This window comes from Notamacropus eugenii, chromosome 3 (assembly GCF_028372415.1).
Source record: "Notamacropus eugenii isolate mMacEug1 chromosome 3, mMacEug1.pri_v2, whole genome shotgun sequence".
NCBI classification, from domain to species: domain Eukaryota; kingdom Metazoa; phylum Chordata; class Mammalia; order Diprotodontia; family Macropodidae; genus Notamacropus; species Notamacropus eugenii.
Window position 1 is genome coordinate 186,866,053 of NC_092874.1, and position 72,089 is coordinate 186,938,141.

General features: G+C 38.3%; 1 long non-coding RNA gene across 1 annotated transcript; it reads left to right on the top strand.

Moving 5' to 3' along the window:
* Window positions 1–27,408: 27,408 nt before the first annotated feature.
* Window positions 27,409–45,221, top strand: LOC140533627 (uncharacterized). Its single transcript, XR_011977014.1, has 3 exons — window positions 27,409–27,796; window positions 32,043–32,205; window positions 45,083–45,221. It is a non-coding gene; the product is annotated as an uncharacterized lncRNA (long non-coding RNA).
* Window positions 45,222–72,089: the final 26,868 nt, after the last annotated feature.

A 72,089-nucleotide genomic window follows, 5' to 3' on the forward strand; every position in this document is an offset into this window, starting at 1 on the left:
ATTAAATTTCAGAATTTTGATATCAAATAACAAATTTTGGAAGTACCGGGAGAAAGGCCCTGGGCTATGAAGGAATGTCAATGTGATAATTCAAGATTTCTACAGACAAAAAGAATTCTAGAAAAGGAAGTAATGGGATGCTATAAAAAGAAAAGTAGCTCAAGTATTGACCCTAAATAACATAGCTTACGAAACTGATTCTAATTATAAATGTAAAAGTATGAACTTTCAGCAAAACATTATTCTTCTTGCTTCCAAAATGTTATCTATTAGAAGAGACTCTAGCACCACATCTAATGTCTTATCTTTTCTAACTCATAAAAGAATGGATGTACCTCCTGACATGGACAGCATTGTTGAGGTTGGTATGGATGGATAAAAATCCACTGACTGATATTTGATTAGTATGGAAACATATATTAACCAGCTATCTCTTATGTCTAGTAAACTTCTACCACCCCTTGATTTTCCAATCTCACTGATATAGAATTCCAGTTGTCAAAGTGAAAAATGTTCCTTCCTCCTGTTAACACTTTCTGTTCTTTCATCTACATCAACTTTAGCCCTACTACTTTCATGTCCCAATATACCACCCCTTCCATTATGCCCTTTGGAGCTCATATTTTATCATTAACACATTTATTTTTCTTAGAATTCTTGTTCTCCTTTCATCTTCTGGCAGTTGAGACTCAACTCTCTCCTGTCCAGTATTCATTGAAAGTTCTCCCATCTTCTCTCCTCCCCCAAGCACTGGCAAAGAGTGGAGGTTGGGGGGAGTAGCTTGACACTTCCAGACCTCTCTCTGCCAATATCACTCACAAACTTCTACTTTGAGATTGTCTCTAACCAAATAGCTTCCAAGTCATTCTCCCTCCTTTTTAAAGAAGTTCAGTACTTGGCTCACAGTCTTTCTCTTTGCCCTAATCTTTGTTCATATATCAGGGAACTTCAGCATCCATATTGATGTTCCCTTAAACATTGTGGCTTCTCAGAAATGATGTAATGCTGACCAAAAACAGTGCAATAAAAATCTCAGATTTGAAAAACTTACAACTAAATTTCATAAACATAACAATGCAAAGCTAATTTAAAGCTATAAAACTAAGCAAGGTAAATATTTGATATTCATTGTGTAGAGTCAAATACAGGATTAAAATTTCAATGCACGTGAATCTTTACTACCTTTTCCCTTCAACCCTTGTGCACAAGTGAATCTTCTTACTTAATAATTAGCTTTCATTCATGAGGTCCCTTAGGCCTACCATACTAAAAAGCTGCAGTCTGTCAACCTATTGAAGGGAGCTGTTACAAATATTACAGTGGTAGTCCTTGAGATCTGAAGGATGCTGCATAAGAATGTATTATGGCCAATACAATTGACATCGTTATTTATAGCTTCAGTGAATTATGAACCTTCCAGCATAGCATATCTGCAACCTCCTGAGACAGTAAGCTGTACTTTCATTCATTTATTATTTAGTTCTCTATGCTTTCTCTAGGGAAAAAAGCCAAAAAACCACAAACCTAAGTCAGATGATAGGGATCTAAAATGATAAGGGGTGGGGGGGGGGGGGGGGAGGGAAGGTAAAATACACTTTAAATTCCATAGCTTTACCTGTAATTGGGAGAATCCAAATAAAATGATTTCATTCCTAATTTCTGATTCTGTGCTAAAAGAAAAATCTTGGTATTCCTTTATCATCTCTTGCTTTCCCCAGGGTGATTCTGACAGCTGACTGGTGACTGTTTAACATGATCAAGTTTGGAGGGAGTAGGGGAAGCAGTAACTTTGACAGGTCTCCCATGACTAAAGGTACCTAGTAGAGTACTCTGGGACTATTCCTGAGAGCCATACTTTTCAAGCAACTGTCAGTATTACCACCTTTCCTCTCTCCATGACTACATGCTGGTAAAGAAAGAGAGAGGTAGATGAAATGAAAGTCTCTGACAGAGCCAAAATTAGCCCAGGGTGACCAAGACTACAGCAGAGGGAATAACATGATAAGGTGCTTTTTCCACCCTCCTTGCAGAATGCTTGCCACAAGACTGGCTTTATTTCCTCTTCTGGTACTGTGAGACTTTATGATTCTCTTTGAATACTAACTTGGAAACCCCCCAAACCCACCTCACCTGGAGGCCTGATTCACAATAGTATATCTGGGATCATCATGAGAGCAAGAGAAGGAAGGTGAGAAGCATTGGAGGATCAGCAGTGCAGACAAACCAAGAATAATAATCTATCCAGAATCCATCGTAAATTCTTAATTATTTGTAATGTAATGTTTGGTTTGGGCAGCCTCTTCAAAGCTGCAGATGCCCATTTACATCCCCTGTGATGTCAAAGGGATGGGCAGTATGGGTGGGCCTTTGTAGCCTAATTGGATTAGGATGAATGGTGGTCTTTTTAAAGCTGAACTTTGAAGAAAGTTTGAAGGCAGGGACAGGGAGAATTCAATTTATAGAGTAATCTTGGGAAGTGGTTAGTCTTTTTGTTTGATTCCCACCCCTCCACACTCTCACTGTTTAGAGGCAGAGATATCAAATATGCAACAAACACTTTGGAGACTGTGGGAAAACTTGTTGGAGATGACAGTTAACCTTAGAACCTCTAATAACCAGTGTGCTGAAGGAGAAGGATGGTCTTTGTATCATCAGCTCCTAACATAGTACCTGACACATAATAAATGCTGATTAAATGTTTGTTGATTGATTGATTGATACAGATACAAGCCTGGTAGTCTTGTGCCAATAGAGTGATGGTCACAAAACACTTATTGCATGTGTCATTTAGGGTCATTTAATATGTCGCTAACAAATAAAGGATTTGTTGACAATGAAGGTTATATCCTATACACAAACTAGAGTTCTTGAATCTAATACAGATCATCACAAAGAAATTCACGTTAATGTTTCAAGTATGGATAGATGAAAATTCATACGTGATGGGTGAAAAAGCACTGTAACTTTGTCCCATGGATCATATGATACTGAAACTTTGTTGATACCCATTTATCCTTTCTGGATAAATGCTATCTATGATTCTCTGTACCTATGATACAGCTAGACTGTAGTCAAATGGAAACTCAAATGAGAGTATGTGACTCCCACTAGACAGTGTTTCATCGGTGTAAATAGACTTCATCTTTTCTGCTTCAGTTATCAAACCTAGTTGTTTCAGTTATGCTTGGATGACTGTTGATGAAAGCAAATGGTTAATGAAGTAATATTGATACAAGCTAAAAATAAAAGAAGTGAGGCTTAGGTACTCAGGCTTCATTCTCTACCAGAAACTTGATGTTGAGATGGTGGCAGGAGTTAGTTATGCAATGGAGAGTGGTACTATAACCTAATTGGTCCCAGATATGACACTGGGAAGACGTGGATGTTACCCAAGGCATTTAATTCTATAGTCAGGAAGACATTATATGATCACTTTTGTCATTTGGGTTAATGGAAAAATCTAGATTTGGTAAGAAACAGATTATCTTGATGTAATATCTTGAAAGACTTGTGCTCCACATAGTTCAAGGAAAATACTATCAACTCTCACTACTTGCTTGGAGAATATAAGTATCAGAAAACTTTACTTTTGATTTCTGAGAGGAGGTAGTATGAATGTGAACAAGCTCTTAGTTGTAGCAAACTATTTTATTTGGTCTAAAAAAGGCATATTGAACAAAGAAACTGGGGGTTTATTATCAGGGGTATATTGGCAAATATTTAACAACACTTAATAATATGACACACTCTTAAATTTAATTTTAATTGCTAACATCTTCATGACTTTCTTAAGTTTAGAAACCAACAAAACAACACATTGAGCCCTGATTTGTAGCATTTTCTGATTTCCACTGAAAATTTAATGATCAGCTCATGAGCCAGTACAAGCCAGTTCCATCCAGCACACCAGTGACTGATAATTTCTACAATACCATAAGCACTGTAGGAAAAGCATTTCCTTAAATATTTATTTCCTTCCAGGATCTATTCTCAACCCAGTAGAGACTTTGAGAACAAATTACTAAAGGAAGCATCGGCTTTGGAAGAAATCAAAAAGCTCCAAGGAGACCCACAACCTGAAAGTTTAATCATACATTATTGAGTATACCAAGAACCCTGAAGCCTGAAGACAAGGTCCAATAGAGCCAGTGTATGACTTTTCTAGTGTTACCAAAGTGATGTACCTCATATTTGCTGATATGTGGGCAAGAATCCCACCTACTTTTGTTTTGGAGTCTTGGAAGATGGAGAGGTTATAAAGAAATGCAATCAATGCATCTCTTGGCTGAGACATCAGCTAAAAGAAGCCTGCTGACTTTCTGTGACTTCAGGTTAATAGACCTCTGAAAAACGAATGACTATGTCATCATACTTAGTTTGTTGTCAAAAACTTTAGCAGGGTGATACAGTTCTCAGAAATCTTGGTGTGCAAAGACTATACAAGATCACAAACCAAGGAGAGTTGAAATATTGGGCAATTTATCTGTTTAAAAATAGTCCCAGAGAATAGTGGGGGTCCAGCAAAGAACATTTATCACAAATGCCTCTTGCCCAGTGAGGAGTTATTCATATTCTGTGATGAGAATGAGTAAAGAAGTGATCAGTAATCAGTCAGATGGACTGAAAAGAAGAGACTGCTCGCAGGTTACAGAAAGATTGGACTACTAGATAGCAAGGCTATGTGGGTGGAGAGCTGGACTTGGAGGTAGTAAGATCTCAATTCCAAGAGGGCTTCTGACACTTTCTGTGGTCCTAAGCAAGTAATTTGACCTCTAGGTCTCAGTTTTCTCCTCAGTAAAATGAGGATAATAATGACTGCTCCTACTTCACAGGATTGTTGTGAGGAACAAATGACATAATATATGGAAAGTGATTTGCAAACCTTAAAATGTTATGCAAATGCTAACTTTAGGTGCTTTGCAAACCTTAAAATGTGCAGATGCCAGCTTTTATTATAATTTTGTAGAATCTTGGGATCAAAACGACCATGTACCATGACTTACTAGGAAGTCTACTGATTCTGCCTTGGTCTGAGGGGGATTTTGGTCCAGAGAGAAGGGAGAGCTAATCCTTGAAAAATACTGGAAATTTAAGGTTGTGAATTCAAGGGTGCAGGGATTAGTTTTCAGTGTGAGTTCCTGGGTTAGCCCCATCTTTTGGTTTGACTCTTCTCTGCTTCCCAGCCTGGAGGTAATACCAGGAGACAGCAAAGATGCCAGAGAAATACTCCAGAGTCATTCTGGCAAACCATTCATGATTGACGTAAGGCAAGTGCTCCTATGATTATGGGTTCCTCACTTTATAGTTAAATGAAGGTAATAGTAGTTACACTGCCTACTTCAAAAAAGTTGGGAGGAAAGTCCTTCACAAACTGTAGCACCTGCAATTTAAGTATGAGCTGAGTTTCAGTGTTTCAAACCATTGTCTGGTACATTGTCTCTGCAGTTCTACGTAATGGCACCCAGATAGGAAGGATATACAATATTTTAATTATAAAAAAAGGGACTTCTCAGCAGCATTTTATCAGTATAGGTTTTTTCTAATTTAGAGGTGAATCATCAGAGATCATCTAGTCTAACCCATTCATTTGAGAGGTAAGGACACTCAGACACAGGTTGGCAGTTTGACTTGTTTAATGTTACATTATCAAGGAGATAGGAGCACCAGATCATCTTACTTGTCTCCTGAAGAACTTGTATATGGGCCAAGAAGCAACAGTTAGAACAGAACATAGAACAGCTGACTGGTTTATGATTTGAAAAGGAGTACAAGGCTTATACATTGTCACTTTATTTATTTAGCTTATATGCAGAATAATATATCATGCTAAATGCCAGGTTGGATAAATCAAAAGCCAGAATTAAGGTTGCTGGGAGAAATATCAAGAAGCTCAGATATGTAGATGATACCCCTCTAGTGAAAGAAACTGAAGAGGAATTAAGAATTCTCTTGATGACAGAGGAGAGTGCTAAAGCTGGCTTAGAGCTAAACATTAAAAAAACCTAAGATCTTGGCAACTAGTCTCATCATTTCCTGGCAAATAGGAGAAGAAATGGAAGCAGAGTGAGATTGTATATTCTTGTGCTCAAAGATCATTGCAAATGGCAACTGCAGCCCTGAAATTAAAAGATGCTTGCTCCTTGGAAGTAAAGCTATGGTAAATCTGGACAGCACTAAAAAGCAGAGACATCACTTTGCTGATAAAGGTCTGTATAGTTAAAGCTATGGTTTTTCTAGTAGTCTGTGACAGACTATAAGGAAAGTTGAATGCAATAGAACTGACACCTTTGAATTGTGGTGCTGGAGAATACTTTTCAGAGTCTCTTGGACAGCAAGGAGATCAAATCAGTCAATACCTAAAAGAAATTAATTCAGACTATTCACTGAAAGGTTAAATACTGAAGTTGAAGCTTAAATACTTAAACCACATAATAAGAAGATGGGATTCATTGGAAAAGACCCTGTTGTTGGGAAAGATTGAAGGCTGAAGGAAAGGGGATATAGAAGATGAGATGGATAGATAATATAATGGAAACAATGAACATGAAGTTGGACAGACTTCGAGAGTTAGTGGAGGATAAAAGAGCCTGGCATGCTATGGTTTATGGGATCACAAAGAGTCAGACATGACTAAGTGAATACACAACAATGCTACATAACTACTGCAGGAAGGACATTAGACTTTACCTCAGTATACCCAGATCTAGTCCTGACCTTTCATTTCCTACAGATAGGTAAGATAGGCTACCTATTCCTTTGGTTGTTTTCCTGCCTGTCATCTCCCCTACTGAATTAAGACAGAGGAATTGTTCATAAATACTCAGAATATGAAGTATGAAGGAATCATCAAATACTGTGCAGGGAGGCAGTTTTTATTTTTAAACAATCCTTGTGAAGTAACTGAAATAAAGAATTTCATTCCACAACTATCAGGATAGAAATTGAAGTTTATAGTTACTAGTCCTAATTGTCAATTATGATAGAATGTAGACTGAAACCTGGTGACTCAATGGTAGTTCTTCTGCAGATCATCAGAGAATACTCTCATTAAGAGTGAATATATTTGGGGCAGCTAGGTGGTGCAGTGAGTAGAGCACAGGCCTTGGAGTCAGGAGGACCTGAGTTCAAATCAGACACTTACTAGCTGTGTGACCTTGGGCAAGTCACCTAACCTCCATTCCATTGCCTTGCCCTTTTCCCTCTCCCCAAAAAGAGCTGAACATATTCACCTCCAGCCTTTAATCTTACTCTGTGTTTCCTCCCTTTTCATTATTTCAGCATGCTTAAAGTTGTGTTTATTATTAAAACACTGGGACAAAGGAACAAAAAAATTACATCTATATCAATGAATAATAGGAAATGATAGTGAGTTTATCAGGAATGTTTTCTTCAATTTTCAAAGATCTGTGATTTTGTGGATGAGGATACTCCATCTTCCAACTTTCAAATTGCAACCTCTTTGCAATTATAATTATGGCCAAAAAATTCATCATTTTGAAGACAAACTGGTAATGGATCTTTCTGAACTTAATAGAGTTGGTCCTTAGCAGCTGCACACTGAGCTCCAGTGAAATCTTACTCTGATAAATCTTCACAGTATAGAAGTGACCCTGGGCTCTTTGAAGATTTTGCCAACTTTGTGCTAGCTCTGGCAGGTCCTACGAAACTGGAAATACTTTAAGAATGGGTCTGGTGATGATTAGAAGGAATACTTGATTTAAAAATTATAGAATCCTTGAGGAGATAGAGGAGCTCTGTAATGTATGAAGTCCATTTTCCTGACTTAAAGCAGGAGTCAATTTAAACTACCTCACTCAGAAATATTTTACATATGTATGTATGTGTACACAAATGTTCTCCCTGTCTCTTTCTCTCTCTGTATTTCTGTCTCTGTCTCTCTGCCTCTCTGTTTCTGTCTGTCTGTCTCTTTTAGCTTTAAAGATCTCTCTGAACTTCCATTAGGAATTCATTCCCATCACTACAGAATCAACTATGATTGTAGGCAATTATGTACTATCAATAACAGGATGGTGGAAAGAAAGGAGGGTAATTCTGTTATGCAGAGCTGAGGGAAGGAGTTTGCTGAGTAACAGTCAAGTTTACTCTGGTCTACCCAGATCTTTATTTCTATTATCATGGGCCTCTAGTTCACAGTCTTTCCTCCCTTCTCCTCCACTCCAATTCATGATCTCTTCTAACACCCTACTTCACAGTTCTTCAACATCCTTAATTCCCACAATTTGTACCTGTATGAGGTCCATAGTGCTCATGTCTTAGATATCTGGTTCTGCCCTCCACTTTGTCTTACTCCAAAGTGACAGAATTCCCATTTATGACTCTGATGGCTGGTATTTTGCCCTTAACTTTCCTAAATGTGGTGCACATATAGTTTATTTAGGCTAGCTACTGTAGTCAAGCCTATCTGTCATGACTGTGGCTGATATACTCTTCTGAGCTACTTCAACTAGACACTGGGGTAGTTTTGTTACCTTCTTGAGTCAGGGATATCCTGATATGAGAATATTTTTATTGCCCATCCACAATTAGCAGTAGTGGATGAGGACTTAAAGGGTTTTACTAGGGAGTGAGGTGATCCCATCTCAAGAAAGAGTGTGGAACTTGGGTTAAAGATAGAAAATATACTAGGAAGCCAAAGGACTTAGTAAGTGATAGAGAAGGGGCTGGCTGCTTTTTTTTTTTTGTCAGTTCTTTAGGTTGTCTGCCACACTGTAGATGTTGTGGAATGACAACTAGATCTGCTTCATTTCTCTCAAGAACAGCCAAGAAATATCTTGTCATAGAATCTGATACAAGTCACTTTCCTATCAACTTTGGGAACTGTGGTACATATGGTAAGTGTGTGAGAAAACTGGAGGTGGAAGACGTTTTTGTATAGAAGGCTAAGTTGTGAGTGGATGAGAGAACCTTTTTTTTAATCACAAAATGATGAAGTGGGAGTTAAGGTGGCCCACTCATTTTGATGGTTAGGAGGTATAATTCCAGAAGATGGTTCCAGAATCTAGCTTACATGTTCTATGTGTCCATCAGCCTGAAGTGATACACTGTGGGAAAGTTGAATCTTTACCTGAATGCTTGTGAATAATAGTATCCAGAAACGTGAGAACATCTGAGGATACATGCAGTTTATGTGAAGAGAAAGCTATGGGACTGAAAAATGTTCTTTAAGAAGAGAAAAGCACTCTGAGTTATGTTAGTCCACTCACTGGGAGGCAGTAAACCATCTTGGTCAGAATATTTTCTGCTACTAAGATGGGATCAAAGGCCTGTAATAGGAACATGTCTGTGACAAATGCTAGAGCAGGAGTGGGGAAGCTGTGGCTTCAAGGCCACATGTGGCCTTCTCAGTCCTTGGGTAGTCTGTTGACTTGAGTCCAAGTTTTACAGAACAAATCCTTTTGTTAAAGGGATTTGTTCTGTGAAGTGGATTCAGGAAAAGGGTCACACTTGAGGACCTACAGGGCTGTAGGTGGGCTCGAGGCCATAGGTTCCCCACCTCTGTAGAGGAACTAGTACCTATCAACAGAAAGGAATTGGTAGGGGTTAATGCAAGCTTTTTAGCTTCCAGATGATGATTTTGCCAAGCATATATTATGTATACTTAGGAAGGCATGCTAGTCAATATTTTAACAGAGCCATGGCTAAGATAAGACTTGGATGACTGCATGAAAGTCTTGAATAGGCCTCCATGGCTTGTTTCTGCGTTATTATGGCAGAGACAAGGAACCATTGACTGAGTCATTCAGGAGGCATGCATAAGTGTGTGAGCAAAAGTACCATAGATTATCTGCTACAGACCTTCCCTGAAGCATGAATAATAGGCTCTGAAGGAGTATATGTTATGCTCCCAAGACAAAGAAGGTATATAGGTGTCCAGTTCTCCCCCTTGCCTCTTCCTCTCTTCTTCCCCCACCAAAGGCCATATTTTCCTGATACTGATAACTGATAGATCAGAAGCAACTAGACAGCTGATCCTTAGGTGTTTGTAATAGGCCATGTTAGGAACTACTGAGAGTACAAAGATCAGTAGCATGCTTGTGAGTAGGAGTGGACAGTAGTGTGATATATCATGACAGAGAATTTGATTAAAGAATAATGTGACTGTGTGGAACCTGAGTGTGAATCAGTGCAAGTCTGTTTCCAGGTTACAAATCCCCAGAAAGTTGAGTTTACATCAAATGTGAACCTTGACTCCCCCTGAACATAGGGAAAATAAGGATTAAGTTGCTATGTAAAGGCTAGTACTTCCCAACCCCATCCATCTAACTTGCAAGACTGAATGTGCTGGGCCCTAATGGCTAACCCATAGAGTGATTTGAATATCCTGGGAACAGTGATGAATAAGTCCTAACAGATACTATATCTGAATGACATATTTATGAGCTCCAAGGAATTTCTTCATAGGAATGAGTGCAAATTGCCACTCATGCATGAATGTGTATGTGTACAAGTGTATGTGTGTGCATAAGCAGATCTGGAGTCTTCATTGTGTTTGGGAACAGTAAACATGTATTAGCGGATCTGTCACAGGAGCGTTAATTCCTGTTTGGATAGTAAACAGCTAGGCCTTAGTTTAGACATTTTATTCCTTCTGTTTGTAGGAAAGCTCTAATAAATTTGGTTGATGCTTAATGGTTATAAAGTTTATAACCTGTAGAAAGCCCTCTGGGGCAACTGAGTGATTGGCTAATTAAACCTGAGTTTTCATGATAGTATACCTTCCTGAATTTTATAATGTCCAGGAACAGTGATGTTCAACCTGCTGCAAAACAAGTAAACGTGGTGTTGATTGACTTTCCGGGAGATTTGAAGGTACTGTAGCTTTCTCTGGTGATCATGAGCAGTGATGGTTGCCATACTCCTTATCTTCTTCTCACACACTGAGTCATTCTTTTTAAATCTTTTTCTTGGGGATCTTTTCTTTGTGATACTAAAACATTGGAAACAAAATAGATGCCTGTCAATGGAGGAGTAGCCAAGCAAATTGCAGTGCATGAATGTAATTGCATGTGATAGTGCTGTAAGAGATGAAGAATATGAGCAATTCATGAGAAAGATGGGAAGATTGAATTGATGCAGAGTGACATAAGCAGAGTTGGAAAAAATAATATACATAATGATGAAAAACAATGTAAAACAATAAAACAAAGTTGAACATTGGATAATCGTAATGCTATACTTAGCCCTAGAGAAAAGCGAGGTAAAGCATTGCCCTCCTTTTGTTAGAGACCTAGGTCCTTTTTGTCAAGAAATGTTGCACACACTGTCAAACATGATGGATAGGTTGGTTGGTTTTTGCTTAACTGCTTTTTTTCCCGTCTTCCAAGTTCCGGTTCACTAAAGAGTGAGAGAGAGAGAGAGAGAGAAGAGAGAGAGAGAGAGAGAGAGAGAGAGAGAGAGAGAGTGTGTGTGTGTGTGTGTGTGTGTGTGTGTGTGTTTGGGAGGGGTGTGGGGGGACAGGGGAGAAAGGTATATCTGTAAATGCTTGTGATATAAAAAGAAAAGGCATTAACAAAATTAAACTCACACACAGACATTAAAGATCGTGACTGGCTATGTAACCTTGGCCTTAATCTAATAAGATAAAATTTAATAGGAAAAAACACAAAGCCTTTCACTTGAGTTAAAATAGAAACTTCACAAATACAAAAAGGCAAAGACAGGGTTAGAAAGTACTTAAGAAGAAAAAAAAAGATCTGATAGTCTTTACTGACAAAAAAATATTCAATATGAGTCAGTAGCATGATATGGTAGGCCTAAAAGTTGGGTTGTATCAGGAAAGGCCTGTGTGTCAAGAAGGGGTCAGTAGTTCAGCTATACTCTCTCCATTTCCAAATACGTGACCTTCCTATCTCATGATATGTCAAAACCCATAGATTCTTCCTTTACAGTAACATTTTATAACCAGTTTTTCCTGTTTAGAAACAATCATCTTTTAATTTAAGGGTAATCAATGTGATGAAGGAAAGGCACCAGGATTCACATGTTGCTTGATGATCCTGAAGGTCAACAGTGTTTTCCCTGAAAGTTTAAATATCTACTCTATGCTACCTAGAGATAGCAATGTTTGTGTTTTATTTGCTTGTGCAATTTGTTTGAAAATTATATTCTAATATTTATATAGTGGCATCAATATAATTCAAAGTGTGATTTTTTTCTTCATCCTTGTTTTAAAGTCTATATAAGAAACTCAGAAAAACTGTATGTGGCTCTTGGACAGCACACAGGGTGACCATTCTCCGCCTTCCTTCCCCTCTTCCCCCCCAGCTAATTATAATCTACTTTCTAGTACAATCTCACTGCAAAGATAAAAAACAAGATAATCTTAACCTCAGAAATTACAGTTTTGATTACTTACAGACAAAACCAAGATGAAGGCGATTACAGAAGCATACAAATGGACAAATTTACAGGGAATGAAAGGGAAGTGATGCAATAAAAAAACTTGGAAAGCACTTGATGTGTGGTGCTGAAGCCGGTCGGGGAAAGTAAAGGATTATTCTTATTTTGAATCTGAGTGACTGGGAAAAGATGCTGCCAATGACAGAAACAAAGATGTTTAGAGCAGGATCTAGACTGAGGGTAAGATAATGACTTGACTTGAGAAGTGGCAGCTATTTATCTCCCTTGGTAGTGGAATTAGCATCATTCTTAAGAGCCCTAGATTTGGAGGTTAAAAAACAAAACAAAACAAACTTGAATTTGAGTCCTGACCCTGTCGTTTCCTAACTGTGAGATTGTGAGCAAGACAAGTTGCTCACCCTGAACCTCCGGTTCTTTATCTGTAAAATAAGGATTTATTTCAGTTCTCACTGATTTTCCTATTCTCTGATTCTTATATCAAAGCTAAATAAATAATGAATCAAAAATCATCCCAGAATAGAGACAGTTTTACTGGTAGTCTAGGCATAAATTAGGCATATTCTTTTAAGGAAATGCTTTCAAGCCACAGGGAACATTTAGTAAATTATTGCCATGGGCCATACTAGTGACCCCAGAGAATTGGTGCTCCAAAATGGAATCCCTTCATAAATAAATGATGCATGCCCAAGGAATTGTTTATATTCCCTTTAAAGCTGGCCCATTAACCTGGAGGTTGGGTACATTTTATCCTTCATGGTCTTGACCTTCTATAAACTCTTGCTCTTCTCAAGCCTTACATAATAGGATAAGCAAAATTTCCTATCCATTAAAAGTGAGTATTTCAGTTCATGCTGTAACTGTAGTATTGACCACAGTAAAAAGCAATTTCAAACAAATGCTTTATGCTTAAGGCTCTGTAATAGCTACAACGTTTAAAATGTACACTTTCTACTCCAAAAGATCTTTTTTTTGAGTGGCAATATAGTGTCAGTCAATTTAAAACAAACTTCAAGCTCTTATTAAAGTTGGTCTTCTCTTGCATAATACATATACACAAACTGAACAACTCCCAGCCTCTTGTATCACGCGCCGTGCTTCAGATTTCATTAACTTTGTACCTTTTTTTGCTTCCTGATATAATCAGTTAACATCTCAAATGAATGCTTCAATTTCCATGAATCCTTTTATATAATGCATGCTTACATTATTTTGATTAGCATTTTGGAAAGGTAATTTGCTTATTATTTATGCCTCACAATTCTCTCCTGAGTTGGCCCTAATACAGTTTTTTGTAGGGTTCTGCTTAGGGTGTACACAAGATTGTAACTCAGGGCTTGTGACTGAGTTCTTGGCATGGAATCATGGGAACATGTTTTTCTATCAGATATGTAGTTGTGTAGAAGTGCACAATTTTTAAAAATTAAGAATAGGTCAAGAAGAGTATAAAAGCTTGTACAGTCTTGGAACATAATAAAAAACAATCCACAATTGTGAAATAAAAATTTTTGATTTTAGTCAAAGGAAGCATTACTTCAAAAGTTTGCCAAGCTCTTTATTTTACAGGGGCTAAAGCACGTTGCAAACTTTCAAATGAAAACCTTTCTAAACACTATAAATTATTTGAGACTGTACAGTCAGTAGGCTTAGTCCAATGTTTTAAATCCACTAAACATATCCCTCTTATTGGAAAAATTGAATTTTAAGTGTGGGACCCCTGACAGGTTATTTGATAAGTTAAATAATCAGAATCTTGCTATTTCAATAAACTACATTGAACTAATCAATCAGCAAGCTTTTATTAAGTACCTATTATGTGCCAAACACTATGCTAGTTACTGGGGAATACAAAAACAAAAATGAAATAATCCCTGCATTCAAAGGGAGCTGACATTCTAATGGGGAAGACAAAATGAACACATAGAAATATGTAGAAAATAAATGCGAGATAATTTTCGGAGGGGGGATGGGGCAACTGTAGGGATCAAGAAAGGCCTCTGCTATGGTTTGATGTTTGAGGTGAATTTTGAAGGAAACTAGGAATTCTAAAAAGCAGAGGTAAAGAGGGAATGCATTCAATCTATATGGATCAGCCTATGAATGGCACAGAAAGAAGGGATGAAGGAGGGGGAGAAGAAGCAAACACTTATTAAAAACCTATTATGTGCCAGGTTCTGTGGCTAAGCACTTTACAGACATTATCTTATTTGATCTTAACAATAACCCTAGGAGGTAGGTGCTATTATCATCCCTATTTTGTGAAAAATGAAGCAGAGACTTACTTCCCCAGGGTGACATAGCTATTACGTGTCTGAGACCAGATTTGAATTTAGATCTTCTTGATTGTAGGTCTGGTGTTTTATCCATTGCACCACTTAGAGGCTTCTATTCCAGAGAGATGCAATGTCACAGGGATTAACAGCAAGGAAGCCAGTTTGGCTGGATCATAATATGCAGGAAAGGGAGTAATATATAATAACCCAAGTAAAGCAGGTTAGAACCAGATTGTGAAAGGTTATATATGCATTTCTCTTCATTCCAGAGGTAATAGCGAGAGGATGATGCATAGGGTGAGTGCAGGGTAAAGTCTAGAATGGAAGTCATTATTCTCATAGAAGGGCATGTTTCGGGTGGCTCTGTTATTATAAGAAAATTTCATTGTGGGTGGGTAACCAGATGATGCATATCAAGGGTATAATTTGTGCATTCTGTCTGAAAATTGGATTGGGGTTCAGAGAAATAAATTGATGATTCTAATTAGAGGAAGAATGTGAAGCCAGAAAATTTACTTCAATGTCAGGCCAGTGGTCTCTGCAATGGTGAGAAATGTAGCACAAACAAAGAAGTGATCCACTTTGGTCTGGGAATAGCATTGTACTCTTGGGATGTAGGAAAGTCTATAAGGAATTCCGGCCTTACTACCATGCAGGGATGTGAGGAAGATGGCAGGGGATGCAGCAAGCCTGTTGGCTTCCCTTCCCTAGACCTTGGCCTGGGCACTTATCAAGATTTAACACAATAGCAGATCCTAATTTAAGGTCACCAAATGACTCAAGCAGCCTTGGATGAAGTTTTTAAGAGTTACATGGACCAGGCAGGATTAGACTATCATGTCAGAAGTATAACAGTGTCTATTTAGTCTCATTTGGGGAAATAATTAGAAAAAAAAATTTCAGGAGCCTATCAAAGAGTAACATTGGGTGCCAATTGGGGTGGTGGTGGTGTACATTTGGATGTTGACAAGACGTGTATTTTAATTGATGCTAGATAAGATCTAGAATGTTTTATCAAGATTGTATACTTACAGTTTATAGTCTTCATGAGAATCTTTTATAGCCTGTTGGGATGTGTGTGTGTGTGTGTGTGTGTGTGTGTGTGTGTGTGTGTGTGTGTGTGTACTTCTGAATATGAAGGTGATAGCACATATATCAGCAGATTATGGCTTCCTGAAATATAAGTATATCACCTCGTCTCAGGACTCATCTTTGAACAATAGGACTCAGCACACTTGGGGATAGTTCAATTCTCTAACTTTGTTTTCTCCATCCTGGTAACTTCAATATCTGGCATTCCCTCAAGGGTAGCTATAAACTCCCTTTAGAAATACTCAGCCTCAGAAGTTTTCAAAACAAGTATTTACTAAATAAAGTACCCAGAAAGGACTTCCATCTGAGTCTGTAGAAATTCAAGCACTCTCTAGTTCCCCTTTCTTTTGACTCACCCAGTGGTCTCCATGACTTACAATACTTCTCTAACTTATATTCCAACAATGGAGGTAAGGACAGGATTAGTTCCTCGTGCTGGTACTTTCATACAAGATGCCATTGTTTTTTCATTGGTCGCTCTCCTCTAGTGGCTATTCCTCATATATAGCTTTAGTGCTGCACTTACTTTTTTATGTGTGACATGCATTGTTTTGGTATTGTTAAAATTCTTTGTTTCTGATTGGTGTCTTGGCTCTTCTTGTTGTACTTCCTTGCTGTCTGCAGTCTCTCTGTTTGTCTGTCTGTCTCTTTGTCCCTCTCTCTCTTCCCCAGTAAATAATACTCATAATTTTTTTCCCAAGGAACTAGCTCTTAAGCAGCTGGCCAGTGCAGAAGTGATCTAATATTATACAGACCTTTCTTGTGTTTAGGTCAGATTAAAGATCATTTTATATTTTTTCTTATTTATTAAAGGTATTATTATCCCCATTTTAAAGATGAAGAAATAAGGCTAAATGAGCTCAAATGGCTTTTTCACAGTTGTATAGTTTAGTAAATTTCCAGTGGAAGAATTAAACACCAGTTACTCCAGCACTTAGCAGTGTCTGACACATAATAAGTGCTTAATAAAGGTTTATTGACTGACTCCAAGTTCAGTGCTCTTTCTATTATACCATTATCCTCAAACACCTGAAGATATCTCTCATGTACTCCCTGAATTTTGTCTTCTCCAACCTAGTGATGTCCACCATGACTCTCATATAGCAAGGTCTCTAATTCTTTCAATTATCCTGGTCTCCCTTTTTTGAACTTGATCCAACTGATTGATGTTTTTAAAATGTTGTGTCCAAAACTGAACACAATGTTCTTGAGGGGATCTGACCGGGTCAGAATACAATGAGACTGTTATCTACATTTTTGTGAACATTATGACTTTTAGCCTAATGTTGTATTATCCTTTTTGGCTGCCATATCACATTTTGGGGTTTTTAGTCTACTTACTCTATCTATACATTTTGCACATGAAGTATTGACTTGTCACATTTTCCTTATTATGTATTTATGAAGTTGATTTTTTTGAACCATAAGTATAGAAATTTAAATTCATCCTCATTAAATTTCACCTTTTTAAATTGAAGATCTTTTTGTTTTCTGACCCTTTCAATCAAGAGTCTAGAACCATTTTAATTTTTCTTTCCTATGACAACTCTTCAAATGTGATGATAATATTTTGTGTTTTCTGAAAATTTCTCTTCTCTACAGTAAATATTCTTGGTTCCTTTAACCAATCTTCTTATGGTAAAATTTCCAGTCTTGTTATTGTGCTGATCACCTTGTATGAATATTTTCTTGCATATTAGCATCTTATTTTGAAATTTTATGCCCATACACATAGTGTCCTTTGATGATTTTTACTCATAAGGACTACTATTCCCTTCCTTTTAAAAACCATGTATCTTTTAGCATATACTAGGACAGCATTAACTGTTTGGACTTTCATGTCAATATTGATGTTTAACATTTTTAATCAATAACTTGGATAAGGGCATAAATGGCATGTTTATCAAATTTTTAGTTAATTCAAAGTTAAGAAGGCTAGTTAGTACACTGAATAGCAGGGTCAGGATCTGCAAAAGGTCTTGACAGGTTAGAACATTGGGCTGAAATCAAACAAGATGACATTTAATAAGTATACATGTAAGATTTTACTTTTAGGTTAATTACAAAAAGACTTCACAGGCATAAAAATGAAGCTTATGCAGCAATCTTCTGGAAAAAATGATTCTGGAATTTTAGTGAATTATTGTCATATCTATCTAGTTGTTATACTTTTCTATTTGTACTTAGCACAGTGTTTTACACATAGTGAGCACTTAATAAATGCTTCATACATGCACTTATATACATGTAGATCAATATGAATAAACAATGTGATATGGTATCCAAAAAAGCTAAAAGTCTTGGGCACTCTTAAGTGCTTCTAGAAAGCGCTACTGAGTAGTACAAAAGTATTGAATTCAGTCAGAAGCCCTGGGTTTAAATCCCAAGCCCTGTCATTGACTCTCTCGATGTGACCTTGGGAAAGACACAGACTCTCTGAATCTTGATTCCTTATCTTTAAGAGAACAGGTTGGAGACAACCTCCTCCCAATCCTGAATGTATACTGTGATATTATTAATAAGGGGCTAATGGTCTTGCTCTCCTCTGCCTTGGTCCCACACCATTTGGAGTAATGTGTTCAATTCTGGTCACTACAGTTTAGGAAGAGCACAGGAAAATAGAATGGCAAAGAGCTTTGAATTCATGCCATATGGGAATCATTTGAAGGAATTGGGGATGTTAAGCCTTGAGAAGAGAAGAATTGGGGGGATATATGAGAGCTCTCCTGAAGCACTTGAAAGACTTTCACATGGAAGAAAGATTAGACTTATGTTTTCCCTCAGAGGACAGAGCTAGGAGAAAAGAAGAGAAACTGCAAAGAGACAAATTGGTTCCATGTAAAAAAAAACTTCTTAAGAGCTAGAGTTATCCAAAATTAAATGATCTGCCTAGGGAGATAGTCCATTTTTCCTCCCTGGAGGTCTTGAAGCAAAGGCTGGGTCGTCACTTGAGTATTTTGTTATGGGGATTCTTTTTTATGTATGGGTTAGACTCTTTGGCATCTAAGATCCCTTCCAACTCTGAAATTCTGTGGTTATTACTGAACTTGCAGCATATAAAAATCCTTAGATGTTTTTTAAACAAATTGCTATCTTATTACACCTCCATCATTCTGTTCACATGGAAATGATTTTTTAAACCAAAATGTAGAACTTTACATTTATCCCTATTCACTTTCATCTTATGAAGTTCAACCAGTTGTTCTAACCCATCAAAATCTTTTTCTCCCTTCACTCTTCAATCTAGCATGTTAGCTATCCTTATTATACAGGTTATACTGAATCTGGAAGGTCATCTTCCATTTGTCACCTTCCTGTTTTGGGATCAGAATGTATACTCCCCAAGAGTCCAGCTTGGCGTGTATTGGCTTTTGCCAACTAGACAAAGGAAAGAAGGAAACAAACAGTTATAGTTATATAGTACCTGCTATGTGTTAGGCACTTGCTAAGCACTTCACAAATATTATTTAATTTGATTTGCTCTATTACAACAAACCTGCTGTTATTATCTCTATTTTATAGTTGAGGAAACTGAGGCAAACAGAGGTTAAATTTCTTGCACAGGCTCACACAGCCAGTAAGTGTCTGAGGCATGATTTGAACTCAGGTCTTCTTGACTTAAAGGTTCAAAATTCTATCAACAGTGCTACCTAGCTGCTTCAAGTATGTCAAAGGCAATGAATAACAGACTCAGATGACATTAGAACCTTTTGTCCTGAAAGAGCTGGTGAGGCTGGTGACTTTGTGCAGCCCTCCCTCACTTAAAGACAATTCACTTGCATATCATAGCATCACCTGCTTGATGTCATGCTCCTCTTTGAGAATGATGGACAAAAATCAATAGCAGCAACCAGAAAGAGCACTAACTCCCTGCTCTTCTTGACAAAATGGTGCCAACGGGGGCAGGAAAGAGTGGGAAATGTGGAATATTCAATGAGTGCTTTCTGCTTGCTCTTTTTCAGAAACAGACTTTTTCAATCTTATTTGTAGTCTCACTTTTCCTATGAGTACATTGAGTCAGGTAGAATGAATGCTGTCAGCAATAGCTTAATCACACAATTGCCCAGCTTATGTGACGATACTTTCTTTGCCTCACCAGTGCCAAACAAATTCTGATAGTCCTTCTAATAAGGAAAGAGCTCTCCATAATTCAATTCAATCAACATTTATTGAGTGTCTGTTAGTAATCAGGCACTATTTTTGGCTCTGGGGATAATATATATACACACATATATACATATATGTCTTTGTTTCCAAAAAATGTATATTATACTTGGCAAAAATTATATAAAAGAGAAGTACATATAAATTATATAAAAAGTAAAGATAAAGTAATTTTGGGGTGGGGCATACAATCTTATAACTGGAGAAAGGAGGTTAGGCTTCTTGTAGGAGGTAGTACCTGAGACGGGCTTTGTAGGAAGCCAGGGATTCTTTGAGCAAGTGATAAATAGGGAGAGAAGTCTAGATGTCAGAGACACCTTAAACAAAGGCATAGGGGTTGTAGATAAATTATTGTGTTTGGCATAAGTAGGCCATGTTAGCTGGAATGTAGAGCTTGTGAAGGTAAAATAATGTTTGATTGTCTAGAAAAGTTGATTAAGGCCAAATGGGAAGGGTTTTAAATAGCAAAATAGAAGTTTGTATTTTATCCTAGAGACAATAGGGAGCCAGTGAAGCTTCTTTACCAGGAAAGTCTGATAGGGTATTTTGAGGAAATACAGCGTTTTCTGCTCCAGGCAATGCTCCAAGTGGTGCCGGGAAAGAAATAAGATCTTCCTTGGGTCCTACAAAGTAGCTGGGTTAGGTGATGTCAGCCACTGGATTCCCATTACTTCTGAGAATGGTAGAGGACTGGGTTATATTTAGACTGTTTTGCAATCAATATCTCTCCACTTAGGCTCACTAAGATGTGTTCTCCTGGGTCACAGATTTAGACCAAGATGGCCATCCATCAGCTGCTTCATCTATTACTGATGAGATGCTGGGTTGTAGCAACAACACTTGATCTTACTGAGTGATGACTGAGTTCACAGATTTTGCAGAGACCCCTGAGTCAATAAAATCTGGGTCATGCCACATCTGGTGGTTTCTGAATTCAGTTTTTAGGGCCAAGAACAGATAGGCTGTGTCACAGTCTATAAAGGCAGGAGATTTCACAAAAGGGTGCTATCATGAACCTCTTTCCTATGGTGATAAATAGGATGGTATGTGATTTTTCTTATATTTGGGTAGTGCAACAGAGATAGGACAGGAGGTAGGATTACAAACAACTAGAAATATAGAAATATACAAGTCCTTGAGGTAGAGAAAGCCTTCATAACAGAGCTATGGAATAAGATGCACCAGAAGGTTGTGGGTTCCAGCTGGATGTGGTGGTATAAAACTATAATCCTAGCCCCTAATGAGCCTGAGGCTGGAAAATCCCTTGAGCACAGAAGTTCTGAGCTATGCCAATGGTTTGTGCAAACCAAGTTTGACATTAATATGATGAGCCCCGAAGAAGTTGAGGGAGAGGTGCCTTAGGTTGCCTGAAGGACAAACTGGTTCATGTTAAAAATGGAAGTGAAAGCACCTGTGCTGATCAGAGTGGAATCAGGCCCTTGAGTAATGCCTGCATTTCTAACCTGGGTGAGAAAGGGAGATCCATTAAAGAAAAGTTCCAGATCATTAGAAGTCCTCTTGAAAAAGCTAGATGCTCACTTGCTGGGAATGTTGTAGACAGGATTCCTATAGAGATATGATATGGACCAGGGGTGGGAAACGTGTAATCTAGAGGCCCTCTAGGTCCTCAAGTGCAGCCCTTTGACTGAATCCAAACTTCACAGCAGAAATCCCCTTAATAAAAGAATTTTTCATGTAAAACTTGGACTCAGTCAAAATAGTGCCTTTGGAGGCAGGAAAGAGGGGTAAAAGTGGAGAATTCAATTTGTTCTGTGAAGTTTGGATTCAGTCAAAGGGTTGAACTTGAGGACCTAGAGGGCCACCTGCATCCTCAAGGCTGCAGGTTCCCCACTCTTGCTGGACTAAATGACCTCTAAGGTCCTTGGAAATGCTAAGATTTTGTGATTTTATAATTCCTTAAATTCCTTAAATAATAAGTGAAGGTCAGTGTGAGGAACATTTGAGTGAGTTTGATTGACATTTGGGGATTTGGATTCATTTGTAACCAAAATTAAAAATAACACTTCATGTTACCTTTTTGGATTAAACACATCTGAAGTTTTCTAATAATTTTCTGGTATGTATTTATTATGTTCATTCCTAATGAAAAATTCAAAAGCCATAGTACATTCAAACCATTAGAATATTTTGAAAAGTGTTGACAGCATCATTTATATATTGAAAAGCTTATTTAAACAAAAAGCTATTGTCAGCTTCAAAGATACTTTATGTATGACCTTTTGTGCCTCAAGGTTTTGTCTGAATAGGAGCTTGGACTTCTTATAAGCATATTAGTTTACATTGGGTTGTCTGGTAAGTAATAGACATTCAGTAAATGCTTGTTGAGTTGGATAGTTACAATAAATGAGACTTGAAGTATCCTTGTTTCCATTTTTACCCCTGATTCCCAGGTAATGTCTCCACCATTTCTTCCTATGAACACCACTAGTAACATAATTCTTGACTTCTATGATGAGCAGATCCACAATATAATACAAAAAGCAGACAATGAAGCACTAAGTATAAATCTAGCATGAAACAGATGCCTCCTTTTCATCTCCCACATTGGACGATTAATACTTTTGAGTGAGATGCTTTCAATTTGCCAGACTGACCCTTTACTTCACCTGAAGGAAGAGCTAGAACAAAATTTTTTTTTTTTTTACCATACCAATCTCCTATCTCCTGCTGCTGAGCACTGGGAATATATGCTTTATTTATTTATTTTTGGGACAGGATGAAAAAAGTAAAGCAATTGCAAATGTAACACTTTGGCTGTTTTACAGTGCTCCTTTTCCTCAGAGAAATTAGGTATTTGTGCTCTAACATTTTACTTTAAGTGATTATAATATCCTTCTAAAAGTACTGAGAATATTAAAAACACATGCAATCTTTTTTCTTGCCTAAAATCCTACACATTTGTTTTGCTTTAGAACCTCATATGTACTCAATGTACCTACTTCATTTCTTCATATCTGTCCTGATTTTTCACATTTCTTTTACTGCCATATGGAGACCATCTTTCCTTCCAGAGCAGAGATTCATGATCTTTTCCACTTTGAAACCTCATTTTTTATAGTTGGGAAGTCTAATATCCTCATACATAAAAAATTCTAAATGTGAAAGAAAGCAAAAAAAAAGTCTGCTTAACTTTCTGAGGCTAAATGAAGGTAGTTTTTTGACTCTAGAGGAAAAGTCGAGATCACAAGGAAACTCTCAGATTAATGAGATGAAACTGTATAACAAAAGAAAACCATATAGAAATATATATACACAAATACATATGTATATAAACGTATAGTACACATATACATATGTATATGTGCACATACATGCATGTATATAATTGAGTAAATAGCATAGAATTTGGCTCATTTAAAGTACTCAGTTTAGGTGGTACCATAGATTAGGCAGTTAAAAAGTTGAGTCCATTTTGGGCGCATGGATGAATTGGATTGACTTTTATACTGTCTGAATTTGCCACATATTTGGTTGTGTACTTCTGTAACAAAAGCTGAGAACTGTGGGGCTGTACAACCAACTGCCTACTTCTCCTAAGCCATCAGCAGGAGTTAGGTGTGCTTTGACTGTCAATTCCCCAAGCACTTTGTATGAAGTCTCCTAGGCCCTTCAGTCAGACTCAGCTCTGCTCCCACCTGCCTGGTCTCATGCTTTCTTTCCTTTTTAGTCTGCTATACTAATTAATCAGGTTTTATAAGTATAGTTTAAAAAATTAATCAACTAAATAAAGCATAGTAAAGTGAAAGGATGAATGAGTATCAGTGCTAACTCTCATTTACCTGACAACAAACAAGCTTTAATCTCCCAACCCAAACCCCTTCATTTAGTCAAATCCCCTACAGCTTCTCTTGCTGCATTGATACCCTCTCTACTTGCTTTGAAGCCTTCGCTGCCTAAGCCTAGCTCTGGCCCAAAGGAGTACTGCCTGTCTTAGCCTATATCCATAGCCTGCCAGCCATAGTCTTCCTTCTCTTTATTCACTTATAGAAGTCCTAGAACCCTACTGATTCGCTTTTCATCATCCTGCTTCTGATGTCCATTTCTGGATGCAAACCAGGCAAGTAAAAGATACAGGACATTAGGGGGTAGGGGGGATGGTAAGGCTCTTTTGAAAGTTATCAGGCTAACTTTCATATGTGAGTTTCGAAATATAGTACATTACATCTACATATTGAACATACTCCCTTATGGTCAAGGAATATGCTTCTAAGTGTTCTGCATTGTAGGGAAAAGACAAGTACGTGACTGACATTTCACTCCATGAATGAGTTCATGTTCTCTTTGCTGAAACATGTTAGTTATTTATACAAGTACACTGAGTGACAGAAAAGCAGTTTCCCCAAATCAATTCAAATTTGTAAGTTTCAAAATTATATCTAAAATCTTGATGCTGTATTCCCCATTAACCTACTTTTTTCCTTCAGAAATATATCATGCTGACTCTGAATTTCCTTATCTAGTACCATGTCCCCGTACTCTTGGCAGAGCATTGTTCTTGGGAATGGGGAAACTAACTCAGTTGGCAATCTGCTGTGGAGGTTTAGGCTGAACTAGGGACAAAAATAATCATTGTCCAACTGCTCCAGTGCTAAAAGCTTTATCTGGCCTCTCAGACTCAAACAGATAGCCTGAAACACACACACACAGCATATGATTTCTTTCTTCCCAGAGAATCTACAACCAGCTACATATAGAGACAAAAAAGGAAGAAAGCCATGTGCCTCAGATCCCTCTAATTATGCCAGGCCACTGAGGCTTTGAGTTCTATCTGGCTTCCGTTCCAAGCACTCTCCCTAGACATCTCTCCCTGGAAATAATTCTGTGACAGTGTACCAGGGCTGTTAATCCACATTGGTCTACTAAATTACTTTCTGTTCATTTCAGACCTGGATCAAGTGGAAATAATGTCTAGTGCACAGTTCTATCTTTATTTTCCCATCTTCTTATCCCCTTTTCACCCATTCTTGCTATTTTAATATCCTGTTTGCAAACAAAAAGAGCTTGTTTTCTATTCTGCTCTTAATTAAGGGATATGTGTAACTGGAAAAGATGTGTTAGTTATGACATGAATATGAAAGGTCCTAATTGGTATCTTGGAACCCCTGAAGTACTAAAAGAGCAGGAAGAAGGCACCTAGTAGGCTGGGTATCTATATAGATATCTATATCTATATAGAAGATTCTTGGGAAAACTTGCATTGGCATAATATGAGTAGAAGGCATATGAGAACCAAAAACTTAGTGGCAGAAATACCCATAATAATAATAAGTAATAACAAAATGAGCATTTGTGTCGTACCTTAAAGTTTGCAAAGGGTTTGACAAATATCTCATTTTATCCTCACGATAACCCTGGGAAGTAGGGGCTATTATGATCACCATTTTAGAGAGGAAGAAACTGATACTGACAGAGATGATATGATTGGCCAGGGTCACACAGATTGTAAGTATGGGAAACTGTCTTTGAACTTGGATCTTCGTGACCCCAGGTCTAGCACTGCAGCTACAGTGCTACTTACCTGCCTCAATGAGGAAATCACAGATGCTTCAAAGCTTAAACCATTGAGTCTTATTGCTTATACTTAGGATGTCATTCAACTGTATTTCACATAGCAGGTATTAGCTGCATTTTTGTTGTATTTTCTTTAGGTATGTAAAGACAGGTAAAGAGTACCTATCCTTTTTACCACTAATGCTATGCACAGACCAATAGATTTTTCACCCATTTGATGAAGCATTTCATAAGGAATAAATCTGTACAGTTAATAGATTTACTTTGAATCTTTTCTTTCATTCCTTTGCAAAACTCACATCATTTTTGATGTCTTTGAAAACTCAGCCAGAACTGGAATTGCTTTGCTGTTACAAGATTAGGCAAGACATTATTTGTTTTTTATAGTGATTAGATGCCATTTGCAGTAGAAATCAATCTATCTTCTTGAAAGAAAGGCTCTAGCATCTCCATTAGCAGGGTAACTAAATTGTTGCCATTCCAATTCACAGGGTTTGAATACTTTCTCTACCAGTAAGTCATGATTTCTAAATCTGTTCCTTCTTCATACATGCTCATGTTGTAGATGTAAATGACTTATCATTAGAAACTATACTGAAATTGGAGCCAGAGAAGGCTTATACTTTCTCGAGTGCTTTCCTTTGTAGTCAGTCAGTCAGTCAGTTATGCTAGTAGGCGCCTACTTTGTACTGCGCAAAGAGAGAAAAGATAGTGTCTTCTTTCAAGGACATCAGTCTAACAGGGGAGATAGTATGTATACAACCATGTACAAACAAGATATATGAAGGATAAACTGGAAATAATCAACAGAAGGAGGACAAAAAATTTAAAAGAGAGATCCAGAAAAGCTTCCTGTAGAAGTTGGGATTTTACCCGGGATTTGAAGGAAGTTAGAGAAGTCAAGAGGCAGAGGCAAAGACGATGACGGAGAACATGTCAACCATGAAAGTCAGCGAAAATGCTTGGAATCAGGAAGTCAGGAGATGGAGTGTCTTGTTCAAGGAACAACAAGGAGGCTACTCTCACTGGATCCCAAAGTGAGGGTGTTGCTGATGGGAGTGTGTGTGTGTGTGTGTGTGTGTGTGTGTGTGTGTACGTGTATGTGTGTGTGAATGGGGGAGGTGATGTGTGGAGAAAGGGGGTGTGAGGGCAAAGGCTGAAAAAAGGCTTGTAAAGTATCTGATAGAGGAGAATCAGTATGTGCATTCTAAAATAATGAATCCAGTAGAACATTCTCAAGACCATTTGCACAGAAGATATTTTGTCATTTTATTTATTTTTTATTAGTTAATTTATTTATTTTTAGTTTTCAACATTCATTTCCATAAATTTTAAATGTTCTCTTTCTCCTTCCTCTCTCCCTCCCCAAGATGGTACACAATCTGATACGGGCTCTACACATACATTCCTATTAAACACATTTTCACATTAGTCATGTCTCATAGAAGAATTACAACGAATGGGAGAAACCATGACAAAGAAAAACAAAACAAAACAAAATAAAAAAGAAAATAATCAGCTTCACTCTGCATTCTGATTCCATACTTCTTTCTCTGGCTGTGGATGGCATTTTTGATCACGAATCCTTTGGGATTCTTTTAGGTCCCAGAAGAGATTTTAAGGTGTAGTTTACCACCTGAACATTTCAGATATAATTTTATAGCTAAAAATTAAGGTTTAAAAAAAAGAAACAACCACATGGTGAAGTGGAAAGAGTGCTGAATTAGGAAGCAGAGTTCAAATTCTGGCTGTACTATTTACTACCTGTATGACCTTAGGCAAGTTGCTTAACCTTTCTTGTCCTCAGTTTCTTCACTTGTAAAATAAGAAGGGTGGCTAAATGACCTTTCAGTTTATACTAGCTCTAAATCTATGACCTTATAGAGAAGGTGAAATTGCTCACTTCATGTGATATTATTTATTGTATATTATTTATTTAATTTTTATTTTTTGTTTTTCTGTCAGGAAAAAAGGATTTTTGAACTGGAATTTACCAGACAAAAATGGCAACGACAAATTGTGGTTAAGATGATGACATGAAAGGCCAAAGAAGTCTACTTTTCTCATGGAATCTCTAACAAATATCTGAAAATAGACCCATGAAGACCAATGATGAAGAAATATGAAAAGACTCAGAAGTAAACCACTATATCCTATGGGAAAAGAAACTGCCTGGAATCCTGAGACCAGTATCATCTCATATCCCACTGGGGCCTGACCAATATATTCTCCAGTATTGTTGAAAGACAGGGAAAAAGAAACCATTTGGGCCCTGAAATCACAGCAGATCTCTAGGAAATTGAGATAAAGGACCAAAACTGAAGCTAATACCAGCTATGCCATCCAGATAAGCATTGGTAGCAGTTTCCCTTTATTAATATGTTTTATTAGTAATCAATTAATTCTTTATTGAAATGATGATTACTATCCTATTATTATTGGTAGTAATATCGATCATGTAATTAATATGATAATAATATGACACATTATAACAATTATTATAATTAATTATTTATTAATAAATAAACATTCATTAAGTACATATTATATGCTAAGTATTGTGTTATAGAGGGGATAGGATAAAATAAGGCTTACCAACCCATTCAAAAGTATTGGAAGGGATTGACCCAAACATAAAGTTCCATTCTAAGACCCAAGCTAAAATATGGATAAACAACAGAAGACACAAAACACAATGGAGAAAGATCTTGGGAGTAAGAGAAGCCCAAGAGGGAAGAGAATAAGTACCTAGCATGGACTAGGCACTTTGCTAAGTTCTTTACAAATATTATTTCATTTTATTCTCACAACATCCCTACCTACCCTATCTACCTCATGGTAAACACTGTTATTATTCCTGATTTTTACAAGTGAGAAAACTGAGGCAAACAAAGCTTAAGTTACTTGCCCAATGTCACACAGCTGGGGTGGAAGTCAAATCTTTTTGACTCCAGGCCCAGCATTCTATCCATCGACTGCACTGCCAAGGTGTTTCACAAGGGAAAACCAAAGAATTGAATAACCCTACAACTCTTAGCAGAGGCTCAGAGGAAAAAACTGCTTTGATAACAAGAACTATAAGACTTGCTGGTTCTAAATAAAGTAGGAGATTTAAAAAATGAAATTAATTCAGGAGGGAAAGAAATAAAATGAGAATAAATAGCTTAGAACAGAAGGTGGAAAATCTTACCTTAGTAGTAGCTTCCCTTGTCAAAGAAAAGGCATGAATACTATAGTCTGCGTTTGAGGTTCATTTTCTATAAATAATTTCATTTGCTTTAACATTATCCTGTATCCAAGCATTTCTAAGCTGAGAGAGAGAGATGTATAAATTGGGATAATGTGATGATACCCTTTAACATGCCTTTACCCAAGACAATTTGGAGTATTATTATAGGAATCGTGAACAAGGAAAAAGATCATAATATGCTAAGTATATACATTATATTTTTATTTATCTGTGCATCTATCTCTCTGTCTCTGTCTCTGTCTCTGTCTCTCTGTCTCTCTGTCCCTCTGTCTCTCTCTCACACACACATATATAATATGCTAAAATATACTTTTAGGTCAGCATTCCCATACTGTAGTTATTATTCATTTCTTTCTGGACCATCCCATCCACTGTTATCTTGGAGTAATCAAAGTGACCTCCTATTACATATAAATATCATAATCTTTTCTCAAAGAAAGATAAGTTCACCAATCAGTTAAGAGACGGTTGGAGAGAAGAATGCTTTGAGTCAATAACATAATGACTTTAGTGGGGAAGGCAATAGTCTTAACAAGTCAAGAGGTACTCTTGTATTCTTTGTTTTCAAAGGCATGCAACTAAAAAAAAAAACCTAGAAAGTTAAAAAAATTTAAAAATCCAACTAAATGCAGGAAAAAAGGAATTAACACTCAAGTTGAAGAGGGAAATATTATAAGCACACCTAACTTCCTCTGATGAGCTTAAGTTATCAGGCTCAGCTAAACTACATTTCAGGATTTTGAAAGAAGTTGAGACAAGATTGTTGAGCCATTGTCAATGACTTTTGAAAGATCATAGAGGACTCAAGACATGTAGAAAGTATCCAGGGAAGGGTGACCAAGTTGGTGAAAGGTCTTGAGTTCATGCCACATGGAGTTTGATTGACAGAATTGGGGATGTTTAACCTAGAGATGGGATGACTTGGAAAGGTGATAGCTGCCTTCAGGCACTTGATGTTTAGTCATTTTTCAGTCATGTCTGACTCCTCACAGCTCCATTTAGGGTTTTCCTGGCAAAGATACTGGAGTAGTTCGCCATTTCCTTCTCCAATTCATTTTACAGATGAGGAAACTGAGCAAATAGGGTTAAATGACTTGCTCAGGGTCACCCAGCTAGTGTCTGAGGATAAATTTGAACCCAGAAAGATGAGTCTTCCTGCTCCAGGCCCTGTACTCTATCCACTGCTCCACTAGCTCCCAATAGAACAGATGGAGATCTGATGACTTGGAAAGGTGATGGCTGCCTGCTCCCAGGTGCTTGAGAGGATGTCAAATGGAAGGAGGATTAGACTTCTACTTAGCCAAGAGGGTAGAACCAGAAAAAATGCCTAAGAATTGAATGGAATCAGAGAATCACACATTTAGGTTTGAGATAAGGGAAAACTTGTTGGGAGAGTTATATCAAAGTGCAATGGGTACTCCTAGGAGTTAGTAGCTTTCCCTTCTTTAGAGTTCTTTAAACAAAGAATGCATAACCATTTTTATAAAATGTTATAAGAGATGATTGTCATTTAGCAGTGTGCGTTAGATGGCCTCTGAAGTTCATTCCAGCTCTGAAAAAAAAATGCAAAGTGAAAATATAATGTTCTCTCACAGTGGGTATAGTATTTTTCATCATCAAGGGTTCATATGTTTTATGAGTAACTATTATTTTGGTATACAGAATGTTGTTTCTCCAGACAATTCACAAGGGATTATTGTTGCAAGGAAAGATTCCTAGAAGAATCTCAAAAACACCCAGATTTAATTATTCCAACACCACTACTCGTGTGCTTTGCATACATCATAAGCCCCTTGAAGACAAACACCAAACTTTATGTAAGTGTTGTTCCTCAGCACCTTACCCAGCATAGTGCCCTGCATACAGCATTGGCAAATCAATCAGTCAGTCAAGATGGAAAAAAGTGCTTCTACTTAGCCCAGAGGGTAGAACCAGAAGCAATGCATAAAAATTAAGTAGAATCACATTTAAGTTTGAGATAAAGGAAAACTTATAGTAAGTTATCTAAAAGTGGAATGGGTAGCGCCTGAAGGTGGTGGCTTATATATTTTTATATTTATAATATAGTTACATAAATATTAGAGGCAGCTAGGGTGGCTAAGTGCATAGAGGCTGGGCAGGGAGTCAGTTCAAATGTGACCTCAGATGCTGGCTAGCTGTGTGACTCTGGGCAAGTGACTTAACCTGTGTTTGCCTCAATCCACTGGAGAAAGAAATGGCAAACTATTCTAGCATCTTTGTCAAGAAAACCCCATGGACAGTATTGTCATGCTATGGTCCATGGGGTCATGCTATGGTCCATTCAGACATGACTGAATGACTAAGCAACAACATATAAATACATGTATATGTACATATATCTATGCATGTATGTATTTGTATATTTTCTCCTCTATTAGAATGTCATCTCCTTGAGGGTAGGGACTGTGCTTTTTGCTTTTCATTGTATCTTCAGAGTTTAGCATGGTGCCTACCTGGCATGCAATAAGTGCTCAATAAATGCTTGTTGATTGACTAACTGACTAACTCTACCTATCCATTACTATATGCCAAGTACAAGCTGAGGATACAAATATAAAAAACGAAGCAGTATCTACCTGCAAGATACTTCCATTCTAGTGGGGGAGACACATATATATGTGGGTAGTGGCTTGGGGAGGGAGTTTTGATTTTGGGATTCACAGGCATGGTGGGTTGATCGGCAGAACTGTTAGTTGTTATGGTGTTTTAAAAACATTGGATTTGATTAAAAGCAGTTGGAAAACTTTTCTGTGAAGTATATTATCACTGTTTGTTTTATTATTACCTAAGGAAGATCTCTTAGATAGCAAGTTACAAAACTATATTTCTAACTCAGGCCCCTCTGACTTTCAGTAGAATATTTTTTAAAAACTGAGAGCTACTCTGTCCTAGTAATAAAGGGTGATAGGAAGCAGAAAATCAGTTGTATAATCTTTAGGTTTTACCAAATTTTTTTTTAAAGTAGATATAGGGACTACCTGGTAATGCCTGAGTGGGGAGGATCTGCCTCCTCTTTTCCCTAAGCAACCACTCCCCCTTGGACTCAATATGTTAAGAACTCTGCATTTGGAGTCAGGGTTTCTGGATTAGAATTTTGCTTATTAATTGTGGCACCCCAAGCAAGTCTCTTTGCCTCTTTGTTTTCTCCTCCTGAGAACTGGAGGCAATTGGATTTACAAAGGTATCAAATGGGAGCAGCAGGCCCTACATTTGCAACAAAATTCCAACCAGATTAAAATGTAATTGCAAAAAGTTTAACAAAATAAATAAAAATACAATACAACATAAATAATGTTAACTTGTGGTTTTCTAATTCAATATGCTGCCTGCAGGGATCTGTTTTTATCTGAGTTTGACACCACTGGCAGTAGATGGATGACCTACCTTCTAGTTTTAAATTCTATGAGCCTTGGAAGAAGACTCCATCTAAGATGGCAGAAAATGAGGATTTGAAGGGGTCCAAGGGAACCACTAGCGGAAGTGGCAGTGTGCCAGGTAAGTCCCCAGCTGCAGGAAAATTGGATAAAGCAGCTATAACTTACTATTTTCCTAATTAGTGTCTAGAACTCTGGGGAGAGTAAACTGGAGAAAAGAGCTTTGTAAATAAATGTTATGATCTGATGGAAAAAGAAATCTAAGAGGCTGCACTGTACCACTTCACATAGGGACACTGATTGAGAGTTGGCCAGCAGAAATGAAGGACACCAGAGTCTTGAATTACCATTTCCCCAGGGTGTTTTTTTGGTTGAAATTCTAACTAACCTGCTAACCATTTCTTCCTTGTTTTTTGTTTATGGGTACTGACACTTACCTCAGACCAAAACGACCACAGCTACAAGCTCCAGTAAACTTCCAAATTAAAAACAAATGCAAGTCCTTGTGGTACCCAGGGATCTGTGAGCAACTCCCATTGTTTTTAATGCACATGTAAATTCTGATTTAACAAAATCATTGTAGACTCTTTTGCCTCAGTTTCACGGGGATTTTTCCCTTCCAAATAATTTTCCAATCATTTTAAAGTTGAAGCATTTATATGTCATTTTTCTGTTGAAGAGAAGAATTCATATAAGTTTGGAGAAGGCATGTACATCCTAGGATGAAAATAAACTAGTCACTAATTTGCTTTGTTTTGTAGCTTGTTTTTCATGTTCTAGGCAGAATTACCACATGCTGTTACAGGAAAAGGGAGAGGAGAATCTGCCTCTAAGGAAGAGATACAGATTGACCTAAGGTGGCTTTTTTCTCTTTCTCAGCTTATAAAAACTGAAATTTAACGGTGGGATTTATGGAGTAGTTCATCATAGCAGCATTTAGGTAGCATGAATAAATATTAAACCAATTAGTCAGTTGACTCAAAAATATAGTCTTCATTTTAAAAAAATGGTATTTTTATTGGTTCATTGTTTCACTCTCATCCTCCACTCAAAAATTTAGAGAGTTTTCTCTTAGTTATTCAGCACTGATATATAATCAATATTCTCAATAGCTCCTCAGTCATGTTAGAGAATTGTACGAATACAATCCTTAGCTGGAGAGGTGAAAAAAGGACAAAAAAATCCAGAGTATAAAAGTGTGAAAGATAATGACAAAAGGAAGGAAGGAAAGAAAGAAAGGAAAAAGAGAAGCCATGGAAAGGAGGGAGGAAGGAAAAAGGGGAGAAAAAAGGAAGGAAGAAAAGAAGGATGGAAGGAAAGAAGGTAGAAATGAAGGAATAGAAGGAGGAATGGGAGAAGAATGGAAAGCTAAAAGAAAGGAAGAGAAAGAGAGAGGGAGAGTCAAAGGGGGAAGAAATAGGCTCTATAGATTTTTAAATATTTGTTTACATTTTCTAGATGCCAGATTCTCTGCCCATATTATAAGTTCAGAAAAGGTAAATGGTTTGGAATATGTGATTTACCAACTTTAAATACCAGTCTTAGAAGCACACAGGCTCCTGACCCCTGCCAATCATGTCATATTTGAAATCTACACCCTACAGTAGGAAGATTAACTCAGGGTAATTGAATTTTTTTACATTGAATGGACCTTGGAGGCCATACAGTTCAACACCCCTCATTTCACATATGTGAAAACTGAGTCCCAATGACTTCCCAAAATCACACAATTTAGCCTGAGAAATCTGAGATTAGAATCTAGGTCTCTTCACTTAAATTTCTCTAAAGACTGAATTTTAGGTATCATTGCAGGCCAATGGGGGGAGATTTTTTAGGTAGATGATAGCCAAAAGGAAGTCTAGAGTCAGGTACTGGAAGAGAGAATAGCTAGGTGGTGCAGTGGATAGAGAGCTGAACCTGGAGTCAGGAAGACCTGAGTTAAAATCTGGCTCCAGACACTTACTAGTTGTGTGACCCTGGGCAAGTCACTTGACCCTGTTTGCCTCAGTTTTCTCATCTGTAAAATGAACTGGAGAAGAAAATGGCATATCTGTTCAGTATCTTTGCCAAGAAAACCCCAAATGGGGTCATGAAAAGTCAGATACAAACTGGAAAGCAACTAAACAACAACAAATTGGAAGAGATGATTCTTTGTATCCTAGGCTAAAATAACTGCTATCAGTTGGGAGTATGTAATCATATTGACAGGTGTCCATACAACAGGTGACTATTATAGAGATGAAGGCCATGACAAGATTTTAATGTGATTCTATGTCCCAGAGTGGGCTGGGTACAGAGTGAAAAAAGATGAGTTATTTGTTTTTTTGTTCAGAAGTTCACTCTACTCTCCCTGGACAAGAACTTCCCTATCCAGGACTCTCAGGTGAACGTCCTGTAGACATACCCTCCTTTAATTTCCCCTTTTTCTTCTGAATGCCTTCAGCTCCTTTACTCCTTTCATCTCTTATCTATCCTTCCCTGACACCAATCTACAAGTAGAAGGAAAATTAGATAAATACTGTAGATGGGGAATTTTGTTTTTACTAAGCTCTAACAGTACGTCATTTCAGTCAGAGAAGTCACAGAAGAACAATGTATAGGACTGAGGTTCATGAGTGTGAGTAGACACAAACACTACAGAGCCATAAAAATGGGGACAGAAACAGAAATTGCAATTTGTAGGCAAATTGTTTCATTCAATGAAAAAAATGTTGTGTGCCTTTTATATACTAGGTACTATGCTAGACTCTAGTTATACAGATACACAAATATGCAAATAGTAAGATTCTCTCCATGATCATGCTGGTAAATTTTTAATGATCTGGCTTCCTCCATAAAAAATGTATACAAGACTATGACACTTTTAAGTTTAATCTCCATTATTGACATTTTCACCATCACTTTCTTAAGTCTAGACAATCAATAAAATCATAAATTAAGCCCTGATTTGTAGCATTTGCCGATTTCTGAGGTGTCAAATGCTCACACTAAAAACTTATTCTGTGCTTGAGAGCCAGTAGGAGTTTGCTTTAGTGTACCCTTGATTCCTCCCTGTCTCCTGCCCCCCGAAAAAAGCACTCATACAGAAGAGTAGTGTCCCTAAGAGGGCAGATGTGACTCACTCTTTTTTCTGTTCAGTGAAAGATTGGTTTGTATTTTTACCATAGCTCATGAGACTCCATTATTATGGAGAATACATTCTCTCCTTGCATACCCAAGATCTTTGGGAGAGTGGGCTCAAAATTAGAGAGCCAAAATAGCAAGGCACTCATGTAGGTGTTATGTCTGGCAAAGTGAGGCTTTCTGACTTCTGGTCCTGGAAGTCTTTTTCTCTCTCTATGAAGTCTTGATGATCCTGCTGCTCAGCTAGGCTAAATTACCATAGGACATGGTGTCTCTCTCTGATGGATTAGATTATTTGCTGTTGGGCTGGGTCAAGCCAATCCCTTGGCTACTGTACTTAGGCCTTACCAAGTTTAACCACTACTGGGCTAGGTTTCTCACCTGGTCCCCTACAATCTCTCCAGAATTTCCATTGCCAGCAAGGTTACTGCTTGGGCATATATATCTCAATATTGCTTCTTGACCATCTTCCAACTCCTTTGGCCACTACTACCATCTCTGGTACTTTTTGTTATTGTCTATAGTTAACCTGTAATGAGATCTCTGTATCTCCCAAATGGGCCAGGCTATTTGGACACTTTTATCTTAGACTATGCACATGCATTTGGAAAAGGAAAAAAAGCATAAAAGAAAATAAACATAGGGCAGCCAGAGGGGAGAATTTGTCTAGCAGCTTCTTTCCTATTTGGCAGCTACAGGTAAGCCTCACTTGAAGAAACCAAGGACAGAGAAAGAGAAATGGGCTGAGCCTTTTATAGATCCCCTGAGTTCTGGCTCAGCCTCTCCTGAATTATCTGCCCTTCCCACTCAGCACACAACTAGAAGATTTTTCATCAACACACAGTCCTGACCCCCGAGTCTCTAATGGCTGGAAACCAGATCTCTAAAATTTTCATGTGGTGGAATTGGAAACAGGCAGAAAATAATGGGATATGCTCTGAGTACTGGGCCATCATTGCTTAATGCTGTTTATGACAAGAAGAATGAATTAATAAGCATTTTAAGGGCTTAGGAGGTGTCAGGCACTGTATTGGGGATACAAATACAAACAAGAAAGAAAGAGAAGCAGTGTTATGACAGAAGAGGCAACCTAAGGTGAGTGGCCATTAATCAGAGCCAAGGGTCATAATTCTGATGGAAGAGCAAGTGAAATAGATTGAGGAAGTGGACTAGTGGTTGGGAGGCAGAAGTTTCATGTAGAAGGTGGACCTAAAACTTTCAGCTCCAGAATTCCACCGTGGCACCCAATATCTTGATTGGCTAGTGCCAGACTGGGCTATTGTATCTAGATTGACTCTAGTCAATCTTCATTTTATTCCCTGGCCCATCTTCTCACATGTGTTCATGTGTCTTGAAGGAAGAGAGGAATGCTGTGAGTAGAGATGAAGATGAAGATGTACCACCAGGTATGAGGTACAGCCAGTGCAAAGGCCCATAGACAATAGTTAGAGTCATGTATGAGGAACAAAAAAGAAGCCAATTTGTCTGTAGTGTAAAATTCAGGGAAAGAAGTAATATTCAGGTTGTGAAGGGCTTTCCAAGCTAAACAAATAAGTTTCTATCTTATCCTAGAGTCAATAGGGGTGCACTGAAGTTTGCTAAGTAGGGTGAATGACATGGTCATATTTGCATTTAAGGAAAATCATTTTGGCAGCTATTCAAAGGATAGACTGAAGTGGAGAGATAGCTGATACAAGAAGCCTAGTTGATGATGCTGAGTGAAATGAGCAGAACCAGGAGAACTTTGTACACAGCAACAACCACAGTGTGTGAGGAATTTTTCTGGTAGACTTAGTACTTCATTGCAATGCAAGGACCTAAAAAATTCCCAATGGACTCTTGAGGCAAAACACCTTCCACCTCCAGAGAAAGAACTATTGAATTGGACCGCAGAATGAAGTAGACCAATTTTTTGGTATTCTGTTTTGTTTTATGGTTTCTCCCATTCATTTTAATTCTTCTATTCAACATGACTAAGGTGAAAATGTATTTAATAGGAATGTATGTGTACTACCTTGGGGAGGGAGAGGAAAAAAATCTAAGATATATGGAAGTGATTATAGAACGCTGAAAACAAATAAAATAATTAAAAAAGGAGCCCAGTTGAGAGGCTATTGCAATAATCTAGGGGAGAGTGATGAAGGACCGAACTAAACTGGTGGTAGAGTAGAAAGAAGGGGATGGATGTAAGAGAGTTTATGAAAGTGGAAAGACGAGATTTGGCAACTGACTGGAGGTGTGAAATAAGTAAGAGTCAGGAGTAGAGAACAACAGTGAGTTTGTGAAATGCTTTTGACAGAAAAACGTGGAAGAGAAGTGACTCGAGGGGGGAGATAATAAACTTTGTTTTGTTCATGTTGTTTGATGTCTCTAGGGCATCCAGTTTGAAATGTCTACCAGACAGTTGCTGAGGCTGGACTGGAGTTCAATGGAGAGACTTGGATTTGACATAGAATTTTATGAGTCACCTGAATAGTGATGATAATTAAAGTTCAAGGGATCCAATGAGAGGAACTGGAATATTTTCCTAGAGAGAGTGTAGAGAGAGAAGAGGGTTCAGGGCACAGCCTTGGGGACCCTACACAGGGGACTTGATATGAATCATGAGCCAACAAAGAAAGCTAAGTAGCCTCACTTAGATAGGTAGGAGGAGAACCAGGAGAGAGGAATGTCAAAGTCTCAGAAAGGAGAGAGCATCTGGGAGGAGAGCGTCAAATGCTATAGATAGATTAAGAAGGATGAGACTGAGAGAACAACATCGATTTAGCAATTTAGAAACCATTGGGAACTTTGGAGAAATCAGTTTCAGTTGAGGCATGAAGGCAGATTGCAAAGAGTTGAGGAGAGGAAAAGGAAGATAGTGTAGGTAACGAGGGTAGGAAGCTTTTTCCAAGGAGTTTGGCTGCAAATGAGAGAAGACTGAAGAAGTGAGAAGAGGGAACTCACATCAAATTGATTTCATTTTTTCTCAGCAAGGTACATGTCTTCAGCTGAGAGTAGGGTAGAAGTGAGGTAGGAATCTAGGAAAGAATAACTTGTGAAGGGAATGATACAGGGAATCAGGAAGGAATAAAAGGAAAAAATGCCTAGCTGCAATGAGTATGGAATTGAAATTGGCTAATATGATATTGTAGTTTCCAGAGTTTGTGCATTTGTGCTTCTTCTTTCAGCTTTATACAAGAGCATGTGCTTAGAACTGGAGGAAACGAATGGTAGGAACAAATCAGGGTTGGCATTTGGTGAGGGATGAGCAGAGATAGGACAAGGGGTAGAGCCATTCAGAATTAATGATGGTATGCACTTGAACTAGCCAACTATGTAGTTGAAACTGGGAAAGGCAAATGTTTTGTTAGAGCAGGGACAATGATGTGAGAAATTATTGAGGGATATAGAGGTTGGTGGTCATGATGAGGGTGAAAAACAAGTTTAGGAGGGGTGGATAATAGGGATAGATGAAATATTATTATTGTCAGATAGAGGAATGTCAAAGAGTTTTCTTTTCTTTTTTCTTTTAGAAAGTGGAGCACTTTCTAGGCAAGATAATACCCAAAATATGACTATTCCTGTGTGTTATTAAGGTGGGCTGGAGCAGTAGGGAATGAGGAATTAGGGAATTTGAGGGAGTATCTATCTATCTATCTATCTATCTATCTATCTATCTATCTATCTATCTATCTATCTATCTATCTATCTATCTATGTATATATATGATGAAGTCCTCTAGTTTAAAAGCTGGAGATGATGAGGAAAGGAAGACAATGAGCCAGGCACTCATTGAGAAAGAAAGGGGGTGAGGCAGTTAGGTAGCACAGTGAAGTGAGGAGGACCTGAGTTCAAGTTCTATCTCAGACATATGACTCTAGCTGTGTGACCCTGGGCAAATCACTTAACCTGGATTGCCGAGATTGAGAGAGAGAGAGAAAGAGAGAGAGAGAGAGAGAGAGAGAGAGAGAGAGAGAGAGAGAGAGAGAGAGAATGATAATAGCCACCATAATTATTTCTATAATGATAATAAAATAAGTAAAGATATATTTCCAAGGATCCAGGGAAATTTTTGTTTGTTGGGGAGCCATGTTGCACTTTATGATTTAGAGGTGAGGGTGGGAGGAAGAGAGAGTGGACAAGGACAGAAAGATTTTTCTGAGTCCTGTGTTCCCTCCAAGACAACCTACCCTTTCTCTGCTTTTCAGTTTCATATTCTTTCCTAAACTGCAGCATAGATTACATAGATATCATTGCTATCCATTGCTTTTCCATAGCAGAGATACATATGTATGTATATATATGTTATATATGTGTGTGTATATATGTATATGCACACACACATACATATATACACACATATTTACACATTTTTTCACATAACTTTCCCAAGAGACACCTAAGCAATTCCCCATACAAAGTACATTCCCCTACAATATATTTATTAATGTTAAAAGAAAGGAAGAATGTGTCCTCTGATTTTATATAATACCTCAGTATTTTATACCTCAATACCTCAATAATTTTATAATACCTCAGTATGGTATTAACGTTTGCCGTTATATTTGACCAGTTCTGTTTGCTTTATTTGCCTCGTTGCAGTCATTGTGTATGATATATTACTCTTATGATGCTGTCAGGGAGATGTTATTCATTCTTTGCTCCTTATTTTGGAGCTCTGGTGTAGTCATCTGATCTTGCAAACATTCCTATAACTCTACTGATTCACAGATTACTGGAGACAAAAGATATCTTGGATCCTCTAGTCCAACATGTATCTGAATGGGAATTCCCTCCACAAAACAACCACCTCTACTTGACCTGCATTTAAGGAATGTTTTTTGACCAGGTGTCTCTTTGTTTCCTACCATGTTGTACTCCTTTAGCTTCTCCAACTTGACTCAGAAAGCTCTTTATCTTGGAAGATCATTTCCGCCCAGAATCTCACATCTCAAAAATACCTTCTTCCCCCGGGATGCTTCTCTCTAGTTGCACAGTGAAAGGCTCTTCCCAGAATCTCTATTTAAGGAGGATGCCCAGCACAGCCATCTCTTAATTTTCCACCTGGCTGCACTCCTCTGGTGTCAGGTACATTCTGTTCTCCCCACACTCCCAGGACCTTTTCTGTTTCTTTTCTGTTTGATGTCTTGTCTTTCCCATTAGAATGTAAGCTCCTTAGGGCAGAGACTTTCTCTTTTTGCTTGTATTTGTACTCCTAACCCTTAATACCTGGAACATAGTAAGGACTTAATAAATGTTTGTTGACTGACTGACTGGCCTCTAGTGATAGGAATCCAGCTACTTCTCATTTTGCTTTCGGAAAGCTTTGATTATTAGGAAGTTGTTTTCTCCAGGCAGACCAATCTTCCACCCACTGCTTGTTGGAAGACATGCAGATGAAGTCCAGCTCTTTCACAACTCCTTTCAAACACCTGAAGACAGCCAATGGAGTTCCTCCACCCCCTTCCCTAAGTCAAAATGTCTCTAGGCTATAAACCCCTGGCTTCTTCTGAAGGAGGTGTAATCAGGAGAATTCCTGGTTTGTTGGTCTCAGGCCATTTCCTTGAGGGTGGACTTATTCTTTAGCTCTTTTCCGTGGGACATGTTCTCTGGCTTCTTTCTGAAGAACATATGCCTTTCTAAGGTGATGCTGCAACTCCTGCAATGGTCCTCAGTGACTGGAGTTATGTTGGTTGGTGCTGTATTGAAGATGATTGGCTATTGAATATTGCTAGGGTCCAACTATTATCCAGGAAGCTCACCTTTTGGAAGTCTAAAAGTGTTAGGCTCCACCTTTCGTCCCGTTCGCTTTTTTTTGAGGACCTTTTCTTCAGTGTTCATGCTTCTTTTCCCTTGGATGTTGAATCAGGGAAGGGAGGAGGATTCCTTTTCCACCCTCTTTCCTACATGGTGTATCCAGGCACATCACAGCCAGGACATGTATTTGTCTTGATGACCTTGTGTCCCTGGCCTCCTCCTTCTTTCTGTTTTCTTCCTAGCAACTAGCAATTTCGAGAAGTGGACTTCTGTATTTTGGTGCAAGTGAACCTCATGAATTTGAGTTTAAAATGTCTAGAGTTGGATACCCATCTGGAGGTGATTTCCACAAGAACATGCTTCTTGGAGGAAAAGATCATTATCGCTAGGAAGACTGCCATGTAAGGGAATAAAGAAAGCCTGACCCATGCTCTGTCTTGCCATCATATATGGTGTGGACTTGATTAGTTGAATGTGAAACATCTGTTCAATAGTTCCACTATGTTTCTTTACCTTTTGGGAGAACATAATAAGTGTAAGGGTAGCTAGAGGACACTGGGCTTGGAATCAGAAAGACTCATCTTCATGAGTTCAAATCTAGCCTCAGACACTTACTAACTGTGTGATCCTAGGCAAGTCATTTAACCCCATTTGCCTCAGTTCCTCAAATCTGTAAAATGAAGCTGGAGAATAAAATGGCAAATCATCCCAAATGAGGTCATGAAGAGTCAGGCACCACTGAAAAATGACTGAACAAGTAGTAATAATAATACTAACATAAATGTAATGAGCTAATTGACTATTTTATATTTTCTATATTTGTTTGTCACACATTTTAAAATCCTTTATGTTTTACATAGTTTCTATGGTATGCTAAATATTATAGTAAAGCAATGAGTATTGAAGAGAGAGAGAGAGAGAGAGAGAGAGAGAGAGAGAGAGAGAGAGAGAGAGAGAGAGAGAGAGGACAGGGATAGAAAACTTCCTGCTGCCAAAAATTAAATGCTGTCCTAGACCTGATATCCATATTGTGCATTGAAAACCTTTTCTAGGGGGAGACCTTGTTACTTACATTTTCGGAAAACTCTAGGCACAAGCCATTTCTAAGTATTGTTTTAGAGATTTCTCCAGAGTTCTTATAGAGAAGGAGCATAATGAACCAGAGGAAGAGAGAAAAGACTGACTTCTTTTTAGAGTCAGGTTTCCCCAAGATGAATGAGTTTGAATGAGTTCAGAGCCAAGTTCCTTATAGGAGGGGGCCCTTTGGAGATCATGAGTCACACTTCAATTGATCTTCCAATGTCATGTGTGTTTAGTCTCCTCACTAGACGGATCATCTTCTTTTGGCCACACTATAGCTTCTCATTATTCTCCCTAAAATGTGGAACCTTCATTTTATAAATGAGGAAACTGAGTTCCCAAGAGATTAGATGACTTTCCCAAGGTTATATAGCTACTTAGTTGCAGATCTTGCATTCAAGACTAGATCTCCTGACTTCTAGTCCTGTGCTTTTTAATTACAAAAACCTCTTTGTGGAATCCTTTTAAATTGGTCATTTTAAAAATTAAAAAAAAGAAATTTACATGATAATTTTGTGGTATATTTGAAAGGAACAGCAAGTTGCGCATAGTCGATTTGCCGTTTCATGTGCAATCATCTTTTTATTGTACCATGTTATGGGAATGTTTGTTTTACTCCATAAATTAAAGATAAAATGAATTTTTTAAAAAAGAAAAAATTCCTGGCTCTCTACTTAAATTATTTTTCTTGCATCTATAGAATGGGTTTTTGGGTTTTTATTGACCTCTTTGCTGTTCTTGCACATGACACTCCATCTCCTGACTCTCTGCATTTTTACTGGTTGTCCCCCATGCCTGGAATTTTCTTCCTCATTTTTCCCTCTTGCCTGTTTCAAATTTTAGCTAAAATTTCAACTTTTACAAGAAACTTTTCTTGATCCTCCTTAATGCTAGTGTCTTCCCTCTGTTCATTATTTCCAGTGTATATCTTATTTGTACCTAGTTATTTGCATATTTGTCTCTACCACTAGACTGGGAGCAAATTGAGTAGAGGGACTATTTTTTTCTCATGTGTGCCTTTTCTCTTTCCTTCCTTCCTTCCTTCCTTCCTTCCTTCCTTCCTTCCTTCCTTCCTTCCTTCCTTCCTTCCTTCCTTTCTTCTTTCCTTCCTTCCTTCCTTCCTTCCTTCCTTCCTTCCTTCCTTCCTTATCTCAACTCTTAACACAGTACCTGGAAGATGATAAGACACTTAAATACTTGTTGACTATACATTCAGACCTGTGAGTTAAGTGGTATAGGGAACTCCTACTATGATAACCCCCTCTGTCAATGCAGATTAGTAAATCCCTTGAAACTTGTAGTCTTAGAGAGAGTTGCATAGGTGCACTGAGCAGAGAAGTGATTTCCCCCAAGACATACATGTGTCAAGGGCAGAATTTGAACCCAGATATTTCTACCTTCAAGGTTATCTCCCCATTCTTCATATAATTCTACCTTTATGGGAATTCTTAACCTGTTTTTGAGTCATGGACCCCTTGACTGTCTGGTGAAGCCTATTGGTCCTCTGCTTCTGGATGCTGGACTTTATTTGGATACCTCATTGACTTCAGCCCTGCTGCAGTTCAAAGACCCCAAAGTCAAGGTACCCCCAGCAGCAGAGAGTGAAGGTATGCATCACCATGCTTGTTGTTGTTCAGTCTGTTCAGCTTTGTCTGATTTTTTGTGATCCCACTTGGAGTTTTCTTGACAAAGATACTATGGTGCTCTACCATTTCTTTCTCCAGCTCATTTTACAGATGAAAAAACGGAGGCAAACAGGGTTAAGTGATTTGCCTAGGCTCACATAGTTAGTACGTGTCTGAGGCAGGATCTGAACTTAGGTCTTCCTGACTCCAAGTCAGCTGCTCTATCTACTGTATCACCTAACTGTCCACTATCATACTTATATTAATTTTCAATGGCATTATCAAATTCCAGAAAAATTTTCCTATAAAGTAATTAAAAGTTCCACAAGATTAGGTATTTAGTTTTTTTCTTGACTCAACAAGATAGAGACTATGTAAAATAAGAACATTTAAAATAGAACATTTAAAAGTGGTTAGAAACCAGACTATCCTTCTTATGAGTTGAGAGATGTTACTTTAGCCTGGCTAATCTAATTTAAGGTTGTTTATTCATTCATTCATCAAACATGTATAACATAACTATTATGAGTCAGGCACTGTGCTACATGGTCATAGGGATAAAAAAAGCTGAGAAATGTGGTTCTAGTCAGTGAAGGATGGTGTCTGAGAACTTTGTTTAGTCATCATGCCTGACCTATGAGCTGAGTAACAAGGTATACACTAATTCTTTTTGTCAGGGCCAAATTCATGATTAAGATTTAATGTTTTTATGATTCATCAAATGTTCAACCTCATCTCGGTGGACCTGAATCACCACTTTGTTGAAAACTGGTGCTGAAACTTGAATTTCCCAGGGACCCAAATCTACAGGCATTTTGACAGCTGTGGTCTCTGATGTTTTTTTAACTAACATTTTGCAGAGTCTATGACAGAATTGTTTCTGTTACAAAGATTTTTACAAGCTGGGATACAGGACATTCTAGTCCCACATCTAAGAGGTGGGGAATTAGGTATTAAAGAAGGAGAGATCTGTTTTCATAAAAACCAGGAATAAAGATAAGGAAAAAGATGAAACAACAACCACTTCTAAGCTCTTGTTGCTACAGTCTCCTCAAAAGGGCTCAGGGTGCACGTGTGTCATTTGAAAACCCAGTACTAGAAGCTCTTCCTCTAAGAGTTTCCCTTCATCTTTTTATCTCTGTTCTCTAAATAATAAGCTGTAAACAATTTTAATACTAATGCTCTAACTCCTTAACAACTATACTGTTGGAGGTATAATGTCACATAAAGGGAAATCAGTTGCGAAGCCGTGCATGAATAATATACTGTGTGGGTTTGAGGACAGCTGTTATGTATTGTATATAAAAAAATCACCTTTAAAATGTGCAGATATATAAAATAAACTCACAGAAGTGAAGATTATTCGATGTCAACATGAAAGTCATTTGCAATCATTAAGGACCAATATGTTGTCTTATATTTATATTTCAGATAAAAGCCACAAAGTTTATAAAGAATACCAAAACAACATTTAGGGGGTCAGAGATGAAAAGTTCCTACCAGTAACAGAAGGTAAGCCTAGCTCAAAGAATAACCTGAGAGTTGGTGAATAGGTTAATCATTTCTATTGGTTTTTCCATCACAACCTTCCTCACAGTGTAATTCATTTTATTTTCTATATTTTATTTTTGCTGCAACTTTATTTATTTTTGAGTGCCTAACAATACAGCGATACCTTGAGAGTGGGATGGGGAATGGGAGAAGTACTTCTTTGTTGTTTAGTCATTTTAGTAGTGTCTGATTCCTCATGATCCCATTTGGGATTTTCTCTGCGATGATTGATGGAATGGTTTACCATTTCTTTTTCCAGCTCATTTTACAGATGAGGAAACTGAGGCAAACAGGGTTAAGTAATTTACCCAGGGTCATGAAGCTGGGAAGTGTCTGAGACCAGATCTGAACTCAAGAAGAAGAGTTTTCTTGACTGTAGGCCAGATACTCTATCCATTGTGCCACCTGGCTTCTGGAAGTACCTCTACTGGAGGAGAATTACCTCTACCAGACTCAGCAAAATATTGGTCTTTCATGGCTCTCCAAAGCCTTGTAAAGGACATTATACAACCTCAATTTTAGACCTCGGTCTTCCCCTTTTTCAGATTTTAAAGTGGGCTTTAAAACTGAATGTATTAACCTATGTTTCATTTTCTTAATTAGAAAAATGTGAATATTACATAATACTTGCTTCCCCACCCAGTTAACAATGGTGCTGTGCTGATGTCTGAGGTGATTAACTTCTGAACGTTTAAACCTCTTTTAGAAACAGCTAGAAAAGTTCAAGTGATTTTTCTTGATCCTCCTGTTCAAGTGATTCTCTCTCACAAATACTGCTAATAATTGACGGAGCTTCCAATAAGCACTACTAACAATGTGGGCGTCCTTTATGTTTCCATGGCTAAAGCTCTCACTTATTAAAAACAGCAGTCATAACATTAATTTGTTCAATTTCATTAAATTCAGTAGAGGTTTATTGGGAAATAGACTACTCTACGTAAGATAGCTAGATGCTGGGGTTACAATGACAAAAATTAAATAATCTTTGCCCTCAAGGAGTTTATATTCTCAATAAAATGAGTTAACGCATGTAAAGCACTTTGTAAACCATAGGGTACTATACAAATGCTATTACCATTATTATTAATTATTATATCCTACTGAGGGATACAACATGTTTACAGTAAGTACAAGCAAATGTGAAACCCAACAAAGCACTAACAATTTGAGGAATTAGGCTTCACAAAGCCTGAGCTGAGCCTTACAATAAGATAAGAATTCTCAGGGGTTGATAGTAGAAAAGAATATAATCCCAACACGAGGATCAGCCTGTGTGAAGACATGGAGTTACAAAATGGGGCGTCTAATGGGCTAGTTTATATGAAACATAGTGGGGAAGCAGGAAAATAATAATAATAAAAAATCCCAAACTAATTAAGATTAGTAAAGTAACCTGCACCTAGAATGTGGGGACCTTAAATATGAGACTGAGGAATTTGAATTAGATCCTAAAGACAATGAGGAGCTTTTGAAAAATTTTCTGCATGGAATGACATGGTCACATCTGTGCCTTAGGAAAATTATTTTGGAGTTTGTGTGGAGGATGGATTGGAAAGGGGAGAGACTATAAACAGGAACAGTTAGGAGGCTATTACCATAGTCCAGGTGAGGAGTACTAAAAACTTGAATTAGGGTGGCACTATCTGTTGGAGATAGGATTGGGCAACTGTTTGGATACGGGGATGAGTAGACAAGGATAATTCAGAGGTTTGTGTTCCCAGCACCCAGTATGGTGCCTACCATATTCTTGTTGGTTGCAGATTAAAAAATCATGTTCTCTGCCCTCCAGGAATTGACAGTATCTTTAAATCGACTCCATAAAACTTTCTGGAATCAAAATCTAGTTAATTTAAAGTCTGTGACATACTCTCTTTCCAGTAGATGGAATCCAGAGGAAAGTGGGCTCAAGTATGGAGAGTATATGTGACAAAGCTGTTAACTCCCACTTCTTGGAAGTCCTTTAGTTGTAATTCTCAAAAGTTGCTTGGTAAGGTGTCAGCTCCCATGGATTAAATTATCTTTTCTATGTAGATGATCTCAGTTGTATTTTTCTGGCCCTGACCTCTAGTTTGACATCATCAAGTACCTGTAAGATAGGTCAAAATGGATGTCTTTAAGATTTCTCAAACCAAAAGAGTACTCATTAAATTCCCTTTCTCTTCCTAACTTTCATTTTACTGTCAAGGGCACCCCCATTCTCTCAGTCACCCAGACTTGCAAGCTTGGTGATATCCTAGACTCTTCAACCCTACGTATCCCATCTCTTGCCAAGTTTTATTATTGCTACTTTCAAAACATCCCTTACAAAGGTCCCTTTCTTTCTGAATACTCAGCTGGACCCCTGGGGTAGACCTTCACTATCTCATGTTCATGCTATTATAGTATCTTATTGGTAGGTCTTTTTGCCTCAAGCCTCTCCCGGCTCTAGTCTATCCTTCATGCAGTTACCAAAGTGATCTTTCTGAAAAGGAAGTCTGACCATATCACTCCTCCTTTTCCCTCCACAATAAATTCCCAATCTCCAGTATCAAGTATAAAATATTCGGTTTGGCTTCTTCACAAAATGCCCCCCTTCCTACCTTTCCAGTCTTCTTCCATTTTACTCTCCTTTTATTGGACCCCATTAGACTGTGAGCCCCTTGAGAACAGGGACTGTTTTTTGCCTTTCTTTGTATCCCTAGTGATTATCACAGTGCCTGCCACATAGTAGGCACTTAATAAATGCTTGATTTGCCTCAAGTCTCTCCCTAATCAGCTGTCAAATTGATATTCTTAAGTCCAGGTCGGACCATGTCACCTCCATATTCAGTAAACTGCATTGGCTCCCTATTATTGCCAGGATCAAATATAAAATCCTTCGTTTGGCATTTGAAGCCCTTCATGACCTGTCACCTTTGTACCTTTCCAATCTTAGACTTTCTTCCCCTTAAAGGGCTCTGCAAGATGGTGACACTGACTTTCTCGTTCCTCACACAAGACCCTCCATCTCCCAATTCCTGGCATTTTCAGGATGTTGTCCCTTGTGCATGGAATTCTCTCTCCCTTCATTTATCTCCCTCCTTTCTTCCTTCAATTCTCAGTTAAAATCCCACCTTCTCTAAGGAGCCTTTCTTGATTCCCCTTATGCTAGTATCTTTCCTCTGTTGATTTTCTCTAATTTGTACCTAATTATGTTGTTTCCCCACTGGACTGTGGGAGCAGTGATGGTTTTATTTTATTTTTACTTTTTGCCTTTCTTTGTATCCCCAGCACTTGGAACAATGTCTGCCACACAGTAGATCCTTAATAAATGCTAATTAATTTACATGAACCCAAATGACTACCTCACATCCTTGTGGAATATCCTTTCCATGGTATTAAATAAATCTTCTTTTGTTAAATGTAAAGTGTTTCATATTTTATGAGTGTTTTCTTTTTATATGTTTCATATTGTTCCACTCCTTAGCTTCAACCATTGGCCCAATCTGAGTTAGATCTGGCCAAGAACATTTGGAATATCTGGGAGGATTGGCTGATTTTGTGATTGAAATAGAGGAAGGGGAATATGGAGGAAGGGAAGCCTTAAGATGCCCTGTTAAAGGAGGCTTTTATCTTGTGGCCCCCATGTTTCTACCTACATACTCTCAATAAGAAAAATAGGAGCTTTATGAACATGATGGGATTGGGAAAGAAATTACCTAAGGGTATTGAGCAACTTGAAACACTTGTGAATTTGCACAAATTTATGTTTGGGGGTGATTGTGATCTCCAGGTCAACCAGCTGTGGTAGTCCTGGACCCTCCCAGATGACTGTTAATTTGGGGATTATATAAGAATGGTGCTAAATGGATCACCTGGAACTCTTTATGTGGTATTTGGGAAATCTTAAGGATTCTGTCATGTGAACTCTGTTGAAATGCTTTAGCATAAAGCAATAGGGAAGGCACTTGAAAGGATAATGCTTGAATTTCACCAGGTTACCAGGGAGCTTTTATTGTAGAACAGGTATGAATAAGGTCTGTCCCCTAGATGTTTAGATTTGATATAAGAATGAAATGAGTCACTCACAGTTTGTCTATCAGTTAACAAAAAGAGTTTTACTTAACCATAGTAGAGGAAGGCTATTCAACAAGAACATACAGTGAAGAAAGTGTATTGATTCAGCTGAATGGAACTTCCTGGTGTTGGTCATGCTGTTTGTACTCTGTCAGAGAACTCTGAGAGGGAGATGGGGCTCTTTGTGGCCTTTTGTACTTGTATAACTAAGAAGCAGCATCAACAGCCCAATGGGCTGAGTTAATTAAATAACATCACCTGAGTTAATTAAACCGTGAGGACATTTTTCAGTGCCTTTAAAATGAAAACCAAACGAACCATTGTTGGGGAGCTAGGATGTTGTTTCTATCACAATTTTCCAGAATTGGGGATAGGGACAAATGAGCCAAGAATATTTCATTTGCCTTGCTGAGAATGGGAAGGCTTCAGCAGTTCAAAAGCAGAGACAGTTTCCACTCTTCCTTTGGAGTAAATGGCACATATCTCTCCCTCTGAGGGAAGTGAGCGGTCTCCAAAAAGCAGGCAGCAGTGAAGTCCTTTGTCATTGTTCTCCTCTCCCTGTCAGAAATCGTTACTACATATAAGTGGCAGGTAGAGTACATGCATCATCTTAAGTGAGCCTGAGACTGACTGGATTGCCTCTTCTATATTGTATCTCTTTCCCTGAGCAAAGGCAAGTGAACATCAGTCCTGAGATGGACATTACTGGCTTTGGAGGCAACCCTGTGAGTTTGAGATCTTGCTATGGTAGCTCTTTCTGTATCAAAGAGTATGATCACCAAAGAAGGGAAGAACACAAATCTTGGCACGACTGACCAGAACCCCTTAGAATTGGCTAATCCATTCAATGTGGACTTTCTTGACCCCCTCAATGAGGTGGGACCAGCCAGGGTAGTGACACTCTTATCAGGCACTGGCAGTAGATGTTGCAGCAGGGACTGGTAGAGGGGACAGTAGGAGTATCCATGACAGCACACTGGACCTTCTGTGTGGTCTGAGGCATTATTGAGATTCTGACAGGGCAGTAACAACGGCACTAGCACCGGCAGAGGCAGCAGCACAGAAAGCTTCCACATAGCTCTTTCCTTACTATTATCTGAAATGGATATGTCTTCTCCACAATGGTACCAGCAGAGTACCCTGTGGTCAATGAGGGAAGGCTTGGGAGCTAAAGAGGTGCCTTGACTTTTTGAAGATAAGAATTTGTCAGGGGTGTGACCAAGGACAAATAATGTACCTGATATCCATGGAAGATGGAAGAAAGGAGCAATTCTCTAGTAGATACTTTTTAATATTAAGTTACCCTTTCATTCCCAACCCTCCCTCCCCATCCTACTATGGTCTTAGTAAGGGGTTGATGCTGGTTGGTGGTCCAGGAAAGACTGAGTGGTTGGTGGGTGAGTTTTGGTATTCACTCAGGCTCTTTGACAAACGGCATGTTAGATACGTATTATGGATGACCCTGACCCATAATGAGGATTTTTGAACGTCTCAGTAGTAATAATCATCTATCCTGTGGCCCTGATGCTACCAGTAGTGCTCCTGTTCATCATTATTCCCTTACATTAGGAGCCCCACCGTGAACTTCAGAGATTTGGCATTGCCTACCATTAATGGATTTAATATCTGGGACCTTCCAAAGAAGTGAGGGGGAACCTGGGATTTCTGGTCTTTGTTCTCCTCTGGATTGGGTCACTCCTTCCAGCACTGCCATATGGTTTGCATTTTTTTTGCTGACTTTTTTTTTTAACCTTAATTAAGCTCTGCTTCCAGTGATGCCCTTACCAGGTTTCTCACATCTCTAAGATCAGGTTGTCTAGTAATAGTGTTAAATTTATTTTGGTGGTGGAAGTCCCACAGAAAACTTTTAGGATCTTGGCAGCAAGGAGTGATATATGTCCTCCCTGAGGCTAAGCTAGTTTTTCCCCTAAAAAGCAATAAAATCATCCTTGAGATCTGATTGATCCAGAACACAAAGGCTCAAACTGTCAATGTAGCTTCCTAGTCACACAGCATAAAGGCCTAGCACATGAGGAGATGGAGACTCCTTAGGCTTGATAAATGCTGCTGATTTAGTGTGCCACCATGGCAACTGTAGAGGCAAGGGTGTATTTGGCACATTTGTCCGTCTCCCCAGAGAAAGTTTAAGAACTTGGAACGTGGACAAATGTAGTTGATTAACTGAGTATAATTGGAGTAATCAGGTTCTTCATCCCTACAATCTCCTCTAACTAGAGCACATTCCTTTGGAGCATGTGTAGAACTGAGGTGAGCTCTTTCTTATTGCACTTCTGGGGACATATAACCCTGAAGGATGTTGTGATGATATAGTAATCCCTTTGTCCCTGTACTAGTAGCAGGAAAGAGGCTGATCACCTACCTAATACTTCTATTACCTCTTCCCCAGTCTTATTCACATGAACTACTCTCAAACCAGATCTCTCCCTCTTCTGTATGTGTGCAATTTAATTTTTAAATTTCAATGCAACATTTACATTAATTTCTGTTAAGTATCATGTTGGTTCAGGCTCAGTCAGCCCATTGAAACAATTTTGAATCTAGCTTTCTGTTTTCTGCAAATATGATGTCTGTTCTCCAGATTTTCATATTTCATCTTTAAATAATTAAAATTATGTAGGTTATTATCATCTCTATATTTTCCTTATTGTAGGCATGGCTTCAGTGTAGTCATGGTTTCCAGTATTGGAAACCAGGGTGAAATCATCTTAACTTGATATCAGACAAATGGTTATTTGTGTCTACTTCCATCATGATCGTGAAATTTAAGGCAATTCCAGCTCTCTATGAAAGGACTATATTGCACTTTCTCAGCTGGTGATGTTTAAGGGAAAACAGTTCTCTTGGTGCTATGGAGATGCTGTGATGTAGCATCTATCCATAGATTATAGGTATCTGTATCATCCTAGAGATATTCTGTGTTTTGAATGATTAACAGCTGCCTGTGCTCTAGTTATCTTGGTGCAGAAGAAGCTACTTAAATTGTCCATTTTACTTGCAGGTTATAGATGAGGAAGTCAGAGTAGTGAGCACACAGCCCTTTCTAAACTCATATTGCTTACGATTGTAGAGTCTGAGAACCCCTTCAGCTATGATTGTACAAACTTCTGTTAAGTTTGTCTTCCTTTCAAACTCTTTGATAACCATGTATTAGTGACTTTGTTAGTATTTATTTTTACTAACATAATAGTTGACATCCACATGCTCCATCGAATAGTAGGCATTACATTAAAATTACTCTACAAAGTAGAGGGCATCTCAGAATAATTTAGACATTTTACTTATTTACCTATATCTTTTCCCAATAAATATGCTTCATTTAAACTGAAGGGGAACCTTGGCCTCGAGGCCACACATGGCCTTCTAGGTCCTTGGGTGAAGGCTTTTTTATTTTTTTTATTTATTTTTTTTATTTTTATTTTTATTTTTATTAATTTTTAACATTTATTTTCACACAATTTTGGGTTACAAATTTTCTCCCCTTTTATCCCCTCCCCACCCCCAAACTCGAGCTTTCTAATTGCCCCTGTGACCTATCTGCTCTCTCCTCTATCCTCCCTCCCTGCCCTTGTCTCCGTCTTCTCTTTTGTCTTGTAGGACCAGATAGCTTTCTTGACCCCTTAACCTGTATTTCTTGTTACCCAGTGGTAAGAACATTACATTTGGTCCTAACACTTTGAGTTCTAACCTCCTTAGCTCCCTCCCTCTCCACCCCTTCCCCTTGAAAGACAGGCAATTCAATATAGGCCATATCTGTTTAGTTTTGCAAATGATTTCCATACTAGTTGTGTTGTATAGGACTAATTATATTTCCCTCCATCCTATCCTGTCCCCCTTTACTTCTATTTTCTTATGGTCCTTTCCCTCCCCATGAGTGTCGACCTCGTATTGCATTCTCCTCCCCATGCCCTCCCCTCCATCCTCCCCCCCACCCTGCTTGTGCCCCTGTCCCCCACTCTCCTGTATAATGAGATAGGTTTTCCTATCAAAATGAGTGTGCATTATATTCTTTCCTTTAGTGGAATGTGATGAGAGTAGACCTCATGTTTTTCTCTTGCCTCCCCTCTTTATCCCACCACTAATAAGTCTTTTGCTTGCCTCTTTTATGAGAGATAATTTGCCCCATATAACTTCTCCCTTTCTCCTCCCAATATTTCTCTCTCACTGCTTGATTTCATTTTTTTTTAATATATGATCCCATCCTCTTCAATTCACTCTGTGCACTCTGTCTCTATGTATGTGTGCGTGTGTGCATGTGTGTGTGTGTGTGTACTCCCACCCAGTGCCCAGATACTGAAATGTTTCAAGAGTTATAAATATTGTCTTTCCATGTAGGAATGTAAACAGTTCAACTTTAGTAAGTCCCTTATGATTTCTCTTTGCTGTTCGCCTTTTCATGGTTCTCTACATTCTTGTGTTAGAATGTCAAATTTTCTTTCCAGCTCTGGTCTTTTCATCAGGAAAATTTGAAAGTCTTCTATTTCATTGAAAGACCATTTTTTCTCCTGAAGTATTATACTCAGTTTTGCTGGGTAGGTGATTCTTGGCTTCAGTCCTATTTCCTTTGACTTCTGGAATATCCTATTCCATTCCCTTCTATCCCTCAATGTAGAGGGTGCCAGATCTTGTGCTATCCTGATTGTATTTCCACAATACTTGAATTGTTTCTTTCTAGCTGCTTGCAATATTTTCTCTTTCACCTGGGAATTCTGGAATTTGGCCACAATGCTCCTGGGAGTTTCTCTTTTTGGATCTCTTTCATGCGGTGTTCTGCAGATTCCTTGAATATTTATTTTGCCTTCTGGTTCTAGAATCTCAGGGCAGTTTTCCTTGATAATTTCATGGAAGATGATGTCTAGGCTCTTCTTTTGATCATGGTTTTCAGGTAGTCCCAGAATTTTTACATTGTCTCTCCTGATTCTATTTTCCAGGTCAGTTGTTTTTCCAATAAGATATTTCACATTATCTTCCATTTTTCGAATCTGCGCGGTATGTTCTGAGATATCTGTCTTTCTCGAAAAGTCCTTAGTGTCCATCCGTACCATTCCAGTTTTGAAAGATCTATTTTCTTCAGTGAGCTTTTGAATGTCCTTTTCCATTTGGTTAATTCTGCTTTTGAAAGCATTCTTCTCCTCATTGGCCTTTTGAACCTCTTTTGCCAATTGAGTTAGGCTAGTTCTCAAGGTGCCAATTTCTTCAAGATTTTTTTGGTTCTCCTTTAGCAGGGAGCTGATCTGCTTTTCATGCTTCTCCCTCATCCCTCTCATTTCCCTTCCCAGTCTTTCCTCCACCTCTCTAACTTGATTTTCAAAATTCCTCTTGAGCTCTTCCATGGCCTGAGCCCATTGGGTGGACTGGGACACAGAATCCTCGATTTCTGTGTCTTTGCCTGATGGTAAGCATTGTTCTTCCTCATCAGAAAGGAAGGGAGGAGGTGTCTTTTCTCCGATAAAGTACCCTTCAGTAGTTTTATTTCTTTTCCCTTTTCTTGGCATTTTCTCCAACCAGTGGCCTGACCTCTGAATGTTCTCCTCACACCCACCTCGCCTCCTGGTCCTCCCAGCCAGCGTTTGGGGACTGAGATTCAAATGCTGCTTCCCGCCTTAGGATTTTTGGCGGGGGCAGGGCTGCTTTTCAGTGTGAGAATTAAGTTCAGGTGGTCAGGGGCAGGGCCGCCTCTCTGGCATAGTTCCCTCTGGGGGTTTATGCACAGACCTTCCACAATGGATCCAGGCTCCTGCCTGTTTGGGGAGCCCCCGTCCGCAGCCGCCTCTCAGCCCCCACCTCCCGGGGGGGCCCGAGCCTTGGGGGCACCCCACTCCCCTCTCAACCCGCCAAAGAGACTCTGTCACCCACCCCCGTCAGTCACCTGTTTGTGGGGGGGCCCTTGCTGCCGCTGAAGATCCCGCCTCCGGAGCCCTCTCAGATCTGTGCCTCTCAGAGCTGTGGCCGCCGCCGCCGCAGGTCCGGGCTGGTCTCCGAGTCTGCAGCGCGACGGACCTTTTGCGAGAGGTTTGCAGGTCCCTCTGTGGGTGGGGGGATTCGCGTGGCCGCTGGAGATCCCGTCCCCGTAGCCCTCTCGGATCTCCTCCCCTCAGTGTCACGGCCGCGGCAGGGCCACACTCCCGCTCCCTGTCCCGGCGCCCAGTCTGCGGCGCGAAGGACCCCCCGCGAGAGGTCCGCAGGTCTCTCCTGAGCAGAAATCTCCCTCGCTCCAATACTCCATGGTCTCTGGGTGCAGAATTCGCCCTGGCTAGGTCCCCTCTAGCCGTTCTGTGGTTTGTGTGTTCAGAGCTATGTGTATGTGCGTCTTTCTACTTCGCCATCTTGGCTCTGCCCCTGGGTGAAGCCTTTTGACTGAGTCCAAGTTTTACAGAACAAATACTTTTATTAAGGGGATTTGTTCTGTGAAATTTGGATTCAGTCAGAGGGTTGCACTTGAGGACCTAGAGGGCTACATGTGGCCTCCAGACTGAAGTTTCCTATCCCTCATCTAAACTCTAGTGTGTCTGAGAGATCTGTGAAATCCTATAGAGGAGGCAATCTATATTCAAATCACAAAAGTTTTCTTAAAACAGAAAGGAAAATAAAAGACTCCAAAGAATGAAATCTCATTCCCAAAGAGGCCAATTTCAATGTGCTAGAAACAGGCTGCATGGCGAAATGGTTGAAGGGATGGTCCTGGAGTGAGGAAGACAAGAGTTCAAGGCCTGTCTCTGATACATATTGACTGTGTGTCCTGGGGCAAATGACTTAACCTCTCAGTGCTCTAGGCAATTTTCTCTAAGACTTTAAGTTGCAGAGAAGATGCTGACTTGTTTTAGGAGAAAGACTTTCCTTCTGTGGCCAAATTACAGGTACCAAAAGGTTTCTCATCCATAACTAAACAGGAAGATTTAAGCAACAGACATATCTGATCAATGAGAGTGACAGGGATGGCAACAGAGGTACAGAAGGGCAGGCTACAAAATCAGTCCTTTATTTCTCTTTTTTGCTTGACTATAAGGAGAAAAGATTGTGAGTATATCTCTTGGATTACCAATCTCATTCATAGCCAGAAAAGAGGAGAAAATTATCTCAAAAGTGGATGATGAAGATTGACAGAAAGTAAGGTCAATGTCAAAACTCCAGAAACCTTCTTAAATGAAGTCACATATTACCTGTGTTCTTACTTCCACCTTCTTGTGCGACTCCCCAGTCTGCTCTTGCAGTCATATTTTGGGTCCCCCAGAGGGTTGCTAACCAGGGTCTGGTTTTATGATGAACTGTATGGATGATCATTCCTTTTTGCTGTAGGTTGGGGTGTCCTTGTAAATGTTTATAAAGTAGCTCCTCCCACCAATGTACTAACATAACACTTTTAAGTTTAATATGTATTTTTGACATTTCTCCATCACTTTCTTAAGTCTAAGAAATTAAAAAAGAAATAAATCAAATCCTGCTTTGTAGTACTCGCTGAATTCTGAAATATGAATGCTCGCATTGAAAATTTAATAATTGGTTCTCTTGAGCTGGTATAAAATGCCTCCTTTGAATAGCATATCCCTGGCATAGGTCATGAGCTCCCACTGCTCTGCTTTCTATAACAGTGAGCCAGTGGACACAATTAGCTCTTAGTAAAATTATTTACTAAAACGGTATAATGAAAACAGCTAGTACAAAATATTCTCCCCCCCTCCTATCTGAGGTATACTTTTCCTACACGTATACATAGGTGTATGGGAAAAGTGGATTCAAACTTTGAGAATAAAGAAACACGTAGGGAACACATGTGGCAAAGGAGCAAATCATATTTCCTCCTATCTCAGGGCATGAAGCTTTTTTTCCCTCTTCATAAAATTCTCATGCAGCTATCTTTAGGTTCAGCTCTCTGCTCAGTGGGCCACTTAGTTGGGTGTCTAAAATCTGGGCTTTTCTCTAGTCTATAACGAAGACTTCTCCCTACTGTGAAGGATCAAATTCCTGGAGCTACCTCTTTCCACATATGTCTGTCCTTTGTGCTAAATCTATTATGTCCTATTGGTATATGGTATGACCAATGGTGTGTGTGTGTATATGTGTGTATGTATGAGGAGAGAGAGAGAGAGAGAGAGAGAGAGAGAGAGAGAGAGAGAGAGAGAGAGAGAGAGAGAGATATGGAATTTTCCTGCTAGAACATTGAAGCCCCAAACTAACTTCATGTTTGAGCCAAAGGAACATGATTGATTATCTCAGCTAATAGCAAGATACTTCCTGAATAGGACCATCTGCCTTCATCCAGTGACGAAAACCCTATAATCTTCTAGAGTTGATAAAGGAACTATTCAGAAGTTTGTTGTGGCATTGTAGGAAGTTAGCTCAAAACCTACTTTATGCCTTGTAATTATATTATGGTCCTCTTGATTCAGTAATTTTATGACTATAGTAGCTGAGGTATGGAATAAAACTCTCATCCTTAGCTGATTTCATTCTGGGTCTTATGTAATTACATTAATTGAGATAGAATCCATCCCCTCCCCCATCCCCATACTATTATAACTAACATATATACAAAATAAATTCAAGTTGAGTTTTTTTTTTTTTTTGAGGTGGATGGTGGATACTTGGGGGAATTATGAAAGGCTTCAGAGTTAAGTTTTGAAAGAAACCATGGATTCTAACAGGTGGAAGTGATCAAGGAGTTCATTATAATCAGGGTACAGCTGGTACAAAGACATGGAGACAGGAGATGGAGTATCATATGTGAAGAATAGGAAAAAGGCCGATACTTGGATTGTTGGATACAAAAAGGAGATCAATATATAGTGAAGTTGAAAAAGTTGAAGTTGAAGCCAGGTTACAAAGGAATTTAAAAGGTAAGCAGAGGAATTCACATTTGATCCTAGATACAATAGGGAGCCACTGGAGTTTATTGAGTAGAGAAGTAATGTGGGTTGTACTTAAGGACAATCATTTTTGTCCTATTTTCAAAAGAGGCTATAGGAGATATATTAAAAGAAAGTCAGTATGCTAGAAGACACCACAGAGTCATACACACTTTTCACACTCTTCCTAACCAAAGGCAACTATAATCAGAGAATCCGTTTGGAAGTGGATTGGTGAAAAACAAAACCTACATTTCCAGACATTATCACATGTTGATTTGTTTTGCTTGATTGTACTTATTTTGAAAGATTCTAGTGGTGGTGGAAATAGGAGGAGGATCACTGGAAAATGGTGGCAGTGGAAAAAAGATGAGCACTAACCAAACATTTAAAAAATAACCGAGGTGTCAGAGACAAAAGGCATCAATAAAACTGAAAAAAAAGGGAGAAATGAATTAGGGGAGACAGTTTATACAAAGGAATGACTGGGCTATATTGAAATGTATTTTCCAGGATAAAAATGAACTTTTTTCTTAGCTTTTGATGGGAACTGCATCATATTTAAAAATAGCCCGAAGCCAGCCTTGGAGTGTTTATTACAGGAAGCAATACTGTACTGGCAGGAAACTGGATTGAATACCCCATAGATCATTGCTACATATAAATTTCCTTTGTAGAAAAAAATAGTCTCATATTGAATTAAGTGTTTCCTTCTTCCTTTTAAAATTGCTAAAGGAAAAGATGTGATTTAAATTTCCATTCATAAAGTAACCAGTCTTAAAGGAAATTTCCCCAAGACTCAAACTCTACAAATACTTTAAGTAATTTTACCATGTAAGTAGCACATTATCTTGTCGCTCGCTGTTGCAAAGGTGAATTAAAGGAACTAGAGACTGGAAAAAGACTTTAGGTATTTAGGAATTCCAAAGAAGTTTCAGATTAGCCACATAATAATCTTTGAGAAAAGACTTGTTATGAAGGCCTATGGCTACTCAACACAATGGCTTATGAAGTGATTATTTGTCAGGCACTGGAACTACAAGTCTACAGAATGAAATACCTTACTCCTCAGGACCTTTCATTATGTTGGGGGTAAACAACAGGTACCTGGATAGCAGGATATCCAAAGTAAATAGTGTGAATAATATCAATTTATCCAAAATAAATAAAAAAAGAGAATAAATAAGAACAAATGCAAAATAAATACAAGTTGGTTAAGGAGGGCTTTAGTCACTAGGGTTAATCAAGAAAAGTTTTATATAAGAGGGGTCTGAGCTTAATCTTGAGGGAAGAGAGGGATTCTATGAGGCAAAGATGAGGCAAGATTGTATTCCAGGCATTGGGGGATGTTGATGGAATAGAAGAATTAGTAATATAGAATAAGACTGAACAAATAGGTTCCAAACTGAGGTTTTTATGTTCAATCCTAGAGGCAATAGGGAGTCTTTGGAATAGACTGAATAGGGAAGTGACATAGTAATAAGATTCAAGGTGGAGATTAAAATATATTTTTTGGATGTGGCCATTGAGAGAACTTGATTTACTTGACTACACACATTTGTTAGGAGGGTTTTTTTTTCTTTTCTTTTCTTTCTTTTTTCAATAGGGAGGTGGTGAGATATGGGAGGGAGAAAGGGTAGATTTTTGCTAATAAAACAAGTTAATTAAAAAATGCTGCCCTAAACATACAAAATGCCTGCTTTCGTAGGAGAGCGAAGCAGGGCATTGCAATGAGGGGAAGAGTTAGAATGATCATTTCTTCTTCAAGGACAGTGTGAATAGTATTTACTGATATCATTTTAAATTCTGAGCTGTTGTGTGGAGGTTTTTGTATGTTTATGACAGCATTTTTTAATTAACCCTGGTGAATCTTTTCATGGTTCCTTAACCTTAACCTGAAAACTGAGATCTGAACCTCTTAGCACTTCAGATTCAAGTTCCTCATCCTATACTGTGAAAGACCTCTTGGATTTGGTGAATGTTATTACTTTGCTTTCATCTTGATTTGTTCATTTGTTTCAGTCATGTCCAACACTGTGACACTCATTTGGGATTTTCTTCCTAAAGATGGTGATTTGCCATTTTCTTCTGCAGCTCATTTTATAGATGAAGAAACAGAGACAAACAAGGTTAAGTGATCTGCCCAGGGTTACACTGTGGGTGTCTGAGTGGATTTGAATGTCTGAGACTGGATTTGAACTCAGGAAGATGAGTTTTCCTCACTTCAGGCCAGGTACTCTCTCCGCTGTTCTACCTAACTGCCCTATTTCCTTGGTACTTTTCATTAATGTTATTCTCTTCTGGACCAGGACCTTTTGGGGCCCATTCTAGCCACTGATAATTGCCTTCTTTCTTACTTGATATTGAGACAAATACATAAATTACTGAACAAAAAGGCTGAGAGAATGCAACTGGTTTACTGAAACTGTAGTATTTTTTGGAGGCTGTGGACTGGCACAAGAGAGGTAAGAGTTAAATCAGAAATTCAGGCCATAAAGAACTTGCTGGCATCTCTGGTTTTTGTTTTGCCCTATGAGTCAATTGCCACCTGTGTAGAGGAATAGGCCTGTGTTCTCTGGGAAATTTATAGATAAATATTTTGCCAAGTCCAGCCAAGTTGAGCCATTATCTTTATGAGAACAAGTCCAACAAACATGCAGGGTTAACCATGCAAAAATCAGACTCCTCCCTTCCTCTCCTCTTCCTCTTTTCTCTCCTTCAACCAATACAGTCTTCATAGATTACAGAGGCTACATCTGGGAACTGAGGGGATAGATAAGACTTTATTTTTTCACCTTTCACTATCCTAGAACAGGAAAGATAGTAGAACATCACTGACAAGCAGTAGAGGTGGGAGTATTCATATTTAACCTATCTGTTGGTGTTGGCAGATAGATGAGTGAGCTGTCAGTCATCTACTGAGCCAGGGACCAACAGAATATATAACCTGATTTCTGTCTCCTCCTTCCCCTGCTCCTTTTTTTTTTTGTTTTTGGTGGTCAGAGCTTCCCTAGCAGCTACTCTCCTTTAGAAATACGATCTCTCCTTTCAAGATCAGACTGGGCCCTCAGAGCAAAAGGTTGAAATGGTGGTCACTCAGTCACTTCTTACTCACTCCCATGGCCATTGGTCCAGTATATACTAGAAGTGAATATCTAGTCCTAAGATTGTTCTCTTTCTTCCTCCAATAAATAATTCTCTCTCTTCATACTTGACTCCTGGAACCTCCAAGTAGAAATCTCACTCTGGTGTACTAACTAAATTGTACCAACTAGTACAATTTAGATTGTATAGAAATAAACCCCAGTGTTTCTAGATCTCTTCCATTCATATATTTCTTCCCATACTCCAGCTCCAACTCCCATATGCATTCCTACAAGATATAACTGATGTGGATTAAATAGCATCACCAACTAACTACTTGAACTGGATGACCTATAGACTCCTTAAATTCATTCAGTCCTAACAGAACTCATTACCTTTCTCCCAAACTCTCTGTCTTTCCAATTTTCCTATTGCTATTACAGGTACCATTATCTTTTTAGGATGTGTTATCTTTAACTTCTTACTTGTGCTGACTTCGTAAGTATAATTTCTGAGTATAATATCTCTTGGATTTATTTCCTTCTCTTCACTCACACAGCCTTTGTCCTGGTTCAGGTCTTCATCACCTCGAACTTGGACAAAAGCCTCCTTTTGTAAAAGGTCTCCCTGTCTCATCTCTCCGCTTCAAACTATCCCAGCCCCCCAAATCAGTGACTCATTGTTACTTTCAGGATCAAATATAAATTTCTGTTTGGCTTTTATAGCCCCTCATAGCCTACCCCTTCCTACCTTTTTATTCTGCTTATACTTTACTCCCCCCACAGATACTCTGTGATCGAGATACATTGGCCTTCTTGCTGGTCTCCACGTTTAATCTTTCAACTCAGTCAGTATCTTTTCATTGGCTGTTGCATATTATTATACTTCTCCTACTTTCCTCTATGTCTTGGCTTCCAAAGCTTCCTTTAAGACTTAGGTCAAATTCTATGTTATGCAAATAACCTTTCCTGGCCCCCTCCCCAAAGCCTTCTCTCTGAGATTTGCATTTAAATTGAATAATATCTTGTATGTAACATAGTCATTTGCATGCTGTCTCCTCCAATAGAATGTGAGGTCCTTGAAGGCAGCAACTGAATTTTTTGCCTTCTTTTGCATCCCTAGCACTTAGCCCAGTGCTTGGCATATAGTAAATACTCAATAAACGATACTGACTATCCCTTTCTGCAGTTTTCCAAAAGCATCATAACCTCTCCCAGAAGAAAAAAAGGCATTTTTAAAGGTGGAATCTGTTTTGTGCAGTTTTAAATAGCTTTTTAGGCTATGATAGAAGAGGTGACCATGGTTAGACATCCACCTTGATCTAGTTTTGTGAACATGGGTAAAGGCAGAGAGAGGTTAGGGTATGTAAGGGAGGGAAGGGGTGCTTTTTTGCTGCAGAGCATCAGAGAAACCTCTTTGATACAAGTTAAATCAATAGACATGGGATATTCTTGGGTCAGATCTATACTAGCAGTCTTTGAGCCATTTTGAGACCTACATGCTGACTCTCTGTCATATATATAGGACCCCAAGACTGGCCAAAAGGAAATGGTGGCTCTTGGCATGCTCAGCCTTCCAAGTTTTAAAATTTCCTATCTCCCTGATTTTCTTGTAATGGAGACTCTCTTTCCCTCCATCTCATACTTCACTCTTCTTCTTGCTCCTCTGAATTTCTTGAGACTTGAGTCAGCTGTGAAAAATATTTGCCAATTAATCTCATTCAGATTTGTAACGTTTGGGCACCAATCATTTTTTTCCTTTCCTTACAGAGATGCTGAATTACTACAAAGTCATTATAGACTTCTATCAGAAAAATGCCTTTCTGGGCATCATTGTCCAGACAGAGAGGAAGTTTCCTCTCTCCTGTAGGAGATTATATCCTGAAGTGAGAATTGGAATGTTGTAGCACAAGGAGTTTGTTTTGTCAGCTGTGCTAACAGTGGCTGGAGATTAGTTTGTAAGAAGAAGTGAGGAGCACAGGTACAAGGCAGCATGATGAAAAACAGGAACACCATAGGCTTATTTCTGATAGAGAGATAGATTGGGTGTGATTTATATCGACACTGTCTGGGTCTCATCTGCCAGGACACTGATGAGTGGAGATGGCTGCCAACCTTGGGCCACCATCTTGCTCCTGCCAGGACTCTACAGGCAGAAGCAGAAGACTTGTCATTCCAAGGTTTAATTCTCCTCTCCCCCTTTGCCTTACAGATTTGGGCATTATCTCTGAGGCTTTTTAAAAAAAGTTGCTTCAGATTTATGATTTTTATAGTGTTTCTTTTAATTTAAGATAGAAATCTGGAATTGTTCATAAGTAACAGATACGTGTCTGTTAATTGCAAAGGGGAATTTAATGGTGACTGCCAATGACTAACTTGGAATAGAAAACATTAAATGCATCAAGGGTTTAAGTTTCTGCTCAGAATGCTAGTGTATCTTTTAACCATAGGCTCTAAGCAAAGTAGAAAGAAGCTCAATGATTTTATTAATCATTTTTATAAGCTTCTAAATAGCAGAAAAAGATAATTCACACCAAGCAGGACTGTTTCATCCTTAGGCTAATGGAGTCAGATGATGAGAACACAGGTGTCTATCTAAGCAAAATTGGAGTCTCCGAATAAAGGGCTGGGTAGAAATGTGAATCAAGGGAAGGTCCTAGTGGTGTGAGAAAGGTGTAGTGTGGGAAGGATCTGCCCATGTGCATTTCCACAATGGGAGGGAAAGCCCTCAAGCACCTAAACCTTGCCTCATAGCACTGACTGTTGGCTACAGTCAGGCAAATATCATTACATATAGGAAGCAAAATGGATAGAACTTGGTTAATTCTATTTGTTTTAAGAAAAAATTCAATGAACCTAGAAAATAATTTAGACTGTGATTTGGTTGAAGAAGTGCCTCTTCACTTCCCAGTCAGCAGCAATGTCTAGGATGGGCTGTAACACTTAGCCATCTCAGTAATCCTGTTCAGAAAAGCTGATACAGCTATATTTTGCTCCTTAGGGCCTTTAAAGGATACGTATCAGCAACTTTTATCATAAAGCCACCAACAAAGTTCTATCTAGTTTCTGTTGATAAGTTTCACTTTGTTAATTCTAAATAACTGCTCCTGCTACTGAAATATACTGATCTGGGTCTATATTAACATCCCTTGGGATTTAGAAGCAATTATGTCTAAAATGGAATCACACCACACACATAAACAAGAGTGATCTTTAAAGGAAATTAAACAAAAACCCAATTACAAATCCATTTAATTTGCAGGCAGAAAGAATTAGCCTTTGGTTTCTTGGTAAATAAATATGCAGTGAAACAATAATCTACAATTTAATAACATGAGCAAAATATTTCTTACGTGCTGTAAGAGATGATATTTTATCACCATTTCCATTCCAATTCAGTTTTTGAATTATAAGGACTGGAGGTCAATCCATAGCATAGATCATTTCATAGACAATGTTTGAAGGTGGTTTCTGGTTGTACCTTTCTTTCATTATATCTGGATATTTAAACAGTTCATAGGGAGAACTGATAGCTTGAAAATTCAGTGTTTTCCCTCAATCAACATTTCCTTTATCAAATACCTCCATAGCATAGAAGACCCTGAACCTCCAAACTTTGTCCTAGGTCCTCTTGTGACTATATCTTTTTCTCGTTGATTTCATCATCTTCCATTGGTTCTGTTAGAATATCTACTCAGATGACTTTCAGATTTATAGAGCCTCAATCTCTCTCCTGTTTTCTAATCCTGCATCACTTACAACCTATTGAGTATTTCCAACTAGATGTTCCATGGGCACTTCAAACTCAGTATTTCCAAAGTATGACTTTCTTCCAAAAGCCACCCTCTTTCAATCTTTCTTCTTTCTGTACAGGGCACAGACTTTCAACCTCAGTCATGCTCCATTCTTACTCCTACATGTCTCCTATATCCAATTAGTTTCCAAGTTTAGCTTTTCCAGCATCTCTGATATCCTTCCTCCTTCCTCCACCAATATAGTCAGGGCACTAGTTCATTCCTGGAGCATCTCTCTCTTGTGCTATTCTCTGCTTCAAGTCTCTCTCCTCACAAAGCCATCATTTACATGGCTGCCCAAATGATATTCCTAAACCATAGATCTGCATGTCTCTCTCCTGTTCAAAAAGCTCCAGCGATTCCCTTTTGTCTCTAGGATAAAATGTAAATTCCTTGGCATTTAAAGACTTCCACAATCTGGATCTAGTCTACTTTTCCAGAATTATTATGCATTATTCCCCTCCATATACACTGTATTCCATCCAAATTGCTCTATTTGTTCTCCTCCCCCCCGCATAATATTCCATCTTCTATCTTCGAGTTCTTGCACTGGTTGTCTCCCATGTCTGGAATGCATTCTTTCCTTCCCTCCTCCATTTGGATTCTCTAACTTCCTTCAAAAGTCAGTTCAAGTGTTATGTCCTGCATAATGTCTTTCTGGATAAATTAGGCAGTGTTAATTTTGCATATATTTTGTATTTTCTTACACATGTACATTTTATCTTCTCTGATTACATATGCATTCCTTGAGGGTAGGGATTATCTCCTCTCCCTTCCCCCCCTTTTTTTGGTTAATGCATAGTACATAATAAACTCTTAAACGTGCTTTTTGGAAATGAAAAAATAGACAACTTCAGAAGTAGCACAGTTGAAAGAGCTCTGGGCTTCTGAACTGAATTCAAGTATGGCCTCAGATACTTCCTAGCTGTGTCCTTTCTGGGCAAGTCATTCAATCATGTTCGCCTCAGTTTCCTTATCTGTAAAATGAAGATAATCATAATACCTCCTTCTCAGGGTTGTTGTGAGGATAAAATGAGATATTTGGTTTTTAAAATAGTATTTAATTTTTTCCCCAATTACATGTCAAAACAATTTTTAGCATTTATTTTTACAAGATTTTGAGTTCTCAATTTTTCTTCTTCCCTTCCCTTTTCTGAAAATGGTAGGGAGTTTGATATAGAATATGCATGTGTTGACACATAAAAATTTTCATATTTGTCACAGTTGTGAAAGAAGAAACAGATCAAGAGAAAAAAATATGAAAAACAACAAAATAAGTAAAAAAATGCTTTGCTCTGCATTCAGAGTCCCTCAGTTCTCCATCTGGATTTAGATAGCATCTTCCTTCATCAGTCAGTCCTTTTTACTTGTCTTGGATCATTGTGTGGCTGAGAAGAGCTGAGTCATTCATAGTTGATCATAACACAGATATTTGTTTTTTTAAATTATTTAATATTATATTTTTCCCCCAATTACATGTAAAAACACTTTACTAACATTTGTTTTTTCTATTTTGAGTTATAAATTCTTTTCCTCCCTCCATTGCCCCCTCATTTAGAAGGTAAGCAATTTGCTATACATGTGCAGTCATGTAAAGCATATTTCCATAATAATTTCTGTAGTAGCAGTCTTAAAATGTAAATATGTTGTGAAAGAAAATGCATACCCCCCCAAAAAAATCTCAAGAAAAATAAAGTTTTTAAAAAGTATGTTTCAATCTGCCTTCAGATTCCATCAATTCTTTCTCAAGAGATAAATAGCATTTTAAAAGAAATCCTAAGTCCTTTGGAATTGTCTTGGATCACTGTATTGCTGAGAATAGCTAAGTCATTCACAGTTGATTATCATCCTATATTGCTCTTACTGTGTACAATATTCTGGTTCTGCTCATTTCACTTTGCATCACTTCACATTAGTTCATGTAAGTCTTTTCAGGTTTTCCTGAGGGCATTCTGTTTATCATTTTTTCTAGCACAATAGTTTTCCATTACAATCACATACTACAACTTGTTCAATCAATCCCCAATTGATGGGCATCCCCTCAATGTACAATTCTTTGCCACCACAAAAAGAGCTGCTATATGTGAGATATTTCTAAATCATATAGCACAGTACCTGGAACATAGTAGGCATTTAATACATTCTTCCCTTCCTTCCTTCCTTCCTTCCTTCCTTCCTTCCTTCCTTCCTTCCTTCCTTCCTTCCTTCCTTCCTTCCCTGATGCAAAGTGGGCAGAACTAGAACAATTTATACAATTACAACAGAATTATAGAAAGACTTTAGCAATCTGATGAGTGCAATGATAAACCCCAAGTCCAAAATCATGAAGATGAAACATGACATTCACCTCTTTACAAAGAGCTGATTAGCTTAAAATGCGGAATGAGACATACATTGTTGAACACATCTAATGTGGGAATTTATTTTGCTGGACCATGTAGATATGTATTATTTACTTTTTTGGGTTTGTCTTTCTTTTAAAATTTGCTTAGTGGGGAGAAGGTATGGATTAATAAAAAGTACTTGTTACTTAAAATGCTAAAAAATGAAAAAAAGCAAAAAAGCATTTTTATAGGAAGTTCTAATAGTTCAATACTGATTGGGAAAATCGTCTATATTTGTAATTCTTACATTTAATTCTTATTGTTGACTCTATCCCTTCCCTCATTCCCAAAACAGGTAAATCCAAAACCAACAACCAACAACCAAAAACAGAACCTCATGCATTTTCTCCCAATTTTTAAATACAATGAGCAATAGTAAATACTTGTTTGATTGAATTGAGTTGTTTTGATTCTCTTTCACATGTTGAGGGGAACTATGTGGTAATGAAAGCAGCTACTGGCATTGGTACATCTGAGCACGCACCCTCTAAGACAGTAAATCACATTTTTTAAAAGTTCTGATTTCAGATAAAACAGTATTTTAGTGCCTATTTTGTTCCATAGTAACAGTCTTAAAATGTAAATACGTTCCTGGGAAGCCAACATTTGTACTACAAAAGCCCCAATTTCATAATATGAAAGCTTACAGTATTTTCATAGAACTGAGTTTGTAACATGGCTAAATAAGGTTGGGAGAGGATGAGCTGCTAGGATGAGTCAGAACTGAGCTTTGAGATACCACAGTATCAGAAGGAGTCCTGAGGGTTCTGAGTGAGGAGAAGAAGGACTTCAATAACATGTCAAGAAGGAGGACTGAAAGAGGGCTGATGGTGTTGCTTCTGGGAATATCTTAACTTTCTGTTTTTACCTGATAATGACAACTACTTAGATGAATTTGGGCTTTGTTTCTTGAAAACAATACAAAAAAGAGCTTGATAAACATAGTCAACATAAAATAATCCAGGTATGACATAGGTGAACTGGTCTCTATAAGCCCATCCCTTGAAACACTCACAGATATTTACTGTTTGGTTCCAATCCACCCTCTGGAACTTTGGGTGTGGCTTCTAACCATGTTTGACTCTGTGATGAGAGTCTTCTAGTTGCCTACTAAGCTGGAACTCAGTGGATACACAAAAGAAGCAACTTATCTCTCTGCTTCTCTTTTCTCTGCAGCTACAAGCAAGGCAAGGTGGCTCTCTACATCATTCCTCATGGTTCTAGGTATACTCCTGAGGGGTTATAAGGTTCTTCCAGTGTTATTGTTCAAGCCTCTATTGTAGTACATGCCACCCTTTCCTGTGATTAATACCCCCCCCCCCCAGCATTATCTAACCAGTTAACATCAAATAGCTTTTATAAAAGGATATTTACTGAAAAAATACATCAAGATCTAAAGTATAAAAATGCTCCCCAAATTAGAAATATTCCACCTTCTATACTTTAGTTCCTAGGGAGAATGGGCACAAAAAATGAATAGTTACAAAGCATTTGCTTTACTATGAATCAAGTTTTCTTCTAAATGCAACTTGGAACCTAAACTAGTTGCTCCCTTACTGCAACATAGCATCTCAGCTACCAGGAGATGTGCTGGTAAACATTTAGGATCTAGCTCTCTAGAAAAGTGCATTCACAACAGATTTTCATGCTTAATCTGCATTTTAAAAATTTTCTTCATCATTTTCCTATGTCTATACAATCCCCAAAACAATAAATTAAGCCCTGATTTAGATAGCATTTGCTGATTTCTGAGGTATAAATGTTTCCCTTGAAAATTTAACAATAGACTCTCATGGGCCCGTTTGAATTGACTCTACCACACCCCTGACTGGTTCCCACAGGTCACTTCTTGGGATTACACTAGTACTTCACGTTGGTCAGCTGTAGGCAAACTCTGATACTGACCCTAGGTCCTAGACCTCTACATTCTTCTGATATTTTGAGGCCCGCAAGATCGTGGGATTTCCTCTACTCCTTCACCTGAGGAGGAAAGAATGAATGCAAATAGAAAAACAACAGAGGTGCCATGCATTCATGACCATATATGGGCCAGGTGGGGAGAGTAGGCTGTTGGCACTGGATCAATCTTGCTTCCCACTTGCAGGTTTAAGCAGTTATTACTTTGATCACCTCCAGGAAAAAAAGCTAACCTGATTTGACAGGCTAATATTTTTTGTATGAACTCAGTGTCAACTCAACAGTCAAGCAAAAGGCTTTTTTTCATTATGTAATAAGTGAACAAGAAAAGACTCACAGAATCCCAGCAAATGCTCTAAAATGGAGGGTAGGGTCCTTTATTATGCATACTTAGAAGCAGGTTTCCCAAATATTCATGTTTGTGAGTGTTCTTAGAATTTGGCTCTATGAAGAAATATGCCAGAAGGTTAAAAAAAGATAAATTAATAATAATAAAAAATAATAGCTAACATTTATATAGCTCTTTAAGGTTTACAAGTTACTTTACATATATTATTTCGTTTGATCCTCATAACAATTCTGAGACAGGTTCTATTATTATTGCCATTTTGTAGGTGAGGAAATTGAGGATGAGATTAAGTGTCTAAGACAGTTTTAGAAGTCATATTTTTTTGACTCCAAGTCCAGTTCTGTATTCACAGCATTACTATGTTGTTGTCTACGGTTTTGGACTTCTCTAGTTTATTTTGGATGTCCCTGAGTTCTTCCACCCAGGCACCTTCTTGCGGCTATACTTTCACTTTCTTTTGGGTGTTGTCTTCTCCATTAGATTATAGACTCTTTGATAGCAGTGACTGACCTTTGTTTTTGGGTGTGTAGTATCCCTAGTTCTTAACAAATTGCCTTGCATGTAGATGGTTAATAAATGGTTACTGGTTGACTGCCTAAACAAAGACAAATATTCCTGAATTATTTCTTCCCATCAGAACTATAGGTAGCTAAGTAGTGGTAACAAATCAGTTGACTTGGAAAGCAATATAAGTGGCAGATTTAAGATTCATTGGGTTTCTTGAAAACCATGACCAAATAAAAAAAACCTGTATTTAAAAAAAAATCATAAAGAAAGATTTCCCATTAATCTTAGAACCAGAGGGCAAAATAAAAGTAGAAAAAATCCACAGGTCTATGAAAAAGAACTGAGATTAAGCATGCCTAGAAATGTCAGTCAAAATCTTGTACGTCTAGGTTAAACAGAGAGCAAGCATTTGTTGAGCGTGTACTATGTGCCAGTCACTGTTAAGTGCTGAAGATACCAGCATAAGCAAAAAGAAAGAAATTCTGCCCTCAAGGACCTTGCATCCTATTGGGGGAAGAGAACACTTAAAAATGGACTGAGTATTGAGGGATGGGGACAAGATACCTGTGCCTGGCAATAGTAATGGTGTCCAGAGAACACCATCCAGGAGAGGAATGAAACATTGCTTGCTTTTTCTTGTGCTCAAAATGGGTACCCCCGGATGAAATTCACCAATGGGAAAATAAAAATAGTATGGCCCAGGGGTGTTCCATAGTGAGAAGGTTCCAGTTGCTGAGGGAAGTTCCAAGGTAAAAAGTTAAAGAAAAATATATTTTAAAAAATAGTCTTAGGTCAAAGAAAAATTCTGGCAACAACCTGGGATATAGAAATCAAGATCAAGGTAACACTGTCAGCAAGGATTGCACAAGGTTATGTAGAAATTATAAATAAGAAGAGAAAAACTTGAAATGCTACATAGAAAAAGCAAAAGAAAAAAGATCTATAGCCAAAAGTAACTTGTTCTGTAAAACTCAGTATGAGTCTCCACAGGAGAGGAAAATGAAACTTTAATAAAATAGAAGACTTTAAAACAATCCTGCTGAAAAAACCTGAGCTGGGTAGATCCTTTGAAAAAGAAATACAGGCATAAGAAAAACCCAGAAACGTAAATTCACTTGACTAACCTGAAGGGGCAAAATAATGATAACATGTTCATAGTACTAACGGGGAGAGAGAACATTATCCTCCCCAGAATTCTAGTGTTTTCAATAAGTAAAGAGGGACTAAAGAGAGGCAAATTCAGAGAATGAGTGTGATTTTATGTTGCTTTAAGAGAATAAAGAAAAGGGAGAGGGAAGAGAAAAGAAATACATCAAGGGAGATACAAGAAGAGGAAGAAATTGTTTCTGAGGAGGCTGTCCCCTAGCAGAGGAAGCATATTATCTAATAGCTTCCAATTTTAATTAATAATTCTTGACAAGCAGGTCCTATGGTTACAATTGGCATCCAAGGAATCTGATTACTGAAAATAGTGATGGGGAATGGCAGTGACTCTTCCAGCAAATTAATAATAGATACTTTGGGGGAAGAGACTGAAAGAGGACTTGAAATATATTCTCCCCACTATGACTTTCCCTGAAATAAACACACCAAAAACATGAATAAAAATTCAACCCTCAAAATGTCAGAACCTTAGGAGTCATCTAGTTCAACCTATTTATACTGCAAAGAACAAAACTGAAGCCTTAAACAGGGGAATTAACTTGAACAAGGTCATAGAAGAAGGATGAGTATAGGTGGAGTAAAATGGAGTCCAAATCTTATAGACTCACAGAATCCTGGAGGTCAAAGAGATTTTAGAGGTTAACTTGTCTAACTGGGTAATTTTACTGGTGAGGAAACAGAGGTCCAGTGTTCCTGTTAAAACAAGTATTAAAAGACAAGTATCCTGATTCTTCGGGTCATTGAAAATTGATTTTATGAGATATGATGTAGCCCTTTCTTAGTTAGGACTGAC